Source organism: Heptranchias perlo, chromosome 29, assembly GCF_035084215.1.
Source record: "Heptranchias perlo isolate sHepPer1 chromosome 29, sHepPer1.hap1, whole genome shotgun sequence".
Taxonomy (NCBI): Eukaryota; Metazoa; Chordata; class Chondrichthyes; order Hexanchiformes; family Hexanchidae; genus Heptranchias; species Heptranchias perlo.
Window position 1 is genome coordinate 18,177,424 of NC_090353.1, and position 67,238 is coordinate 18,244,661.

At 45.6% G+C, this 67,238-nt stretch overlaps 4 protein-coding genes across 4 annotated transcripts in view; 3 read left to right on the forward strand and 1 right to left on the reverse strand.

The window, feature by feature from the left end:
- Positions 1 to 5,803, forward strand: part of ccl25b (chemokine (C-C motif) ligand 25b) — a 13,678-nt gene extending 7,875 nt beyond the window's left edge. The window contains exons 3-5 of the mRNA XM_067968687.1: positions 2,334 to 2,454; positions 3,796 to 3,943; positions 4,795 to 5,803. Of these exons, the coding sequence (XP_067824788.1) occupies positions 2,334 to 2,454; positions 3,796 to 3,943; positions 4,795 to 4,800 (275 nt within the window). The 3' untranslated portion in view covers positions 4,801 to 5,803. The remainder of the gene's footprint in view (positions 1 to 2,333; positions 2,455 to 3,795; positions 3,944 to 4,794) is intronic.
- An 18,865-nt stretch (positions 5,804 to 24,668) lies between these two features.
- Positions 24,669 to 37,223, forward strand: pnhd (pinhead). Its single transcript, XM_067968688.1, has 5 exons — positions 24,669 to 24,792; positions 27,669 to 27,927; positions 31,430 to 31,611; positions 31,722 to 31,780; positions 36,920 to 37,223. The coding sequence occupies exons 1-5, from the start codon at positions 24,673 to 24,675 to the stop codon at positions 37,077 to 37,079; spliced, it is 780 nt and encodes a 259-aa protein (XP_067824789.1). The 5' UTR covers positions 24,669 to 24,672; the 3' UTR covers positions 37,080 to 37,223.
- Positions 37,224 to 43,178: 5,955 nt separating this feature from the next.
- admp (anti-dorsalizing morphogenic protein) lies at positions 43,179 to 48,920 on the forward strand. The gene is made up of 5 exons (XM_067968206.1): positions 43,179 to 43,521; positions 43,624 to 43,766; positions 45,429 to 45,551; positions 46,169 to 46,364; positions 48,269 to 48,920. The coding sequence occupies exons 1-5, from the start codon at positions 43,242 to 43,244 to the stop codon at positions 48,670 to 48,672; spliced, it is 1,146 nt and encodes a 381-aa protein (XP_067824307.1). The 5' UTR covers positions 43,179 to 43,241; the 3' UTR covers positions 48,673 to 48,920.
- A 1,979-nt stretch (positions 48,921 to 50,899) lies between these two features.
- On the reverse strand, positions 50,900 to 60,117 carry pole4 (polymerase (DNA-directed), epsilon 4, accessory subunit). The gene is made up of 4 exons (XM_067968207.1): positions 59,866 to 60,117; positions 56,260 to 56,344; positions 56,001 to 56,042; positions 50,900 to 52,303 (listed from the first exon to the last, which is right to left on the reverse strand). The coding sequence occupies exons 1-4, from the start codon at positions 60,097 to 60,099 to the stop codon at positions 52,290 to 52,292; spliced, it is 375 nt and encodes a 124-aa protein (XP_067824308.1). The 5' UTR covers positions 60,100 to 60,117; the 3' UTR covers positions 50,900 to 52,289.
- Positions 60,118 to 67,238: the final 7,121 nt, after the last annotated feature.

A 67,238-nucleotide genomic window follows, 5' to 3' on the forward strand; every position in this document is an offset into this window, starting at 1 on the left:
GTACACCACAGTACGTATTCCTGTCATTTGCTTCTCAGTCTGCTCACCCACCTTTGGACAGGTGTACTGTGTGCTCAATGTCGCCTCTGGTGGGGAAGTGGCATTACTGCAGATCTGCCCTTGTGTGTATTCAACATCTCATTGGCATTCCACTGGATTGTCTTCCTGTTATTGTGAGTTGATGTTGTAAATGTCGAAGTGATTGTCCCTTTGATCTTAATTGATTGACAGCACTATTTTCAAAGGAATGAAAAGATATGAAAATTTATCAGCAGTAGACCACTTTGTAACTGTTGATCTTATTTATTTGCAATTAAAAATAATTCATAAACAAAAATAATGCAGGCAAAGTATTAAGTAATCCAGTACGTGTATAAGAGAACTGGAAACGGTCCCCACAATGCTAATATATCCTTCTCAATTCTTTTATTTGTTTCTGGGATATGGGCAATGCTGGCATGGCAACATTTATTGCCCATCACTAGTTGCCCTGGGGGCTTTTAGAGTCAACCATGAAGTGTGGGACTGGAGCCACAGGTAAGCCAGACTGGGTTTGGGTAGCAGGCTCCCTTCCTGAAGAACATTAGTGAACCTGTCGGAATCCGGCAGCTTTTGTGACTATTCTTTTCTGGTGCCAGCCCACATATTACCAATGCTAGACTTTCCATGGTTAAAATTGAACATTACATGAGAACAATTATATTACTTGAGACCCACCATATGATCACCATTGTTAAAGTTCAACTTGTTCAATATGCAGGAGCTGATACTTTTCCACCTACCTATGTGCAACTCACTGCGATAGTGGGGAGTTTAACTACAAACCACCACTGCCTGTTGATAAACAACTTCAAGCTGCCTATTATTCTGCATTGATTGAAAAACGCTTGTGTTTTGCATGATCATGAGTATTTCAGGTCCTGATGAAAGCTATCCATCACAATGAATACAGCATCTGTGCCCATAAACATAGTGCTGAGCAGACTCACGCCCCCCCCCCCGCCCCCATTAACCCAGAGCAAGCATGGGACCAGTGGGGTGAGTGTCAGGCTGGCACTAGCTAACCGATGGGAGGCCCACGTAATTTTAACTCCCAGGCCTCATTTAAATAAGTTGCACCCAACTCTCGCCTGTATCAGGCATCAATGATGTGACGTTGACAGGTGAGAGCGGGTGAGCATGGCAGAAGCCCACTGCCGGAGACCTGCGGGATCATCCTCCCAGCAAAGATAAGTCTAGAGGGGGTGGGGGGTGGTGCTCGCAAGAATCCTGGGACAGGGGAAGACCCAGGATTTCTTGTGAGGGCTAGAGGAGCATTCCTGTTACTTTTGGTCCACGTATGCCCTCCCAGGTGGACATAAAAGATCCCATGGCACTATTTTGAAGAACAAGGGAGTTATCCCCGGTGTCCTGGCCAATATTTATCCCTCAACCAACATCATTAAAACAGATTATCTGGTCATTATCAAATTGCTGTTTGTGGGAGCTTGCTGTGCGCAAATTGGCTGCCTTGTTTCCTACATTACAACAGTGACTACACTTCAAAAATACTTCATTGGCTGTAAAGCGCTTTGGGACGTCATGAGGACGTGAAAAGCGCTATATAAATGCAAGTCTGTCTTCTTTCTTTCTCAAGTTGCCTTACCTTTGCCACCCTCTCGTGGGCCTTCTGATCCTCGGCGCCGAGTTTCCCTGGAAGGCTACCACGGACCTTGCCACTGCCGGTTAAAATGTCGTCGGGGTCTGAATGACTTCATCAGTTTTAAAACTATTTCTCACTGATTTCAATTTACATCCTGAGGTCCAGCTTTTCCCAACTTTCTTGAGTCAGCTGATCTCAGCCAGTGTCTTTGGCAGAGACTTTGCAAACAGCTTCAGTGTCGCTGCTTTAGAAAAGTGTGGGGGGGGGGAAACAACAGAAGGGTCCTGCCTGGATGGCTACCCAGTCAGCCCTGCTAGGAAATGTCACAAAAAGCACAGGATCGGGCTCAAATGTGATGTTCCCCATGGTTGAACGACCTGCTGACATTGACTGCCCAGGTTCATACATGAAGGATAGCCAGAGAGCTGCCAGCAACCATGAAACCTCTCCCACCACACATCACCATCTTCAGGAGAGAGGGAGGGGCTGTAAAATTAGGAGGAAAAATACGGGGAAGTAAACAAAAATTATAAGAAGCAGTACCCTCTCACAATCATGTTAAACAGGACTACATAAAAACCACATTGCTGTGTTGCCATTGGGAAAGGACAGTGTTGGAGCCTCAAGCTGACCCAAGAGTCGGAAGCTATTGATCTTACTTGACCAGATTATGTCTTTTCTTTCCCAAAAGGCTCGTATGAAGACTGCTGCTTGTCGTATTTCCGTGTAAAACACCCTAAGAATATCCAGAAATACATCCTTAGTTATCGAGTGCAGAACACAGGTGGAGGCTGCAACTTACCTGCGATAGTGTAAGTACAAGTCTACAGTTATATACAAGATAGTGCTCCAGCCCCCGCTTATTTACACCAGGACAGTGCCTCACTCCCAACACACTTACACAAGGATAGTGCTCCACTCCCTGCACACTTATGCCAGGATAGTGTCCCACTCCAAGCACACTTACACCAGGATAGTGCCTCACTCCCAACGCACTTACACTAGGAAGGTGCCCCAGCCCCTGCTTATTCACACCAGGACAGTGCCCCACTCCAAGCACACTTACACCAGGATAGTGCCTCACACCCTGCACACTTGCACCAGGATAATGCCCCACTCCCAGCACACTTACACCAGGATAGTGCCCCACACCCTGCTCATTTACACCAGGATAGTGCCCCACTCCAAGCACATTTACACTAAGATATTGCCCCACTCCACGCTCTTTTACACCAGGATAGTGCCACACACCCAGCACACTTAAAACAGGATAGTGCCCCACTCCCTGCATGCTTACACCATGAAAGTGCCCCAGTCCCCGTGCACTTACACCAAGACATTGCCTCACTCTCTGCATACTTCCACCAGGATAGTGCCCACTCCCCGCAAACTTACACCAGCATAATTTCCAATCCCAGCACACTTACACCAGGATAGTGCCTCAAACTAGTACACTTATACTAGCATAGTGCCCCAGCCCCGTACACTTACACCAGGAAAGTGCCACAAACCCATTACACTTACACGAATATTCACCAACATTATTTTCCTAAACTTGTGTGAGTACGCTTTGCTTTAAGAACACAATATTGCAAGTACTGCAACTCTTTCGCCAAATCTTTTCTGCGGAAAAACAGTCAAAAAATCCGGAAACATGATAAGACCCAAGGCAGAGTATAGCTCCTGTGTCAGACTGTAGCCACTTGTCTCACACCATAGTCCATGTCAGACTGCCTCCTTCCATGTCAGACTGTGCCCCCACTGTGTGTCAGACTGTGCCCCCCCCCACTGTGTGTCAGACTGTGCCCCCCCCCACTGTGTGTCAGACTGTACCCCCTTGAGTCAGACTGTATCGCTGTGTCAGACTGTATCCCTGTATCAGACTGTGCCCCCTTGTCAGACGGGGCCCCCTGTGTCAGACTGTGACTCCTTTGTGTCAGACTATGCTCCGCCCCCCCCCTTCCGTGTCAGACTGACACCACTTGTGTCAGACTGTGTCCCCTGTGTAAGACTGTGCCTCCTATATCAGACTGTGCCCCCCCCCCGCCTTGTGTCAGACTGTGGCTCCCCCCAGTCCCGACCCCGTCAGACAGTAATTCTATGCTACAATATGTCATGGTGTTGATCTTATCAATCTTTCCCCATTTCTGTAGCCTTACATTGAATCGTGTGACCATTTGTGTGAACCCGAATGAGACGTGGGTCAAAAACTACATTAATTCATTGAAAATGAAAAAAAATAAAAAAGAAAGGACAAGAAGATGCCTGGGCCATTCCGCATCCTGCAGAAGGCGGCGGAAGGTAAGTGATAACAGGCACGGGAGACGGGCCAAATCTCGAAAGATGTTAATCCAGTTCACGCACAATGTCAGACTCACTGACTCCTCCTGCCCAGCACCCTGTGTTACCGACTGTATCTCGAGTGGTGTTAATCCAACTCACACGCACTGTCGGACTCACTAACCACTTTTATATTGTTCTTCTTTGAAGTTGCAGTCTCTGAATCCAGTGCCCGTAGCCTGGCAGTAGACCTGTAGACTCAGGACCTGCTGCCAGTCTATGGAAACCAGCTCAAACAGCTTAAATGGCGGGAGGTGGCTCACGGACTTGGCGTCCTGGAATCCAACGTAAAAGACCAAAAGGCCCTAGTAACTCTCCCAGGTGATCTCCCAGTGCAAATCCACCGGGGGCGGGGTGGGGGGTGGGGGTTGCATCCTGACAAGTGCTGGGAAGCAACTGCTGGTCATCTATGGCACTGATCCTGCTGGAGAATGTGGGGTCAGCCTGGGGTTATATCCTGGCCACATGTCCATGCCACTAAGAGCACGTTTAGGGCACCCACCAGCCCCAACATGCCGGAAAATCCAGCGAATGCTGCTGTGACCCAGCACCATGTGGGAATTGAGCCTCGGTGCTGAGGGACCCGGGCTGTCAAAGAGGGATATTTGACTTCCTTATGGATTTGCTGCTAATGCAATAATCTGGTACCCCATTGTAGCTTATTATCAAAATGAAAACTGATAGTGAGTATCAATTTTGACTGTTCTATCCATATGGAGTAGATCCCAGTATGAGTTGCTGCTCCTTCCCCCATTGTGTGCAGATGATGTTACATTAAGCACCTGAAAATCAACTCACCTTGCATTTTTCAGCATTAACTGAGCTGTGAGCAGCACAGAGGAGGGTAACTATCGGATGACCCTCCCCGGTCTAAGGCCGCTCCTTCCCAGCAACTCATCTGTGAATAGAGACAAGCTTTGCTGAAGCGGATTCTACATGGCTGTATTGAGAGCAGTCAACACTTACAACAGCTGAAACATAACGAGAAGCCCCCTGAATGGAGAGGATAATACAAGAGGTGCTGTAGGACACCACAACGCCAGCCATGCTATTGCCATTGAATCATTACATACCTTGATCATCATCATTAAATTGGCAATCCTATCATTATGCTTAACTGCAACCAGCTTCGCTGTGATCTCTTGGCTGTATTCTGAGCAATGTTATTTTCATTTTTGTTAGCTGGTTTACTTATACAGTTCACTCAATATTTACTTAACAATATACTTAACGAATTAATATTTTTGTCAAGTTAGGAAGGTAGCAGACACAAATCCAGATGTCACTGGTATCCAAAGTGAGAAAGAAAGACTTGCATTTTGTCCATAGAAAGGAACATAGGAACAGGAGTAGATCATTCAGCCCCTCATGCCTGTTCCGCCATTCCATCAGATCATGACTGATCTGGTCCAGCAAACAAACTTCATGGAGACAAAATGTTTCACATTTTTATGGGTTGTATTTTGAGTCGTGGAGAAGTCATCTTCCTCATTGTCTGACAGGCTTCCCGAGAGGAACATCTTCTTGACTATAACAGAGACGACAATTACAGACTCAGCCTTCCCCTTTCAGTTTCAACCAGGAGTCAGTCCAGAGTTTGTTGCTGCAGCTTTCAGTGGACTACAGTGTGAGCCAGGGCCCCACCCTGTAGGCAATAAGTGAAATATAATTTTTGGAGTCTTGTCTAGTTTCTGTATCACAATGATTGTTTGATTCTGATTGTTTAACAAAGCTTTATGCAGAGTGTGGCTGCTGAAATAGGCCTGATGATGTACATTGTTGAGATAATTTCTATGCTTCAATAAATTTCTATTGTTTTATCCAAACTCTATCCAATGCTCCATCTTGACTCCATTCATGCCAATCTAGAAAACTTGCAAAAGCTGACAGCCCAGAAAACCTGACAAATCAAAAATGGGCTTGAATACAAAGTTTTTGACATGTCAAAATATTGAAAGTGTAGCAGGACATGGGCTATTGTAATTTCAGCTCTAGCTTTAGCCAACTTTCCATCACTGCTGGCTCTGCCCTGCCTTAGATCACTGCTGGCTCTCCCTAGCCCTACATCACTGCTGCATCTTGCCATTTCCTGCATTGCTGCTGCTTTGCCTCTCCCCAGCCCTGGATTACTGTTTATTCTCATTAGCTCTGCATTACTGTTGCCCCTGTCTAGAGTCTGAATTCTCCCCAGTCTCACATTACTCCCCTATCTGCATTAAAGGATATCTTAAATTTTAAAAATCAGGTCCATTCCTATATCCAACCATTTCCACTATCTGCTTTTTAAGTAGCTGGAAGACAAGAGAGCACATTTTACATTATTGTATATTCATTACACTGGATACCATCCAGTACATCCTGGTCAAAAAACAAATTGCCACTAGCAGGTGCAATCCTGTTGTAATTTCTGGGCCATTAAGTTATGGTACTATGACTCACTGTATGTCTGGGCTTCATTGTGGGTTAGTGACTGAATAGAGGGAGAAAGAACAATAAACAAAGCATAGTGCACTAGCCCTGAGCTGGGAGGAGGCCCCCAAACCCATCCTCTCCATGGCCTTCACCCCCAGAATTTCCGAGTTCCTCTCCTTTTAAAGAGTCAAGGATCATAGCCTAGATTATAATCCCCCATCCCTCAGCATTGGCTGGCATTGGTTATCTCTGGCCTTTTCCTGCAAGCAGGTAGAAAAGGGACATATATTCGAATGAGGAATATGAGAAAAGATGTGTATCACATAGGAATGTAGGAAAGAACGTAGGTACATTGGAACAGGAGTGGCCATTCAGCCCCTCGAGCCTGTCAGATCTAATTCTATTAGATCATGGATGATCTGTATCTTAACTCCATCAACCCGCCTTGGTTCCGTAATCCTTAATACCCTTGCCTACTCTTGAGGGAGAGAGTTCCAGATTTCCACTACCCTTTGTGTAAAGAAGTGCTTTCTGACATCATCCCTGAACAGCCTAGCTCTAATTTTAAGGTGATGCCTCCTTGTTCTGGACTCCACCACCAGAGGAAATAGTTTCTCTCTATCTACTCTAACAAATCCTTTAATCATCTTAAACACCTCAATCAGATCACCCTTTAATCGTCTATATTCAAGGGAATACAAAGCTAGTCTATGCAACCTGTCCTCCTAAATTAACCCTTTTAGCCCCAGTATCATTCTAGTGACTCAGCACTGCACCCCCTCCAAGGCCAATATATCCTTCCTGAGGTACGGTGCCCAGAACTGATGCAGTCACCCAAGTGCTCAGACAAGCAACCAATGTATGTGAGTATGCAAAGTCATGAGGTTGGGAAAGGATAAGGAATAGTGGCACTGTAAGCTAAATGGTATAAATCAACAGACAACACAGGAGGATTTGGTGGTGCCAGTCATAGAAGCCATCAACACAGTGTGCATCAGTAATAAAGTTAGCAAATAAGACCTTGGGCTACGTGGCCAGAAGAGTAGAGCAATAATCTCGGGAAGTGATTTGAACTTTGTACAGAGTGCTGATTCTGCCCCGCCTGGAATGCTGTGTTCAATTCTGGTCAATGTATTATGAGAAAGACATCCAGACATTTGACAGAGTGCAGCAAAGGGCAACTAAATCAATGGCTGGAATTAGAACCTGTGTTATGAGGAAAAGCTGCAGAAACTGGGAAGCGTAGAATCAACACCACCTGCGCTGTTGATTGGCTGCATGCATCAGCAGGGCCCCGATAGTGGTTCACACTTCTTAACGGCAGCCTGCACCTCTTCAAGGGGAGGTGCATTGTGACTGCAAGAAGCGGTGGGAGTCGTTTCAAAACTGAATCTGTTCTGAGATACTTTGAAGAATGGCTGCCCCTGGGAGAGAGCGGCACCAAGGTTCACTGATGATGCACTGGAGGCTTTGGTGCAAGAGGTACCGAGAAGGAGGGGCATCCTGTATCTGCAGGGGGGCAGGAAGCCCTCCAGACATATGCTGAAGAGGCAGTGGGAGGAAGTAGGGGAGGAGGTAAATGCCAGGAGCATAGCTCCAAGAACATGGATGCAGTGCAGGAAGGAGTTCAATGATTTAACACGAGTTGTCAAGGTGCGTGATTCAAGCTTCAAGTGACATATCGTACCAACTGCACCATTAGCATCATCCACTGCTCAATTCACGACACCCCCATCACCCACCTACCAACAATCTCCTTCAGTCAGTACTCAACCATTCAAATCATATGCTTCATCTCACCCTCACATACTTAGCACTATTGCAAGCCTCACACCCATAACTCACACGCACTGGCAGCTATTCAACCATGACATAGAAACATAACATAGAAAATAGGAGCAAGAGTAGGCCATTCGGCCCTTCGGGCCTGCTCTGCCATTCAAAATGATCATGGCTGATCGTCTAACTCAGTACCCTGTTCCCGCTTTTTCCCTATATCCCTTGATCCCTTTAGCATTAAGAAATATATCTATCTCCTTCTTCAATACATCTAGTGACTTGGCCTCCACTGCCTTCTGTGGTAGAGAATTCCACAGGTTCACCGCCCTCTGAGTGAAGAAACTTCTCCTCATCTCAGTTCTAAATGGCATACCCCGTATCCTGTGACCCCTGGTTCTGGACTTCCCAGCCATCAGGAACATCCTCCCTGCATCTACTCTGTCTAGTCCTGTTAGAATTTTATATGTTTCGATGAGATCACCTCTCATTCTTCTAAACTCTAGTGAATATAGACCTAGTCGACCCAATCTCTCCTCATACGTCAGTCCTGCCATCCCAGGAATCAGTCTGGTAAACCTTCGTTGCACTCCCTCCATGGCAAGGACATCCTTCCTCAGATAAGGTGACCAAAACAGCCACATCACCCAAACATTTTGCAGGACACTAACTGACACACTTCCCTCTTTCTTGTAGGAGAAGGTGGTGCATAACAGGAGGCAGCAAGTGGCAGTGGCTCCATGGAATACGAACCTGCTGTCCTCTCTCAGGGTGACAGCATTCCTGCTCCCAACCCTGCCACTCCGCCAGTACCTTTCGCATTGCCCGTCAGCTATCCAGCCCACTCCCTGTAGAGTATTGCAACTTTATCCAAGTATAGGGAACGTCAAAAAACACGTACAAATGCACCAGCAGCCAGAAAAAATAATCCAGCAAATCGGCCGGCACGGACACGGTGGGCCGAATATCCTCCTTCTGTGCTGTAAATTTTCTACATTCTACGTTTCTAAATAACCTGTAACTCCTGCATGATCCCTTTAAATACCACTGGTGGGGGGTCCTTCATGCCCTTTAAGTCATGTTCAGCTGTGCGAGGTTAAGACACTGCTTTGGATGGAGTGTGGAGTTCGAAAATAGCAGCGGTCCCTTTAAATCAGCATTGCACACTGATCGCATCATAATCTCCCTAATCAGCATGCTGCCGGCGGCCGTTTGGTGCGCACGCGCAAACACCTTTACCAAGATGGCGTCCTGTGCACTTTCCGTCGGTAGTGTGCGTGCACATCTCGGACCCCATTTTCAAGGCCGTGTAGCACCTAAAATAGTGCGTTAAACAGCTCAATTTTACCCCTGTAATGTTTATATTAAAGAAGAGAAGGCTCAGGTGTGATCATCACTGATCCTTTTGACAGAGTCTGAATCACACTGGGTACAGTAGAGCAGTGGTAATGTTGCTAGACTAGTAATCCAGAGACCTGGACTAATAATCCAGAGATGTGAGTTCAAATCACACCATGGTAGTTTGAGAATTTGAATGTAGTTTAAAAATTCAAGCTGTGACCATGAGGCTTTTGGATTATTGTAAAAATCTAACTGGTTCATTAATGTCTTTAAGGAAGGATAGCTACTGTCCTTATCTGGTCTGGCCTGGCCTATATGTGACTCCAGTCCCACACCTCTTAACTGCTCTCTGGAGTGGCCTAGCAAACCACTCGGTCTCATCAAAATGCTACACTGCAGCAGTTCAAGAAGAAGACCCACAATCACCATCTTCACAGGCAACTAGGGATGGGCAATAAATGCCAGCTGTGCCAGTGATGTCCACATCCTGAGAATGAATAAAAACAGATTATACAGCGAAGAAATTAAGGTTTGCTGCTGGTAATAGCTGATTGCCAGAATGGCGGGTACAGATCAGCACCAAGATAAAACCAGCAATTAAGATTCTGATAAGAGGTTGTTTGTGAACAAAAAGCCTGACTGTTTGGTTCAGGTGAGAGCCTCTGTTCTTTATGAGGTTGAGAAATGAAGCATAGGCTCTGAGTGAAATTTTACACCTTACAGCAGCACATTAGGTGGGTGAAATTCCATGGGGGTTCTACTGCAGAATTATAGCCTCTAACTCTCATTAATCATCTAGTCCAAAGGAGAATGGAAATAACATACTGATGACCACTTACTTAACAACACTGTTCACTATTCATAAGATCCCCCCACCATTTTTTCCCCTTTTTGCTCCTCTTCTTATGAAGACAAAGGGTCTGATTTTTCTGCACTGGCGTAGGTTTGTTTTAAAGAGTTAAGAACCGGTGCAAATCCTGCTGGAATACCAGTGCTAATATCATTAATAGTCGGGGAAAGTTTATTTGCATGATTACTCCCAGCACCAGCCAGACTTGGCTAGATGGTTGACTGGACAATTGTGTATAAGTGAAATTTAAAGGGATGGGGAGAATTAAAGTGGAGAGTCAAAGTAGGGGACAAAAATTCTGACAGCTTTTAGAGAGGCCCAAAGGGCTTGTCAACCCATTAGCAGTCTTGGCCAAGGCTGGAGGAACAGGGGATTAAGTAGGGGCAGGCAAGAGAGGAAGATGAGGTATGAGTCTGCAGGCAAGTGATGAAGTGGCCCAGCACCTAACTCCATGCTTGGTGGCTGCTGAAATCGTGTTGGTGTTGCATGAGAGGTGATTGCAAAGAGTGTTGCCCTCTGTGCCACCATCTCCTTAGGTCAGCACTCACCATGCCTGCAAGAAGGTGGAACCAGATTTCTAGGTGCAACTGCCCATTGCTGTGGTGGCAACCCAAGCCGCATGGAAGCTGCAGGCATCCTTACAGCAGATGGCACAGCTCTGAATCAACCTCTCTTCTGAACTGGACCTATTAGAAAACAGATCCCCATGGTTGTTGTCAGGAAGGTGTGTCAGGGCCTTGGCAGGTGCAGTCAATCAGGCTGTGCTAGATGCTGATAACCCTGGCATATCTTCTTTCATAAAGTTCCACTGGAAGCATGACATATTGTGATTGAGGTATTTCTGAGGAAACATCAAATACAACTGTTAAGCAGACATTCATATATCTTAGTGATACCATCAGGTCTGGTGTCCCAGGTTCCTTGGGGAATAGGATGTATTAATCGTCTGCCAACACAAGCTATGCTTTGCAGATGCAGGTAGCAGCTGGATGAAGTGGGGGGATTGCACCTCTTGTTAGACTCACCTAATTGGCATTTCTTTGTTGTTCATAAAACCTTAGATAGGAGTATTCCCATTGGAAAACCCATAGGTACCAATAATAGTACAGGAGACAAATAAATAGAACATTACAACAATTACCTAAATTCAGAAACCCTCAAAACTCATTGTAAAAGCCCAGGAGGTGAGGTTTGAAATGTGCCTGCTTTTTAATTGCCTAAAGCAATGAGATTGTTTCTCTGGAGTAAACTACATACAGTACGAACTAGGGAAGCCCCACCCTCATTTATATATTGTTCGAGCATGTAGTGAGTTTACATCAGGGGCCTAGAGCGGCAGCGGTGCGGTCCCATTGCAAAGACCCGGACTGAGTGATGCCGAGGCCGGGTAGACACAAAGCCTACTCTCAGGAATCTCCGACCCCCGATGGTAAATGTGAGTGCACGTACCGAGGAACACAATCGCTAAATTTCCCCTCCAGTTTGCAAATTGTAGTACAAACAACATGTCACTGATGGGAAGTGGTGTAGGAAAGGGTTAAGTTCTGCGCTCTCTCACTTTCTGCTGAAATGCTTGTCCCTGCAGCACCTCATTACCCAGTTCCACACTCACCTGAGGCGTTGTTTCACAACCTGGGAAAATGGGTCATTAAAGCCCACTGAGTACTTGACAGTATTGAGCAAGAAGTACAGGTTTAATCGGAAATGACAGCCTGCTTCCTGGTTGAGAGATTAAAGGTCTGGGGCTTTCCGACCTGCTCCACCTGTCTGAATTCACAAATAATCCTCTTAAAAAAGAAATTTAATCATAAAAACACAATTAAGCCATAAATAACCTGGACTGGTTGACAGCTAATGTTATTTCTATATTTAAAAGGGGAGACAGAACAAGTCCAGGGAACTATAGACCTGTTAGCTTAACGTTGATGGTAGGAAAGATAATGGAATCTTTACTCAGAGATGTAATAGAAAGAGAATGAAAATATAATAAAGAATAGTCAGTATGGATTTCAGAAGGGAAAGTCATGCTTGACCAACCTTATTGAATTATTTGAAGAAGTAACAGAAAGAGTAGAAAAGGGTAATGTAGTAGAAGTAATATATTTGGATTTTCTAAGGGCCTTCGATAAGGTACCACATTGTAGACTCATGGCTAAGATCAGAGCATGTAGAGTCAGGGGACAGGTAGCAGAGTGGATAGCAAGTTGGTTACAAAACAAAAAACAGAGAGTAGGGGTTAAGGGCAGCTACTCAGACTGGCAAAAGGTGGGAAGTGGTGTTCCACGGGGATTGATGCTGAGACCACAGTTGTTCACAATTTACAGTAATGATTTGGACTCGGGAATCAGAAGTACGATTTCAAAATTTGTGCACAACACCAAATTGTGGGGTATAGTTAATACAAAGGAAGAATGCGTCAAAATGTATGAGGGCATTAATAAACTTGCAAAATAGGCATGTAATTGGCAAATTAATTTCAATGTAGGTAAGTGTGAGGTGGTGCATTTTGGTAGGAAGAATAAGCAAGCCATATACTGCTTGGATGATATGTTTAAACGGGATAGAGGAACAAAGGGATCTATAGGTACAGATGCACAAATCACTAAAAGTAGTGACGCAGGTTAATAAGGCCATAAAAAAGGCAAATCAAGCACTAGGGTTCATTTCTAGAGGGATAGAATTGAAAAGCAAAGAATTTATGTTAAACTTGTATCGAACCTTGGTTAGACCACACTTGGGAGTATTGTGCTCAGTTCTGGTCTCCATATTGTAAAAAGGATATAGAGGCATTGGCGAGGGTGCAAAAAAGATTCACAAGGATGATACCAAACTGAGACAATATCCTTATCAGGAAAGGCTGAACAGGCTGGGACTCGTTTCTCTAGAAAAGAGAAGGCTGAGAGGCGTCCTGATAGAGGTCATTAAGATAATTATAGGGTTTGATAGGGTAGACGAAGAGAAAATGTTTCCACCTTTTTTTTTATTCGTTCATGGGATATGGGCGTCGCTGGCGAGGCCGGCATTTATTGCCCATCCCTAATTGCCCTTGAGAAGGTGGTGGTGAGCCGCCTTCTTGAACCGCTGCAGTCCATGTGGTGAAGGTTCTCCCATAGTGCTGTTAGGGAGTTCCAGGATTTTGACCCAGCGACGATGAAGGAACGGCAATATATTTCCAAGTCGGGTTGGTGTGTGACTTGGAGGGGAACATGCAGGTGGTGGTGTTACCATGTGCTTGTTGCCCTTGTCCTTCTAGGTGGTAGAGGTCGCGGGTTTGGGAGGTGCTGTCGAAGGAGCCTTGGCGAGTTGCTGCAGTGCATCCTGTGGATGGTACACACCGCAGCCACAGTGCGCCGATGGTGAAGGAAGTGAATGTTTAGAGTGGTGGATGGGGTGCCAATCAAGCGGGCTGCTTTGTCCTGGATGGTGTCAATCTTCTTGAGTGTTGTTGGGTGGAATACTTGTGAGGGAGTCCAAAACTAGAGGTTATAAATATAAAATAGTCACTAATAAATCCAATAGGGAATTCAGGAGAAACTTCTTTACCCAAAGTGGTAAGAATGTGGAACACGCTACCACAAGGAGTAGTTGAGGCAAATAGCATAGATGCATTTAAGGGGAAGCTAGATAAACACATGAGGGAAAAAGGAATGAAAGGGTATCCTGATAGGGTTAGATGAAGTAGGGAGGGAGGAACTCGTGCGGAGCATGAATGCCGGCGTAGACCAGTTGGGCCGAATGGCCTGTTTCTATGCTGTAGTTTCGATGTAAGCACGGTTTAACATCTTATCCAAAAGGACAGTACCTTCGCAATGGAGCACTCCCTCAGTACTGCACTGAAGTGTTAGCCTAGATTATGTTTGAGGCCCCCACTGCAAGATTGGTTTGCCCTGAGGCTGCTGGTGCCAGCTCAGGAAAATCAGGCCTACATGTGGCCTAACAAGCGGTCCATTAAGGGACCACACCCCACCCGCCGATTGCCACTGCGCCCCCTGCCACCGATCGGCACTTCTACCTTCCGACCTGGTCACCCCCACTTTCCCGATCGACCCTCTTCCTCACTTACCTGAGGGCCGCTGTGGCACCAGCAGTGACCCGATCTTTAATCGTGCTTTGCCTGCCATGGGTAGCTCGGTGAAGCCTGATACCCAATATTGGGGGTGTCTTGGGCCACACTATTCAGGTGCAGGGATCGATACTGCACCCCTCCACGTGCCCAAAGATGGGCACGCCCGAATTTCTAGGCCATTGCGCCTAGAAATGATAATATTATACTGAGGTCCAGGAGACCAGAAATCCTACAGGCATCTCGACAATGCACTGTGCAAAGGGAAGGCTAGAGATCTAGTCTTCTGGCCAAGTATGTTGCACAGTTTATATAAGATACAGCACCCTATGGTTATGGCATGGCACTAGACTACCAACACAGAGGTAGTGAGTTCATAACTCAACATATTAAGTTATGAAATTGAATTCAATAACCCTGGTAATTTGCAGACTGGTAAAAGAAAGAACTTACATTTATATAGCACCTTTCATGACCTCGAGATGTTAAAAATTACTTGCCAGCCAATGAAGTACTCTTGAAGTGCATTCACTATTGTAAACTTGTAAAAGTTTTCCCACAAATGTACCTCCAGGTCAGAGGCCAGCGGTTGGAATTCCTACACTAATGTTGCCGGCAGGTGACACGCAAACCCCACAAACGAGAACTGTCACCGTGCAGCACCAGACTGTGGAGATGAGACTCCAGCGACAGTGATGGAGACACCCAAAAACAAGCAAATTGTTAAGCCTGGATCTAGAAAGATTAGACAGGGCAAGATATTTTGAATATGGAATAACACTAAACCCAAACATTTGGATGTTCATGTTACAAACCGATTAATATGGTTACATCTCAAGTCAGGAAGAGCTAACTCATATATTTTGGTATAGATTGTGGAGTCTCTTTACCGTCTTACAATGATCATTTTATGTACTTACAGCAATATATTTTGGAGGTGCTACTGGAGTTGTTTACAGTTTAAGCATTTCAACAAGTTCTATGTTTAACAGGAAGAGTGCTGAAAGAAATGCAGACACAGTCGAGTAATTGAGCTTAGCTGATATGAATCTATTCAAACTCAAGTTAAGGAGGGAGATGCAATGGATTTTTCAATATGAACCTGTGTCTCTGATCCATAAGTTACCCTTGTAATAAAACCAGGGTCTTTCTCTGTTGACTGCTGGCTAAAACTGGTGAGCCATGTAGATCTCTGAACATGATAGGATGTACCAGGGGGCTGTCAACACCTATGGAATCATTGCTGCAGTACAGACCACTGCCTCAGGAGAAAACTGGAAAATGTATAACATCTGGCAAAGAGCTGGTACAGACACAACGGGTCAAATGATCTCCTGCTGTGCTGTAAACTTCTGTGCTTTTTCCATCCTTCGCCCTGTGTTTTCTACCCGACTTTAATTTATTTTTAAAACCAAAACCCAGAAAATGCTGGTAACACTCAGCCGGTCAGTCAGTTTCTATGGAGAAGACAGTCAAGTTTACATTTTGTGCGTGGACCCTTATCAGAACTTCTTCACAACGTGAACCTGTCTGTTCTCTCCACAGATGCTGAATATTTCCAAAATTTTCTGGTTTTGTTTTGGGTTTCCAGCATCTGCAGGATTTTTTTGCATTTGAATTGATTTTTATTTTGTTATTTCTTCCTGATGTGTTTTAACACAATCTAGCTCCAGAGATATTTGAGATTATCATAGAATCATAGAAAGATACAACACAGAAGGAGGCCATTCGGCTCATCATGCCTGTGCCGGCTCTTTGAAAGAGCTATCCAATTAGTCCCACTCCCCTGCCCTTTCCCCATAGCCCTGCAAATTTTTACTGGCTGGGAGCTTCCTGGGATCTGCTCCCACTCCTCCACCTTAACTTCGCTGGGACTGCAGCGGGAATCCCGTCCGCACGTGTGCCTGAGGTTTCCGGTGAAGTTATGGCGTGGGAACAGGGAGTGGCTCCGAGGAAGTCCCCTGGCCTATATGTCCGCAGGGTGCTCTGAAACAGATGGCAGTAAAATGAGGCTGGCTGTTGGAGGAGTGTGTCCGCTGGGCATGTGTGGTGATCACCGACTGGCACCCTGCCCCACCCCTCCATCGATTCCTGCAGGGGACCATTCGAGGTGCACTGTGCCCTTAACAGTCTCGGGAAGTGTATGTTTGTCTTTCTCATGCTGTGGTTGTTTTGTTCTGACAGGTCAGATGCTGCACCAAAACACTGTCCTCGGAGGAAAGCGCCACTGATTGTGGCAAATACGCTGGGGACTGTAGGACAACCTGGCATCGTTGTTCTGCAGTGCCCTCTGCTGTTCTGAGGCAATAACTGCCATGTTATATTGAAATGCCAGGACTGCCCTGCAGCCCCCTCTGCTGATCCTGGACTCTTTTATATATATATATATATATATATATATATATAGAGTGACCCCACAGGCTGCAGTCAGCAAAGCTGCCACGAGGAAGGACTGATGTCTCAAAATATTGGGGGCACAGGGAAGTTGACTTTGAGCTTTTTTTTGTTCTGGTCCCACCAGGAGAGGGACCTCCATGTGCTGTCCTCCCTTGTTTACACTGCTGCTTTGTTCTGATCTTCATGTCGTGTAGGCCCATCGGAAACAGGTTCAGGAGTAACAATGGGGTTAAAATTGGTTTATGCCAGTTGTATGACACAGACCCATGGCGAATCAGCCATCTGTTTTACACCACGCCCGACATCAATGCAAATGAAAATCAGGCGTGGTGTAAAACGGGCCGCTGATTCATCACGAGACTGTTTCGCACCACCGGTGTGAACCAATTTCACCCCCAATGAGTCTCCGCTGTCATAAGATCAAGAAAGGTCAAGCTATTTATATTTCCAAGTGCAGCCAATGATAAAAAGATTGTGAGAGTAGGTCAAAGAAACGCAGGTTCAAACTAATAAAAAGCAAATTTAGAACTGAGATCAGGAAATTCTTCTTCACACCAAGGGTGCGGAAGAGAATGGCCAGGAATTTTCTTGGAGCTGTTCCTGCTCTGCGGCTGTAACTTCACCAGAAATGCGGAGAAAATCCCATTTACCAGTGTAAATCTGGCAAAGTTACGGCAGTGGAGTGAGAACAGCTCCGAGGAAATTCCCAGCCAATGTGCGACAACATGGTACATCTGAACAACTATAAATGCATATCTTTCTTATTGTAATCTTAAGCAACATCTTTGAGTAGGCAGAATTTCAGATGGCAACATGGGTCTGGGAGAGTTTTCTGTGGGCAGGAGAAATAAGGGGGAATTTCTGCCTTCATTGTGCCTGGGGATAACTCAGTTCCCAGGTGCAGTGAAGAGGAAATGGGGGGGGCGGGTGGGCAGAGACCCATCGCATCAAAGTCTCTGCATCCCACAGTGCTGCCCTAGGATTCCCTGACATGCGGGCCTGTACCCGGGGTAGGCGCAGGACCAGTGTAGGTGTTGTAATGAGGCAGAAGAGGGTGAATCAGCCAATCTGTGTCCTTTTCCTAAAACAACCAAAATGGGCAGCTGAAGAAACCTGGCAGTGAGGCCTCCACAGACTAGAGGGTCCTAGGGCTAGCCACAAGACAAAACGTCTGCTTTAGGTTATTGTGTGGTTAGTAAATCCTTTTGGGAGGACAATTTGGGTTAATCAGAAACAGCACAACAATGTCTATTGGTCTGGAGAGGAACCAGCAAATGGAGTCTCAGTCTGCACACTGGATCTGCGGTGCATGTGCAGCAGACACTAACTGATAAGAGCAAGTCCTTGATTTTTGTCGCTGGATTTTGTGTCCCCATCCTCCTGCTGTTTTTGCCACCTGCTCTCTCACCCCGTAGTCTGATCTCTGCTAAGCTGCTGGGGGAATTCTTTCAAGTTTCCCAGTTTCAAAGTGGTCACTGCAGGCTCTCGACTTAATTAAAGAGTGTGTTTAAACAGTAATCTCAGACAAAAACAACCAGTAAACACAGTGAGAGCCAATACTGCCAGCCACGGGGCCGATCAGACCCACACTTCCACCTATTTGCAGAGAGTCCCTTTGAAGTTCCCGTCTGGAACCAGTTACTAGTGCTGTTTCCACAGCAGTTTGGTGCCTCGTGAAGAACGGGGGCTGCGGACGTAGCCAGCAGTGTACACCCCACCCCCTCTGTGTCCCCACTACATAAATAGCACTTGCGAATCTCCCCGGCCAGTGCCAGGGCTGAGAGGTCCCAGTAGGAAGATGCCTCGGCTGGCTAAGAGAGTCCTGTGTCTGTTTGCTGCCCTCGTCCTCCACTCCAGTGGTCCGGCAGGTAATTACATTACTGCAGCTTCCAGCTCTGGCTTTGCTGTTGACATCTTACCAGATGTCTATAAAGTTTGGAGTTAAAAAGAAAACTAGTTATGTTAAGAGATACACAGAAATGAGACTGGAATGGGTGAGGTTACATGATGTAAGTCAGGCAGCATCTGTGGAGAGCATCTTTCGGAAAGGTCATCAACCTGAAACGTTAACTGTTTCTTTCTCCACAGATGCTGCAGTATTTTGCTTTTCATTACATGATGTAAATCAGTTGGAGCTGATGCATGTTGTCTGAATCATAGAAATTTATGGCACAGAAGGAGGCCATTCGGCCCATCGTGTCTGTGCTGGTTTGGGTGCTGACTGCACCATATGGTGCTCAGACTCACCATCAGGAGACCTGGAACATGCCTTGAATGAAGCTCAGTGCTTTTATTAGAATATAAAGGATGCTTCTTCAGTTCTCTGTCTTACAGGTTTGAAAGCTAAAATCATTTTGAGTAGTTTTTAAAAACATTTTTAATATTAATTATTATTAATTTATGATTATTATTCCTTCTGTGTAGGTGCCGGAGTGTTGACTGATCCCTGGGACATCGTGTTCAAAGAGAGGCGCTGCTGCAGGAGACAGCCTCATTATATCTTCGTAGGAAAAGGTTAGAGAAGATCCCATAGGGCCTTCCAGTCGTAGCCTCTGTCCCTCTTCCTCTTATAATCTATTTCTGTGTGTACACTGGCTCTGTTCAATCCTTCTGTCCCGTGTTTCCAAACTCCCTCTTCCTAAGGTTACATCTACACTTGCATGGAGTGTAAAGCCAATGAGATCTCAAACCTGATCTACAAAACGCTTATAGTCTAATGGACACCCTGGAAACTTTGTGAACCCATCTAACCTCAATTTAACTGTTTAGATAGTGGTGACTTTTCCCCAAACATTGAAATGTTTTAGCTGATAAGGTGAGAGGCCTATCTCTGTACACCTCCCTTCTGGGCACAGAAAGCAAAAAACTGCAGATTCTGGAAGTCTGAAAGCAGAACAGAAAATGCTGTAAACACTCAGCAGGTCAGACAGCTTCTCTGGGGAGAACAAAGGAGTTAACATTTCAGGGCTGGACCCTCCTGAGCAGGACTGTTATAGGTCTGGCAAGGCAGGAGTCAGGCAATAGAACCCAAACTGTCACTATCTGTGTCAGACTAGTAGCTGCAGTGTAAATGCACCTTAATTTACATTGACTTTTTCCATCTATAGTCTCTCTCCCTCTTCTCCGAGTCTCTCTCTCTCACCCTCTTTCTCTCTCCACCTCCCCCGCAACTTCCCTCTTATTAATTTTTTTGGTGGGTGGGAAGAGTCTCATTCTATGCAAGTCTTTTACTTCTTCCCCATATATTTCTTACATAGAATTACATACAAAATAACAGCACAGGAACAGGCCATTCGGCCCAACTGGTCTATGCCGGTGTTTATGTTCTGCGTTAGCCTCCTCCTGCCCTACTTCATCTCACCCTATCAGCGTATCCTTCTTTTGGATTAATTACACACTCTGGCTTGGAGTTTCCGCTTCGGGCACAATCGACATTTAGGTGCACATTGTGCCCGAAAATTGAGCTGGCGCATTTTACGCCGAGCTTCCGCTAAAATACATTAACATAATCACAAACGTAAAATCTGCCATGAATCAGCACAATTCGCAGCTTAACAGAGCGTGATCGTTTTTTTTTGCAATCAAAATATTCAGAGATGTATTTAAGAGATGTATTTAAGGGTGGTAACCTGGTACAGTCTTATTAATATAGCTGAAAATGGGCTTATCACTAAAAGTAAGCATTTTTAATAAAAATGCCCAAAAAGAAAGACCTGCATTTATATAGCGCCTTTCACAACCTCAGGACATCCCAAAGTGCTTTACAACCACTGAAGTACTTTTTTGCAGTGTAGCCACTGTTGTAATGTTGGAAATGCAGCAGCCACTGATTTTCAGTGTTGTTGGTTGAGGGATAAATGTTAGCTGGGACCGAGGGAGAATTACCCTGCTCCTCTTCAAAATAGTGCCACGGGATCTTTTACATCCACCTGAGAGAGTAGATGGGGCCTAGGTTTTAACATCTCAATCAAAAGACGGCACCTCTGACAGTGCAGCATTCCCTCAATACCTGGATTTTAGAGCAGGGCTTCAACCCACAACCTCCTGGCCTCAGAGGCAAGAATGCTACCCGCTGAGCCACAGCTGACTCCTGAGCCACAGTCCTCTACCTGTGAGTAGCGTGATGTAAAATCACTGAAACTGTCTCAAAAAAATTATACTGAAGCATTTACTACTTTCGTTGCTGTACACTAGTCAGTTTCTTAATCAATTAATATTTTTTAATGTTCAAAAACATTTAAAACATGCCTACAAGTGCCTGTGGGCCTAAGAAAATGAGTTCAATTTTAATGCCCTCCTCGAACAGCCGCAGACAGGCGCAATCGGCGGAAACTCCCTATCCTCACTGTTTCGATCAGAGGAGCAGCCAGTTTTGTGGGCGGGGCCGACTTCGGAGCAATATTTTTTATAGGCAGCGCAAAACATCATGGAGACTCGATTTACGCTGTCTAAATCGAAATTCCGCGCTGTTCTGCGCTGATTCGGCCAGATTGCGCTGAAAAAGCCAGCGCAATCTAGTGGAAACTCTGGCCTTCCGTATCCTTCTCTCTGCTATCAGCCTGTCTTTCACAACATCCTCTTTTCCCAGTCTACAGGTTCACTCTGTTTCTCACATACCTCCCTTCACGTCCTTTAATTTAGGGGTTCTATTTTATCTGGTGTTTGGAGAGCGGCCTTAGTGTGGTGCTCCTCCCTGTTTATATCAGCTGACTGCTGCTGCCCCCTGTAGGTCATTGGAGATCACCAGAGGGGGTGGAGGTGGTTAGTTGGCAGCACTTGAGAAACAACAGCTGTGACAGCCCCAAAATGATCAGTTAACTCTACTGAAATGGGCCAAAATCATAAGCTGTTTGGCAGCAAGAGACCTGGGAGCTGATTTTACTTGTCTGGTGCAAAACATCTTTAAATGGCTAAGAAATGGCGCTGAATCTGCCTGAGGTAATCTGTTAATCACAATTAAATTTTCTGGATCGGGTAATTTGCATCATTAATCACAGATCCATGTGCGGATAAGGTCAAGTGTAAGAAGCACTCCTGTGGTGGGAGTAGAAAAGAGTGTGTAAGTGAATTATAAAGGGGATCATTTTGACTTTGTGCGATAGTGTAAAACGGGTGATAGCGAATCGGCAGCTTGTTTTACATTTCTCCCGATTTTTATTTGTTAACTTCACTATCGTTCAAAATCAAAATGACCCCTCAAAGAGAGGGGCTGTTTAAAGGCAAGTGTTAGAATGGGGTAGGGGAGGGGGAAAATTCTGCAAACATTTAGACAGTTTCAGAAGGAATCTCAACACATTAGCAGCCTTTCTCATGACTGAAGGGGGCAGGGGATAACGAAGCGACACAAGAATGAAGGCAAAGGTAGCCCCATCTGCAGGCTTGAGGCTGCAACTGGCTGGTTCTTTTACTGGCTGTGCCAACCCTGTTGTGCATGTTAGTAGCAGATGTCCTCATGGCAGATGGCACAGCTCTGAGTCTGGCTCTGCTGACCCGGACCCCGTGTAAGACATTTCCCACGGCTATTGTCAAGCGGGCGTGACAATGCTCGCAAATATGGTTGGTGGCATCTTGGTGGAAGTGGTCAATCAGACTTCACTGGCGAATGATCACCTTTTTGTACCATGCAAAGCAAAACATGCTGTCATTGGGTTGCTTCTGATGAACCACCCGGCATAATGGATAATCAGGCCTTCACACATCTATATCATCAGACCTGCTGCCAGAACCTACCTTGAGAGTTTGAGCCTCGGTCGAAAGTCTAATCATCTGCCAAAACAGGATCTGGTCATCTCTGTCAGCAGAAGTGAGTGTATGGACACGAGCAGGGCATCTCTCATTCATCCAACCTGCCGGCCAACCCCTCAGGGTCCTTCTCTTCATCCCAGCACCTCACATAGGGGGGATTCCCATTGGGCAACCCATTGAAGGCCGTAATGATGCTGCAGAAAAAAAAAACTAAAACAATTGGCACAAAGCTCATGAGAACCTATGCGTCATAAGGAAAAAAATCAACAGGTCATTGAATTGGGTCAGAAATGGCCTCAAAACAGCAAAAGATAATTTTTTTGGAGCCCTTTAAAATTAGTTACTGGCACTGCTCAGTTACTGCTGATTGCCCAGTTACAATGGGCTTCAGACATTGCCGAAGAGGAGGAAGGAGTGGTGAGGGCTCAGAATGTCTCTCCCACATCATTTAAATATTTCATTGAAACTTCCACCTGCTTAAAGCAGGAGTTTCCAGTGCCCTGGTCCCAGCTCTCTGGAAACACGGGCCGCGTGCGGCTGGGATAGAAGCCCGCCGTTACGAGGCTCTGCCCGTTTTTCTTCATCAGAATGTCCCAGAAGCAGGTGCTCATGGGGCACTCTGATGAGGAAAATCACCCACTGCCCCTGATGTTTATTCTGAATCAGGAAGGCATCTAAAGTTGTGGATATTTGGAGCACAGCTTAAAAACGGGGCGGTAGTGGCTTGAAAATAAAGCGGCTGCTAGTCCCGTCCACTTCCCGTTGCTTTTACGTATGGTCTGATTTTTGGGCAGTGATGAATCCTGGCAGCCAGAGCTCCCTCTGGAACAGAAGGGAGCCTCATGAATATATGCAAATAGGGGTCAAGTGATGTCATTTAGACCCTGACGCCATCTTCTGCCCTCACTGCCTGACTATTTCCAGCTCTTGTTTCCATCTACCTACCATGGGGAATACAAGTCAGGAGGCGGCCATTTGGAGCAATGGCTAAATAAATTCTCAATTGCCCTCACATAAAGCTGTCTAGAGCTTAGAGAGGCAATTTTCTCATAATAGGTTGTGGTTTTTTTTCATCTTAAAGGATTTGAAAGTGCTTGTGGTTGCTGCTTTCGGTTCTGGACTCACGTTGCCTACTGCTGCAGTGTTGCTTCTCCCCAAGTGGCAACGCAAAATACCGCATGGGCCAACCCCAACAACTCCAGGAAGGCGCCACTCTCACCCTGACCACTGCCCACCTGTTTACCGCTCAGGCACAAAATTCACCCCCTCTGTCTCTGAACCAATCTCTCTCTGACTCTACTTCTCTTACCCAATATCTCTCTCCCATCCAGTCTCTGTATGACCCATTCTCTCTCGCTCTTACACTATCTCTCACCCATTCTCACGCTCTCTCTTTCTCTCTCACCCCGTCTCTCTCTCTCTCTCTCTCTCTCACCCGGTCTCACTCTCTCACCCGGTCGCTCTCTCTCACCTGGTCTCTCTCTCTCACCCAGTATCACTCTCTCTCTCTCACCTGGTCTCTCTCTCTCTCACCCGGTCTCTCTCTCTCTCACCTGGTCTCTCTCTCTCTCTCACCCTCACCTGGTCTCCCTCTCTCTCACCCGGTCTCTCTCTCTCTCACCCGATCTCACTCTCTCACCCGGTCGCTCTCTCTCACCCGGTCTCTCTCTCTCACCCAGTATCACTCTCTCTCTCTCACCCGGTCTCTCTCTCTCTCACCCGGTCTCTCTCTCTCTCACCCGGTCTCTCTCTCTCTCACCTGGTCTCTCTCTCACACCCGGTCTCTCTCTGTCTCTCTCTCACCTGGTCTTTCTCTCTCTTATCCGCTCTCTCTCTCTCTCTCTCTCTCTCACCCGGTCTCTCTATCTAAGACAGACCTACACTTCTACCTCATTTATCTTTTCACTCATATTTCTTCCTTGATTGCTCCTTAGTTTTTTTTAATTCTTTAGGTTACTTTGCTGTGATGCTTTTAATATGCTCAGTTGAAACGATTTTTTAAAATTATGCGATTTCTATTTCAAATGTATTGTAAATATAGGCCACCCTGCTCCTTCCTGATTATACCATTTTGTCCTGGCAGATATCTCTAGCAGCCCTGTCAGTATGGACATTGGGAAGTGTAATTCTCACTGTGGCAGCCCCCAGAGATCGCCAAACTACAGCTCTGAATTCCTGGGATTTCCTAAACATCTCTCAATGCTGGAACAACTCCGAACTAAAAAGGTTCTATTTACAAAGTCACTCTTCATGTTAACTCACAGAAAATTTAAAATTCAAACACTTACCCGATAATTTTTAAAGAAACTACGGGAGTGAGTTTTTGCAGCAGGAGGGGTTCTCCTGCTCCTCCGCTGTAACTTTGGCAGAAGGGCCGTTGAAACCCTGGAGAAACAGCGTAAATGTTTCCGGGATTTCACAGGAACAGGAGTAGGCCATTCAGCCCCTCGAGCCTGTTCTGCCATTCAATTAGATCATGGCTGTTCTGTATCTTAACTCCATCTACCCACCTTGGTTCCATATCTCTTAATACCCTTGCCTAACAAAAATCTATCAATCTCAGTTTTGAAATTTTCAATTGACCCCCAGCCTCAACAGCTTTTTGGGGGAGAGATTTCCAGTATACCACCACAGGTTTCTGCAGCTCTTCTGACAAAGTTAGGGCAGACGATTGGGAGAAACCCACAGAAACTCACCCCCATAGAGTTCTTTTTGACATAAGAACAGAAAATTCTGGAAATACTCAGCAAGTCAGGCAGAATCTGTGGAGAGAAAAACAGAGTTAACATTTCACCATTGACATTTCATCAGAATCTGTTCAACATAAGAGAATGAATGTTTCAGACAGATTAGTGGATTTTATATCTGTGGGACAAAAAAAACCTGAGGAAAATGGACAGGCAATAAAATAAGAGGACGGAATAGTTGTCACCAGGAATGTACTTGGGACAGAGGCTGCCAGATCAATGCCTGAGATAGGGGCCACCAGATCAGTGCCTGAGATAGGGGCCACCAGATCAGTGCCTGAGATAGGGGCCACCAGATCAGTGCCTGAGATAGGGGCCACCAGATCAGTGCCTGAGATAGGGGCTACCAGATCAGTGCCTGAGATAGGGGCCACCAGATCAGTGCCTGAGATAGGGGCCACCAGATCAGTGCCTGAGATAGGGGCCACCAGATCAGTGCCTGAGATAGGGGCCACCAGATCAATGCATGAGATAGGGGCCACCAGATCAGTGCCTGAGATAGGGGCCACCAGATCAGTGCCTGAGATAGGGGCCACCAGATCAATGCATGAGATAGGGGCCACCAGATCAGTGCCTGAGATAGGGGCCACCAGATCAGTGCCTGAGATAGGGGCCACCAGATCAATGCATGAGATAGGGGCCACCAGATCAGTGCCTGAGATAGGGGCCACCAGATCAGTGCCTGAGATAGGGGCCACCAGATCAGTGCCTGAGATAGGGGGCACCAGATCAGTGCCTGAGATAGGGGCCACCAGATCAGTGCCTGAGATAGGGGCCACCAGCCCAGTGTATGAAATAGGGGTCACCAGATCAATGTATGAGATAGGGGTCATCAGATCAGTGCCTAAGATAGGGGCCTCCAGATCAGTGCCTGAGATAGGGGTCACCAGATCAGTGCCTGAGATAGGGGCCATCAGGTCACAATGCCTGAGAAAGAGGCCACCAGTCAGCTCTCTTTAACACTAAAATATGTACGTCGAACAGCAATCCACCGGAGTTCATTTCAATTTCAAAAGGTTTGGGGCTTTGCATCAGCTGATTTTACACTGCAACCAAAGCCCATCTTTCCCGTGTGAGACTGCCCCATCCAAGTGACTACTAATAGGCAACTAACTGAAGGTGCTTCCTTCTGTATTTACCAGAAGTGTGTAAGCAGCTGACTCACAACTGAAAAGCTCAAACCTAGGATTGGCCCAATGTTATCAGCTCCACCTAGAAATCCTTACGTTATTGTGACTCCTCTATAACTGGGAATGGGTTTCCCGTATATCTCGATCTCTGAACCAGCCAACATGGTACATAGACGACAAGTAATATCAGGGACAAAAGACAAGGATCAGTGTTGGTTGTTTTTCGCTGTGTGTCCCACTTCAGACCTGTTTTGAGCTTCAGCTTGTGCATCTTTGCACAGCACAGAACATCAGTTCTTAACATCTGGCTCCTAAAAGGGATCTGATTCAAATCCTACATCAATTGGCTGTTTCTACTTTAGTTATCAGTGGACAATCAATAGAACATGCAGTAGAAAATGCATAGGTCGACTTTTAATTAAGGTAATTGGAGGAGGTGATCTTGCAATGGTGGAGTTTGGCAGTTGTATAAAAAGAGCTGGTGCAAAACCCCAAGAGAAGAAAATTTGTAAAGTTAAAGAAAGACTCTTGTTTTTGTTGTATCCATTCATGAAAGCTGGCCACCTTCCTAGTTCGTGTCAATTACAGAGTAACTGGTGGGAGACTGGTGATGGGCAACACTCCGTGCATGGGTCTGAGTATGTATGGAACTCGGCCTTCCCACCTTCAAAACACTGTGAGCAGGGTGAGAACAAGGCTACCTCTATGTCTTTCTGTGAAGTAGGAGCCAATATTACATTCTTCAACACTGCAGGTTTTCCTTCTTGATTGTTTTTCTTTTGTTCTCTTCTCCCTGCCTCAACTTAATAGTTTATTTCTTTCTCCAGCTGTCATAGCCCTGCTTTCATGCAGAAACACCACATGGAAAATGAGAGAAAGTGTAAAAAAAAGGTTTGTCTGTGAAACGGAGAATCACCAGCGATATCACTGCAAGCAAGACAGGCATTTTTTCCACTGTTTGAACCCAGTTCTCCTGTAAAAGTTCTCGTATGAAGTAAAGTATGAAAGGGAATTTCAGTATGAATGGGATTGGGATTTCTGCATAAATAGGAAGGTGATTCCTATGGAAATGGTATTTCTGTATCAAATGCACTAGAACTGATTAGTGTATTAGGAATTGTGATATGATATTCAGTTTGAAGAGCATCAGTAGGACACTGATGAGATTTACAGTTACAGCTTTGTCTCACTTATTGTTTCACACTGTTTGTTCTCCTTTTTCCAGAAGCGGGTGTCGGAGCACACGTTGGAACTTGCTGGGATGCCATCGTGCCCACGTGATTCTCGGTGTGAGCCGGTGCGGATGAGGGTTGAGCGATTTTTGCTGTTTGATGGAGCCCGAGAGTTGGAGGTGATTGAGGAATGTCAGTGCAATGCGAGGCCTACAGAATGTGTTCGATCACTCCTTCTGAAAACATACTCACCTGACAGTCCACTGGAGGTCACTGTGGATGTGGGCAGGTGCTCCAACCCAAGAGCTCCAGGTATTTCCATCCAGCAGTTAGCTATTGGTAAAAGAAAGAAGGAAACTCTTGCATTTATCTAAGTGCCTTTCATGATCACAGAACGTCCCAAAGCACTTTACAGCCAATGAAGTACGTTTTGAAGTGTAGTCACTGTTGTAATGCAGGAAACACGGCAGCCAATTTGTGCACAGTAAGGCCCCACAAACAGCAAAGTGATAATGACCAGATAATCTGTTTTTAGGTGTTGGTTGAGGAATAAATGTTGGCCAGGACACCGGGGAGAACTCCCCTGCTCTTCTTCTGCCATGGGATCTTGTACGTCCACTTGAGAGGACAGACAGGGCCACGGTTTAATGTCTCATCTGAAAGGGCTGATGTGGGAGGAGGGGGAAACCAGCCGCGTTTCCGCACAACTGAAGTGGTCACCTGACCCAGCCAGGTCACCCCATTTAGATCTATTAAACATACTCCCTGCACATTATTCTCAGTGTGGAGGGGATGCTGAGGCAACTGGTGGGCCGGGAAAATGCACTGCAGCAGCTGTTAAAGGGCTGCAGTCCTCACTAGAGATAAATAAGAAAAATGGAGTTACGAGGTTGTGAATTAATGGTGATTGGTTGCTCAGAAATCTAAGTTATGTGTTAATCTATGCTGAGGTGGGAATTTCAATGAAAATAAAAGGAGTAAAAGTAACAACAGTCAAGTATAACATTCTGCACCATTACTGTTCCTCGTGTAGGCTTGTGTCCCACTTATTTGAATCTTTGGGTAAAACAAGGAAACTAGAATTACATAGAATTTATAGCACACAGGCCATTCGGCCCAACTGGTCTATGTCGGTGTTTATGTTTCACGCAAGCTTCCTCCCACCCTACTTCATCTAACCCTATAAGCATAATCTTCTATTCCTTTCTCCCTCATGTGCTTATCTAGCTTCCTCTTAAATGCATCTAAGCTAGTCGCCTCAACTACTCCATGTGGTAGCAAGTTTCACATTCTAAACGCTGTCTGGTTAAAGAAGTTTCTCCTGAATTCCTTATGGGATTTATTAGTGACTATCTTGTATTTATGACCTCTAGTTTTGGATTCACCCACAAGAGGGAACATTTTCCCTACATCGACCCTATCAAACTGTGTTAATTATACAGGGTTTCGCTGATTTGAGAGGCCATTGGTTCTCTGGGACTGTTACTGTATAATGGTTTATTGAAAGACCTTACTGCCTGTGCCCTCATTGTGAGGAAAGGAAGTAAACACCGTCACCACCCAGCACCACTTTAAACAGACAGTAAGGAGCTGCCAGAACGTGGGCCGAGGGGAATTCATTATCGGACCAATGTCCAGTCATTAAAATAATTACCGGGGCTGGAACGGGTGTAACACATGCCTGCAGCCTGGCTTCAAAACACAGGAGTGCTGTGCTGCCTGGCGTCTGCCTGTCTTTGTGCCGCTCATGTGCTGCTAGCAAGGGACTGCTCCCTTAGTGCTACATTGAGGAATCAGTCCTATACAGTCCTGTCCACCAATCAGGGACAGAATCAACCCCCGCCCCCACCTCCCCCCCCCCACCCTCTCACTAATATTGACCCAGCTGCCTTTCTTTCTTTTTGTATTTTTATTAATTATAGATTTTTGTACCAACCTCTCTTTTCTTCGATTTCCTCCCAGTCTCTGAAAGGTGCTACTTTTTGCTCTGGCTGTAGTCAGCAAATATAAAATTGTATGTAGGGTGGAGGAAGCTAGCACGGAACATCAACACCGGCATAGACTAGTTGGGCCAAGTGGCTGGAATTCTTTGTAATTCTATATACACTCCTTCCAAATCCTGCTCCTTCCAGCTCTCCTTGTGATACTGCTGGTGCATTTCTAGGGGGATTGGGGACCTGCTCTTCTGGAAAAGGCATATTTGTTGTGTTAAAAATGGTGCATCCTGGTTAATTTCAAACACTTTTACAGCTATTTAATAACTACTTTAATACTTTAAAGGATAATGAGTGACATTTGATTTTATCCATATTCAATAGACAAACCATACCCATAAGCTGCTTCTATACTCACTCTCCCCTTTAGCACAGTGACTCTCTCCATCCAACTCCCTCCCAGTTCACATTCACATACTGAGACACCACACCAAAACAACAGATACACACTGAACATGTTAAAACACCACACCGAGACACGACAGGGAGACACCGCACCGAGACACGACAGGGAGACACCGCACCGAGACACGACAGGGAGACACCTCACCGAGACACCGCACCGAGACACCACACCGAGACACGACAGGGAGACACCGCACCGAGACACCTCACCGAGACACGACAGGGAGACACCGCACCGAGACACGACAGGGAGACACCGCACCGAGACACGACAGGGAGACACCTCACCGAGACACCGCACCGAGACACCACACCGAGACACGACAGGGAGACACCGCACCGAGACACCTCACCGAGACACGACAGGGAGACACCGCACCGAGACACCGCACTGAGACACTGCATGAAAACACCACACCGAGACACCGCACGGAAACACCACACCGAGACACTGCATGAAAACACCACACCGAGACACCGCACGGAAACACCACACCGAGACACCGCACGGAAACACCGCACCGAGTGTCAGTGGGGTAGATTTTGACTTTTGCAATAATGTAAAACTTGTGATAGCGAATCGGCAGCCCATTTTACATAGGAACAGGAGTAGGCCATTCAGCCCCTCGAGCCTGTTCCACCATTCAATTAGACCATGGCTGATCTGTATCTTAACTCCATCTACCTGCCTTGGTTCTATAACCCTTAATACCCTTACCTAACAAAAATCTATCAATCTCAGCTTTGACATTTTCCATTGACCCCCAACCTCAACAGTTTCTTGGGGGTTGAGTTTCCTGATTTTTATTTCTATTGGCTTCAATAATGTGTGCAACCTAACATCAGTAACATAACACCAGTAGTGTACTATCGGTGATGTATAAGTAATGTAACATATGTAACATACCAGAGGTCTTACAGCACAGGTGGAACTGCATCTCAGCTGAAATCAGGAGGTGAAGGAGGAGAAAATATCTGGGAGGGTCAGTAGAACGGCAGTGAGTGACTGTGACAGGACATTTGGGTAGTGGTGTCCAGAGCCATCTAACTTCTAGAAAAATATAAAAATGATGATAAATATTGTTCTTGGAAGAAATAAAAAGGACTGGATGGTGGTCCACTTCTTTCAGGTGACAGTAGAGGTTGGGTCAACACCAGCAATGTTGTATAGCATTTTAGTGGCCAGAAATTGCACAGCATCACCCACCCCAAAAGTGCAAGGTCATGACGGAATTCGAAGCAAGTGCTCATCGCTTCTGAGAGAGCTGGAACCATGTAGCTCCCTCCGAGGTGATGGCTGCTTATGTATTTCTTCCTGAGTAAATCCAAAAGGAAAATGTTTGGGAAATGCCATCATTCAGAAAAGCTCGTTTTCCCTTTAGTGTAATGTCCTCATTTTGTTTTAATCCCTGTAGATGGTTTGGGATGCGTACCCACCAAATTTGAATCAGTTGTGTTGGAGAGTCCAAATGGATTGGAGCTTATTCAAACTGTGGAATTGTGTGAGGTGAGAGAGAACTGCTACAGACTGCCCCATGTGGAGCATTACTATGTGATCACCATTAACTCCAGCAGTGAGAAGGAAGAAGGGCTCAAGGTACTGGAGGTGTTAATTACTCAGCAGCTGCAGTTTGCTCAGTTGTTTGGCTGTTGTTCATACGCAGGTTCCTGAAGTGACTGATCCTCTTTGTTGTGGTAATGTTGCAGGAAATCGATGTTGGCAGATGTTTGGGAGTGTGTACTGCAGGAAGTGGCTGTCTCCTGAGGTAAGCACAGCTGGTCCTGGCCTCCTCCCACCCCACGAATATCTGTTTTTCCAAAAGACACAGTCCCTGCTGAATTTCACTTAAAGCACCATGCCAGTCGCAGCCATGACTTCTGTGGCAGATCTGAAAGGTAAATGAGTTGGTATTGCTGCCGTCGGAGGCTTGTAGACCAAACTCAAGAGATGGTTTTCCCCTGCACTACTGCAAGTAGCAAAGATGGTTAAAAAAATAAAATTAATAATTATACTTTGCATGAGGGAAGTCTGGGTGATGAGGAAGAGCAGGGGATTTGGGGGGTCAAGTTAACTTCACATTAAAAGCAGCACCTCAAGTGGATAAGACCAGAAAAAAGCTAATGGAATACTGAGTTTTATGGAAAGGGGTATAGAATATAAAAAGTCAAGACGTAATGGCAAATTTATATTAAACCATAGTAAAATCACAGTTAAAGTACTGAGTGCAGTTTTGGCCTCTATATGAAGGATCGTGAGACAATAAAGAGGGTACAGTGCAGATTCAACAGAATGCTACCTGGTATGAGGAAATACAAATATGAAGAAAGACTTGAAAAATTGGGGCTGTTTTTGTTAGAAAAGAGATTACAGGGTGATTTATTAAAGGTGTTTAAAATTGTGAGAGGATGGGACAGAGTTGATAGAGACTCATTCCAGTGACTGAGGGGTCTAGAATGAGGGGACATAGATATAAGATTAAATGTAAGAGATTTAGGGCAGATAGCAGGAGCAACGTTTTACACAGAGGGTTGTGAGGCTGTGGAATGTACTTGGAGTCAATGATCGAAGCAGAGACCATGGAGTAGAATTTCCACTGGGTTCCGCCAACCACTCACCATAACTTCAGCAGAAATGCCGCAGCAATGGTGTAAGTTACAGTAGGACTCCAGTAGAAGCCCTGTGGAAACTCTACCACCATGCCAACATTCAAGAATAGGTTCGATAGGTGGTTAATGGAAAGGGGAATAAAGCGATATGGGAACAAAGCAATAGAGAGTGTACAAGTGAATTTGCTTTGATGCTAATGAACCAGTTCAGTAGGATAGAGATACCTTCATAAGATACAGCGGCACAGGAATATAGATGAGTGGGGAAACACCATCAATACAGAAAAAAGAGCCAGAGATAATTCATTGTTTTATTACTATGATATTAAACATCAGGGCTCTTTCATTCAGATCTATTGAAAGGATCTGCATACTGACAAGAGTCTTTCTGATTAGAATTTGACTCATTCTTTAACCCCTTTCTGCCAAACTGTGCTTTTAAGAGACCACAACGTCATTAGTGGATGAATGCTTAGTGTATTCCTGAGGCATTCCTTTGATCACTATTTCAGGAGAGGTGTCAGCTCATTTAAATTACTGCCGTGTTAAAATACTGGACAGGGAACTGCCATGTGAACATGTTAAGTGTTGATCCACTGATAACACCATCAGTCATTTCTAGGCTCACATGCCCACAACCTTAGATCCTTAATTTAAAAGTGAGATCTTTAACATGTTGAATGTACAGGATCCTTACTTCCCAGTTTTTCTTTCACCTAAAATCTTCAGCCCTTTAATACACAAGATAGGCCTCACCTAATCGCAATATACTGATTGACCTCATCTGCTCGTTGACTCTTTTCAGCCTTGGTATCCAGCACTATAGACCTTGGCCCTTCACCTTAGGTTTTGCAATCTTAAAAAAGGCTCAAAAATGAAAATGAACCTGATCCACTTAGACAGCATAAACCATATAATATTCTTTAATAAGACACACATAAGACAACACAATATTACAGGCAGGATAAAAAAAGGTATCTGGTTTCTGTGTAATTCACCAAGAGGTACCCAGTCTCTGAATGGTCTCTAACTCAATGAGAGGTACCCAGTCTCTGTAACTTACTAAGATGTACCTGATCTCTGATTGACTCACTGAGACGTACCTAGGGGCCAATTTTAGGATGGCTGAGCAGGTGCGTTCTGGGCGGGGGGGGGCTCCTAAAATGGGGGAATCCCAGAGCGGGTCCAGAGCCCGGCTCCAACCCGTTCCACAATGACACATCAGCTGCGTGCGCAGCTCCCGCATGCGGGACTCCCAACGGCAATTAAAGTCGGCGGGATGAAATACTTACCTAGTTGAGGTACTTGACAGACATCATTGACTGGAGATTTTGGCAGGGGTGCAATTTTCATGGATCCTCAGCGTGTTTCCCGTGCTGTGGGAAACACCCCCTCTTGGAGCAGACATGTTTCAGTCAGCAGCCAGTGGGAGATGCAAAGGATTTTTTGACAGTTGGGGGGAATATCTCATTTATTGCAGCAGGGCACTCTGTCACTTCAGACAAACTTTTAGCTGCAACACCTTTGTCTTTCCATTCAAGATTATTAATTTATACCCTAAACTCTGCTGTGCAAACACATTTACCTACTTTGCGGACCCCCTTAAACTCACACCGTCAGGATGGGGGGCGCCATGGCTGCATTCACCACTTCATCCGAGGACGAGCAACATCACCAGCCTCGCCAGGCACTCCGTCCACCTCCGCCACGTGGAGCTCCACAACACAGTGCTGCGCCACAGGCACCTGCACAAAATAGTTGTGCAACTACACATACACCTACTGTAGGGTGACCCAATGGGTGGCATCAAGTGTGGGTGTTCATGGAGAACCTCATGAAAGGGACTTATTGCACAAACCAGTCAAGAATGGCCAAGACGTGGCAGTAGTGGTGACAATATAATATTTAATGTGAGTTGAACCAAAATCAAATATTAATAAAAAACAGACAAACCGTCAAACCCCCTTGTGCATCTCCTTTGTGCTCATGAAACCTTTGCCTTACGCTTCCTACTACTCATACGTAATGCATCCCCTGTGGCTGCAGCAGAGGTAGTGGCAGGTTGAGTGAGGGTGACCATGAAAGAGATGCATCAGAGGCTGAGTATGAGACAGAACCATGAGATGGTATGAGGATTGGGTTGAATGGTAGTGGTGGGATGAGTACTGGGGAGGTGAGTAAGTGCAGGTAATTTGGGGATGAGGTTTGAGTGGGTGTGAGGAGTGATGTGATAGAGTAGTGTTGGCAGTGCAGAAGGAGTTGTGGGGTGGGGGCGGTGATGTGGAAGACAGAGTGTAGGAGAATGAGTAAGTGTGCTCACTTTGGCTGACCTAGTTAGGTCATTGAAGCGCTTCCTGCACTGTATCTAGGTGCGGGATATGTTGCTGGTGCTGCTGACCTCCTCTGCCACCTCGAGCCAGACCTTCTTGGTGGCAGAGCCAGGCCACTTCCTCCCGTCCGCCGGGTAGAAGATCTCTCTCCTCCTCCTCCTTGCCCCATCCAGTAAGACCTGGAGTGAGGCATCATTAAACCTGGGAGCAGCCTTTCCCCTGGGCTACTCCATACTGTAATTTTGGCTGTTTGCTACAGGAGCAACATTGGAGGACTGCCCCTTTAAATAGGGCTCCTCCAGCTGACAGCCTGTAATGCGGGTGCGCAGTCCGCCCGCTGCGCAGGTTTCCAACGGGAAACCCGGAAGCCAAGGTAAGTGGCTTCAATTTACTTGCGATTGCGTGGGGAACGCACTGATTTGACTGGGCGGGTTACCCACGCGCTCCGTCGCCCCCTCCCGCTGCCAACCCGCCTCCCTGGTAATATAGGGGCCCTAGTCTCTGCGTGATTCCCCAAGAGCCATCCAGTGTTAAAAATTGGATAGCCATGTGGTGAAGGATAGAATACTAGAGCCTGGTATTTACTTGCTTCCAACCTTTAGTCACACCCTTACACACACACCACACCCAAGCTAAGCTCTCATATAAAAAGGACACACACCTGAATACAATTAACACTAATTGATATAAATCACACTACAATTAACATCCAGGTCCCGTGCAACACTCCGACATAACTATATTGTTTATAATATTATTATAGACATAACTTTTTTAACAATATTTTTTATTGAGGGGATTTTTTAATGTAACTGTTCTTCAGTGCAGGAACTATTTATTGGCAGTGGATTTCTCTGATGTTGTCATTCCCTCGTGACGTACACTCACAGCACAGTTCAGCACAATTTTACAAGCTTGCTTTCCCATGGATATTCTGTGCTGTTACCTGTGATGCCTCTGAGTTCTGTTTGCTTCAGCTTGGGGCTTGGCCACTCACTGGCCTCGATTTTTAACCCCTCTCGCCCAGCGAGAATGTTGTGTGGTAGGAGTTAAGATCAGGTCCAATCCACTTACCGGCCTGAGACAGCACAGTTCCCGTCCGGTGACATACTATCTTCATCGATTTTGAAGTCGGCCCGAGGCCCCCACTGCAGGCAAACGAGGGCCTCATTTAAATTTTAAACTCACGGCCTGATGGCGACAAACCCGCCAGAGACACCTGGTGGGAGGCGCCGACTGGCCAGAAGGGGCCCTGGTAAAAATAACTTTGCTGTGAAATCCTTGTGGGTCAGGAGGAGCAGGAATGCTCCCCTCCCCTGTTCCGGCCTTGTCTCTCCCTCTCGGCGCTGGCATCGTCTGCCATAGCCCTCGCCCAGCGCTGATTTATGCTGAGGACTGTTCCCTTGAGTTCCTGGAGCACTGAGGCTCCCGACCCGTTTTCCCGCTCCCGCCCACTGGCCCTGACATCAGTCCTGCTGGTTTCAGGAGGGAGACTGTTCTGTATTAGTTAAATGAGGCCTGGGAGTTAAAATAGCCTGGGGCTCACTCTGAGATCCCCGTGGGGGTTTCCCTCGCGCAAGCACCCCCGCCCATCCCGAACGTGCCCCCACCAGTTAAAATCAAGGCCATTCTGTTTAAATCTGGCTTTTGCAGGCAGTCAACGTAATTGAACAATTTGAAAGGAGGATATTTACTGAAAAAGCAGGGATGTAGTTACTCAATGTTCAGCCGCTTTTTGGCTGCTTTTAAAACTCAGTTGGATATTTGACAGGATCAGGATATGTTGAAATATTGGCTACATCTACACTTTAAAGGTACTGACTGTCAGTCTGGTCTCCATCACGTATTTAATTGATTACCACCTTCTCGCTGCTTTATATTTGACCAAAGTTTCTCAGGCATGGTCTATTCTCCTGTCATCAGAGATGTAGCTGGTTGACTTTAAGCTTCTTATCCCCCTTTTCTCAGGGATACTCGGAGTAAGGACCAGTGCATGGTTTGGGAAAATGGCTCGTCCAATGGCTGCTCCCCTTGGGAATATGAAACTCATACGTTCAGGAGCAGACATGGAATGATCAGGAATGTCTATGCCATAAAATCCTGCAAATGCCATGGGACAAGCCCATAGTGAACAGACAGACGATACAGGATTAGACGAAGAAACACCGTGAGCACCACTTGTGGGAAGGCGGTGCTATTTATCAGATGCCTAGATTCATATCCACAGTGCAGACCCAGTAAAAGCAACCCCTCTTAAACATCACTCCTCTGTCTTGCGTAATTTTTTTTTAACCTCAGTTGTGTGCTCCTGCTTTCCCAAAGACACTGGGATATGATTACACAGGCACCAGTACCTCTCCCATATGGTCATTCTTTGTGAGCCTGTATCACTGCTGAATCGAATTGTGTCCCCACCTTTCCTCCAGGATTTACTAGACAGTGTTCAGGAGCAGTAGCCCCTGGCTAATTTCTCACCTCCCTAGTAAGGGTACGGGGTTCAATTACTAAATGTATCCGACTCAGCGCAGACTAGGTATTGAGCTTGGGACCCAATTGCAAATTACAGGAATGGGGTAATCTGCAAACTCAGAGAGGGAGGCCCGTGCCTGTAAGGGCGTCTCAGCAGCGACCATCCAGAGCCACCATCAGCAAAGTTGGAGTGATGCCATGCCGCTCTGACAGAGGACAGGAGGCCAGGAAGGACCCATCGTAAATGTAAGTTAGTTAAACCTTCAGGTCTACAGGTAGATTTCAGGGCACTTTCAGGAGGTAATTGATCCCCTCTGGGATCTACTAATGGCTGCACAAGTTCTGGGGTCTTTCCTGGGACTTCAGTGGGGTTCATGCCAGCTCTCAGCTAGTAACTGGTTTCCCTGAGGCCTGTCGACTGCGTATTGGACAGAATTTCCAGAAACTCCCCAGAGATGTCCCCTTGATGTAGGTGGGGAGAGAGCAGGTATAAGATTGACCCTCTTCCCCCACCGCCCCACCTTGGAAAATCGCTTAAGAGTGTGTATGGGCAGATTCCCAACGGAACCAGATTTTGACTCATTTTCTGGTCCCACGAACGGTGACTTGCTGCACTTCTGCCCAGGGCCCAGTCGGAATTTCAGGCCCTTCATCTTTATGCACCAATACTTTGACCCTGTGTGTAGACACTGGGAACCAATTGATTATTAAACTGGGCTGAACCTATTGCATTGGATTGGTCCCATTTCAGCAGAGAGACATTGTACGAATCAATCTGAGGAAAGATAACAGGCAGCCCAGGAGTGCTCCCAAAGGCTGCTATACTGTTGATTGAGCTGCATTAGCTCTGCATTCAATATGCTAACATTCGTTCAGTATGGATACACTGTACCAGATGTAAAATAATTCCTGTTGCGTAAACTAAATAAATGTTACTTTAATAGATGAATACTTTGTTATTCTGCTTGTCACACTGCAGAACCTTTCAGACAGGGTGTTACACAGATACTTGTGATCGATTATTCACGGTTTCAGGTAAATAATGCTTATCCAAAGTCATTTATAATAAAAGGAATTGCTCAATGAAATATTAATTAAAGGATATAAAAGGATATAACTAATTGAGCGAAGAGATGAAGCCTCACCGATTGCTCCTGCCGTTGGCCAAATTGGTGTTGGATGCTGACAACTAGCACACAGCAGGATGGTCCTTTAAATCTGTCCGCAAACAGCAAGCTGATGAGATGGTCCTGAAGTGTCTCTGTTACGCAACACTTAAACAATGAGGTAATTCAAATGAACACATTCAAAGCACTGTGACAACTGTGCTCTATTTACAGCATTTATATCTACCAATGTAATCTTTTAGAATGAAGCTTTTCTGTTGATTTTATATGGAAGTGGAGAGTGCCCTCAGGACAGGGTTCCCATTGTCTTTCATTGAACTCTCTTCTGATCCATCCCTTGTGATATGACTTGGCAGATTATACCCCATATCTTTTTTTGTAATTTCTGGTTCTTCTTTTGTGCTCAAGTTGAGGAACATCACTGTTAACTTTTGTCACCCATTGTCAGCAGTGAGCACCCCCAGGTCAGGTACAACACAGGCTGATAAGCACCTGGGGGAAGACATTCTTTGTACACTAGGTGTAGCAAAATTGTAAACCCATTTACAAAGGATGCATTTACGATATAGCTGTACCTAGTGGAAATTTCCTACATTATAACAGTGACTACACTTAAAAAGTACATTGGCTGCAAAGCGCTTTGGGATGTCCTGAGGTCGTGAGAGGTGCTATATAAATGCAAGTTCTTTCTTTCTTTCCACCAATGCCTTAACCTCAACCTCAGAAGAGCTCCCTCTACTGTATTTCTCACACCCTAATGACATCTCTGAAGGAGATTACCAATTTTTGAGCCAAATTGTAGGCAGCATTTTATGGGTAGGTGTGCACTAGGAATTGGAGTGGGACTGCTCCATACATAGTCCCCACGGGAATCGTACACCTGACAGAGAGTAGAGACTTCCTCTGTCCTTTCACTACTGGGTATCAGTAGTGAAAGGGCAGTGTCCTAACTTGTCACCTAGTCTCTGAAGTAAAATAATTAACTGACGAGAGAAGTGCTTAAAGGTTCTGTTCCCAGAAAAAGGTGCATTAAATGCTCTCTATCGCCAAGAAATGTTCGGCGTATATTGTGGCTCATGATAATGAGGCAGTAATAAGAGCTCCTGATGTCACACTAATTTGGTTAAACCATATGAAGAGACAGAGCATTCAGTCAAAACTCTTCTCACCAATGATTGAACCTGGGATCTGTATGGATTAGTAGCAAATTTACTTACTGGTTCCCTTTTGTGAAGTTGTGCCAACAGTGTAGAGCTTTGCGGGAAGCAAATGGGTACCAGAAATCAGGCCTAGGCTGTGGCCACAGAGGTGCTCATTTTCTGACTTTATGGGGGCAAAATTGAGACTGCACTACTAGTATGAATACTTAAATACAGCCCCTCACCGGGATTCCCAACCGTGGGTAACAGAATGCTCAATACTCCCCCAGTTGAAACAGGTACATTAGGGATCCTGGGGCCTGGCCTGCTGAATTTTTGTCACATATATTGGTTGTTTTTGCTGGGAATTCTGCCATTTTTGCACTTCTAGGGTTTTTTGATAACATTGCTTTGGTTCACTATTCTTGTTTGCTACTAGCCTTCAAAAGACACTGTACGAAGTGGTAAGATGAGCATTCCAAATCAAGTCCTGAAATTACTGAATAAAGGAACCCCAGAAACACAACTGCAGTCTCTTTCAAAACAAATGAGCTGTGATAAGAGGAGATTTTGTACATGAGATCACGTTGGCATGGCAGCAAACTTTTAAAGGAGCAAGTGACCCATTGCAGGGGTGTCCAGGCTTTAATCTTTGTGGGCTGGTCTCTCTGTACTTTTATATATAAAGTTCAAACCCAATTAAATCCCCATTAATTTTCATATATGGGTATTTGACACTAGCAGATCTCCGTGTTCAGATTTAGGATTTAACAAGCAGAAATCATTAAAAGCTAGTGCGCAGGTACAAAAAAAGGCAAATGGAATGTTGGCCTTTATTTCAAAGGGGTTGTAATACAAAGGGGAGGAAGTTATGCTTCAGTTATTTAGACGCTTGGTCAGACCCCATCTGAAGCATTGCATTTAGTTTTGGGTACCGCACCTCAGGAAGAATATTGGCCTTATAGGGGAAAAGAGTGCAGATTCACCATAATGATACCAGGGCTCAAAGGGTTAAGTTATGAGGACAGGTTTTATAAACTTGGTTTGTATTCCCTTGAGTTTAGAAGGTTGAGGGTTGGTTTAATTGAGGTGTTTAAAATGATAAAAAGATTCGATACGATTTTTACGGAGAAGCTTTTTCCACTGTAGGGGAATCCAGAATAAGGAGACACAATCTTAAAATCAGAGCTCGGCCATTCAGGAGTGAAATCAAGAAGCACTTTTTCACACAAAGATTAGTGGAAATCTGGAACCCTCTCCCCCTGGATGCTGGGTCAATTGAAATTTTCAAGACTGAGATCGACAGATTTTTATTAGGTAATGGTATCAAAGCATATGGAGCACAGGTGTATAAATGGAGTTGAGGTATAGATCAGCTATGATCTAATTGAATGGCAAATAGGCTTGAGGGGTTAAATGGTCTATTTCTGTTCCTATAACCAATGAGGCAGCAGTGCAAAGAATAGCCCTTTCCAAATCTCCAGGCCCACAAAATTCAAAGAGAACAAATGAGTGAGTAAGAAATACAAGGACAATTGAGCTGTCTGATCTTCAAGGGTCGGCTTGCCAGAGCTCAGGGACCGAGATGGCCCAGAACACGGCTCCAGTTCTTGTCACATTGGATGTACTTTTCTCAAGATATTTCCAACGTTGTTGTTTCCCATAGGGTGTGGGATCTGGTGAGATATAGACATTTTTTCAAGCCTGTTTCATTCACGTTCCTTCAGACTTACAGCCCTAATTTCCCAGACCAACCCCTTTCTACTTCAAGTAAATTTTTACCTTCTTAGAATTTTATTAGGTTCTTTTCTGCTCCTGGAGCCATGTTACCTCTCCCTCTAACCACAGATATGTTTGAAGAAGAACTTCGAACTCTTGCAGATGAAGACTTCGCAACTGTAAAACCGAACACTACTTTTTAAAAAAAAGTAGCAAGAACTTAAAAGCAGTAATATTTACTGCCGAACTTAGTTCATTGAAACTGTTCTGCTACTCAGCAGAAGTGTTTTACATTAATTTGCGGTGTTGATCATTTTGCATGATTATCCTGTTGTCATTTTTTAAAGTTATTTGTTGGCTTTTGTATTGCTGGGATTAGTATAATGTCTTATAGCACACTAAACCTCACAACAGCAGCTAATACCGCTGCCAGAATTGCAAATAACAAGTTAATTAGAAAATTTACATAGTTAATATATGGTAATAAATGGTTGTCATTTCAGAAGCCAGGAAAGAGAAAGTGAAAAGAATTTGGATAAAATGTATTAAAATGCTCAATTTCTATGGTCAATAAGATTTAACATTAATCTGTTTTTGTGAACTTTGTCCAGGATTGGGGATGAATCCCTTAAGAAATTAGTCCTTTGCTCAAACATTCTTCCAATAGGTAATGTACCTAGTGTCACTACATCATATCATTGTATGTGAAACGTAACTGAAACGTGTTACAAGGAGTGCCCTACAGATTCCGACATGCTTTGCCCATTGTGTTTCTGTAGGGCCACCTGAAGAGCAGCTGCTTGCAGGCCTGGAGGTAGAGGGCCCATTCCCCTAGTACTACACTGCATCCACCTGCAATAAGCATCAGCCCAGGAATATCTACTACAGAAGGCATACCCAGTCTTTCTCTCCCATCCAGTCTCTGTCTACCTGAACATTTTATCTCTCTCTCTCTCTTCCTCCCTCACCCAAACCCTCTCTATAACTTGTGAGAGACTGGATTAGAGAGATAGAAGAACTGGATCAGAGAGAGAGCCTGGGTCAAAGAAATAGCGACTGGATCAGATAAAGACTGAAATAGAGTGAGAGACTGGATTAGAATGAGGGATAGAGAGACTGGGTCAGAGAGAGACTGGGTCAGAGAGAGACTAAAACAAAGAGAGAGGGACATTGGATCAGAGACCAGGTCAGAGAGAGACAGACTGACTGGGTCAGAAGGAGATGGTTTGAGAGAGAAACTGGGTCAGAGACAGGTGGTTAAAGAGAGAGATTAACTCTAATCCAGTCTCTCTCTCTCTAATCCAATCTTTCTCTGGCCCAGTCTCTCTATTTCTCTGACAGTCTCTCTCTCTCTGTGGTCCAGTCTCTCTCTCTCTCTGACATAGTCTCTCTATTTCTCTGACAGTCTCTCTTTCTATCTCTGTGGTCCAGTCTCTCTATCTCTCTGACCCAGGATCTCTTTCTCTCTCTGACACAGCCCCTCTCTCGGGGATGCCAGCTCCCTCTGTTTGTACAGTTAATGGTTCCATTAGTGGAAATTATTCACTCAAGGGCTCAGCAAGTGGCCCCGACTGTGCGAGTACAATCGGGAGGGAGGGAAGCGGTGGGGGGTCTCCACGTGGGGCTGGGGATCAGTCGATGCTTGTGTATTAGAGTGAGGAGCGCGGTCCTTCCTGGGCTTGGGGTCACACCTCGTTAGCAGGAGGGTCCGAGCCCCTCACACCCACTAATTGGCCGCTAGCATACTCTGCTCTGATGGGCTGCACTGGGCGGATATATTACGGCTCCCACCGTGACCGCGATCCCACTGCCCGTCCCCGCCTGTGAGTGAGTGCCATGTGCCCCGGTGCCGGTGCTTCGCTGCTCCTCTTGCTCGTGTCCCTGGGGCCGAGTTGCGCCGCCAACCTGTCCGGGCACAGCCAGCAGGTGCGGTCCGAGGCACTTAAGAAGCTGCTGGAGGTGTTCGGGATGGAAGACGCCCCGCAGTCCCCTCACCCGGTCCGCCAGCCCCCGCAGTACATGCTGGACCTCTACAATACGGTGGCAGACGTGGACGGAGTGACCAAGGAGCCTGACCTGCTGGTGGGAAACACGGTGCGCAGCTTCCTGGATAGAAGTGAGAGCCTGTCCCGTGTAGTGTTGAGTATTGGAGATTGTTACTCGCAGTTCCCCCGCCCCCTTCAGCCCCAATCACCTTTGCATCTTTTGTCCTTCTCAGCCCGCAGCCAGCAGTTCCAGTTCTTCTTCAACCTGTCCAGCGTGGCCAAGAGCGAGAAGATCTTGGCCGCCGAACTACACCTCTTCAAACTGCGAACCCGACTCTCACAAGACACCCTGTACCACAGGCACCACTTCTGCCAGGTAAGAGAGCAGGGGCAGGGCCAAGTCTGACAGCTCAGTGCATCCATCCACTCATTAATGCAGATAATCCGGAGCAAAACAGGTACTTCAAATCTGCACAGACACAGGGTGTGTGTGAGAGATAAGCTCAGGGGGAAGAGAGACTCTGAGACTCTTTGCGGTTCAAGAAGGCGGCTCACCACCACCTTCTCAAGGGCAATTAGGGGTGGGCAATAAATGCTGGCCTCGCCAGCGACGCCCACGTCCCATGAACGAATAAAAAAAACAGAGAAAGAAATTCAGAGAAATAGAGAAAAAACAGATAGAAAGAAACTCGGGAAGTGTGAGACAGCCAGACAGAAATAAATTCAGAGTGAAACAGACAGAAAGTGAGCGAGGCAGAAAGAAATTCAGAGAGAAATAGAGACAGAGAAAACTCAGAGAGGAACCAAGAGATAAATTGAGAGAAGGGGCTATTCTTTGGTTGTGTGGTTTCACACATCCTCCTGACATGGGTGGAATTTCCTGTGTATTTGCACCCGGAGACAGGGCATAAAGCAAATACCCGGGCGCAAGTGTTACACACTAGGGCCGAATTGCCTCGCCCCTTTACGCCGGTCCCAAACACATCACGGCTCATTATAATGGCTTCCCTAAGTTAGAGCGCCGTAAACACGAATTTCCTGCAATTACACTGGTTCAAAACGGGTGTAAAATTAAGCCCAGAATTTTAGGTGCAACAGGAAACAATGTCAATTTTCTGGTGTCTTATTGCAATTTTTAAAAACTTATCCTCAGAGACCTGCACTGTATTTACAGAGACCTGCATTGTATTTACAGTTTCTTAGAATGCATTTTTATGGCATCAGAATGGGGGTAATTTTGATTTTGTGAGATAGTGTAAAATGGGTGATAGCTAATCGGCAGCCCACTTTACATCTCTCTCGATTTTTATTTCCTTTGAAGTCAGTGGAAATAAAAATTGAGAGATGTAAATCGGGCTGCCAATTAGCTATCACCCATTTTACACTATCGCACAAAGTCAAAATTACCCCCAAAGAGTCACATGCATGTTCTTAAACATGCTGTGCCCAATGTGCATGAATGATAGATGGTTTGAAACTTTAATTTTCAAACTTAAAGGAACATATGGTGAGTTTGGCGCTTTCCTCGGGCCCCAATTGGTTTCCGCCGTTTTTACGTTCCGATGTATACTAATGAAATTGGCAGGAAATTTGGGTGTAAATAGATATCGGCAAAATGAGCACAGGAATGGGTAATTTCAGGAGTCACTTCCCGATTATGCCCCCACAGGAAATTCCACCTCATGGTGTTTGTGTAAGAGGCCAGAAACAAGAACCAAGTTTTGAAGAATCTCTCTTAGTTCGGTCTCAGTGTGTATGAATCCTTCTGACTGTGCAGTTTTCATCAGTCGATTGTACCTAATGGCTTGGGATGGTTGCTCATGCAAGTATACTGGGGATAGGTGGGAGGGAAGTAATCTGCTGCCACCTCAGTAGGATGCACTGCTGAGCCACAGTTCGAAGCAAGCCATAAGAGCCTCAGGTCTGGGGAAATCACTAGAGGACGAACCAGGAGGCAGTGCATTCATTCCATTTTGATTGTTTTCTGGCTTTGTTTATAATATATTACAACTTCTCTGAGCTGTATACTCTGTTTTAGGTCAGTGTCTACCAAATACTGGACAACAATAACACGTCTACAGCAGAGGGGAAAAGATTGCTGTCATCCAGAGTACTCCCAGTCCATGACAGCACATGGGAGGTCTTCACAATCACTCGTGTTGTAAGTTATATTGCAATTATCCAGTAATACCTTCAGGAATAACTTTTCTCATCCCTGTCATACCTGCATGAGTAATCACCGCCCCCCCCTCAATATAGTGCTGGTCTCTGTTGTATCATTATCTATGGCAGCACCCACATAAGCCACTGTTACATCTGTAGGAGTAACTGCACTGACCCTTGTTAAACCTGCAAGAGTAATCACACTGACTGTGTTGTATCTGTGGGAGTAACCACACCAATCATTGCTATACCTGCAGGAGTAACCACACCAATCATTGCTATACCTGCAGGAGTAACTGAACCGATCCTTGTTATTCCTGCAGGAGTAACTACACAGACCCTTCTTATAATTGAGGGAGTAACTACACAGACCCTTGTTATAACTGTGGGTGTAACGATTCACCAATGCAAATGTCACACTGGTGTAATTAGAGCTGCTCTTCTGAGGCTGGAGTTAAGGCACATTGTTCAGGCAAAGTAGACTGTGGTTTGCTCTGCATCTGCCACCTAGTAAACCTGACCTGGCAGCGCTTCATGAGGCACAACAGAGGGAGTCTTACTCTGTATGAAACATTTACTGTATTTGACTGATGAAAGATTTGTTTATTTGTGCAGGTATATGCTTGGACACAGGATAAGGAGTGTAACAAGGGCTTGCTAGTCATTGTGCGAACTCTGGCTGGACATCAGCTCAACAATCACATTGTCCGCTTCGCCACAGGGAGAGACCATCACAGCAGCAAACAGCCAATGCTGGTCCTCTTCACAGATGACGGGAGGAGAGGGACTGGCACCTCTACTTCCTTAATAGGTAAAGTCCTTATGATTGGCACAAAAGTGTAGGATCCATAGAAGCACCTCACCGATTCACTGTGTGTTTAAACACACTTACAAAAAAAGTCATTGGTATTGCGTCTGAACGAGTTGGTTTAATCTCAGTCAGGTTCCCTGTTTTGGGGGTGGGGGGGGGGGGTGTCTCCCTCTGGATCCATTTAAAAGATAATCAAAACTGTATTTCCATTGTTACAATAAAATGATGATTAACTTATAATTCCTGATGGCTCAAAGGGTTCATGCAATGCCTTGAATGCTGCTTAGTCCTATAGGTCGGAAGGTTGTAGGTTCAATTCACAATCTGTGGTGTTAGCTGATCTGAGCTGGGACACAATTACAGGCACTACAATTGGTCTCAGTGCTGCTAGGCTGAGGGGGAAGAAAATCAGCCAGTGTCATAAGGACAGGATGACTCATTCAATCTCCTCCACCATTTTGTTAGCAGTAGTAGCTGTTTATCTTTTTAATCCTAATTCCTCTCTCATTTTACAAATCATTTAATACCCTTGCATCCCATGTAAGTATCTATTGCCCTTTCAAACACCTAAATTATTTCTGCACCTAACCAATGACTAAAGTGCATGTGTGTGGGTGCTGGATAATGGTAGGATCAGGTTTGGCTGTGAACACTCATTATTTAGACTCAGGCTCGAAGAAAGGTCAGTTGGGTGAGGGACTGCTGCCATCTGTGGAACTGTACCCAGCAAGAATGGAAGAGGAATGTGTGTGCGGTTTGAAAGAGTGAATGGTAATAACATGATCAACAACAACAATTTACAATTCTATAGCACCTCTAACGGAGTTAAACGTCCCAAGGTGCTTCACAGTAGCATTATCAAACAAAATTTAACACCAAGCCACATAAGGAGATATTAGGACAAGGGACTAAAAGCTTGGTCAAGAGGTAGGTTTTAAAGGAGCATCTTAAAAGGAGGAGAGGTAGAGAGGTTTAGGGAGGGAATTCCAGATCTTAGGGCCTAGGCAGCTAAAGGCACCGCCGCCAATGGTGGAGTGTGTAAAATCGGGGACGTGCAAGAAGCCAGAACTGGGAGGAGCGCAAAGATCTCGGAGGGTTGTAGGGCTGGAGGAGGTTACAGAGATAGGGAGGGGACGAGGCCATGGAGAGATAGGAAAACAAGGATAAGAATTTTAAAATCGAGGCATTGCCGGACCGGCAGCCAATGTAGTTCAGTGAGCACAGGGGTGAGGGGAGAACGGGACTTGGTGTGCGTTAGGATACGGGCAGCAGAGTTTTGGATGAGCTCAAGTTTATGGAGGTGGAAGATGGGAGGCCATCCAGCAGAGCATTGGAATAGTCGAGTCCAGCGGTAACAAAAGGCATAGAGATGACAATTTCTTTTTCAGTTCAGGAATTTACTGAGCTGGAGTAACATCAGGAGCAGCATATCTTCAAGACACATTCGTGGTGGGCTCCAGGTGTTATTAGCACCCTCTAGAGGCAGCCCACCTCTGGGAGTGGAAAATTCAGTGCAGTTGCAGCAGCTGTTGAAAAAGTCTGTACCTGTAGCTCATTGCAATGGTTGATGCTTCTTTAAATTTGTGTGCTTGGTGCCATAAAGACTTTTCAGTTGAGGTATTACTGTAATCTAGCAAAGAAACCAGCTTTTTTAAACTGATTCCAGCCAAGGTCACAATTAGCCCAGTATGGGAATGAGCTCAGGCCTTTTACCCCATCCTGTAAAGTTGAATCCTTGCTGACACTCACTGAGCAGACTCACATGAAGAAGGGCCACTTGGATAAGATAGCAGAAGGTGCTGGTGCCTGTGAAACCCCAGTGTCTTCAGAAAAGACAAGAGAACGTTTTTGTTTTTAAAATATGAGATGATTTGATCGTTATTAATTATATTCCACACTTTCAGACGTTGCCACAGAGACTCCATTTCTCCCTGAAGGGCTGCTCCAGAACAAAGCAAGCCAGAGCCGGAACACAAGGTCCTTGGATTTCCTAGCCTGTCAGAGGTATCCTCTATATGTGGACTTTGAAGAGATTGGCTGGTCTGGTTGGATTATCTCCCCACGGGGTTACAACGCCTACCACTGTAAAGGAGCCTGTGTCTTCCCATTGGGCCAGAACATGAGACCCACCAACCATGCTACTGTCCAGTCCATTATCAACGCTCTTAAGCTAACCAACGGTGTGGCATCTCCGTGCTGCATCCCAGACAAGCTCTTCTCCATCAATCTTCTCTATTTTGATGATGACGAGAACGTGGTCTTGAAACAGTATGACGACATGGTTGCTGGCAGCTGTGGGTGCCATTAATCCATCACGGACATCTTCAATCACGACCCAATTGCACCAGCCAGGAAAGAGTAACTGCCAGAGAACCATAACCATGCCAGTTATGCACTGGCTCTTGAGGTGAGAAACAGGCATCTTCACAAGACCTGGAAGCAGTGGGATCAGCAGCAGGAGACAGGAAGCTTTTCAAAACCACAATCAGGAAAGTAAGCTGCCTGTCCAAGAAACAGACTTTTTAAAAAAAAAACAGACCCTTCACAAAGCAAGGCTTGGTGACTTGACAGCACATACGGTCGGTTGTATAATATGCATATGTGTATATAATTTTATATATAGATGTATTAATATATGCAGGATCATAAACTATTGCCAGAGTTCATAATATCTAATTAAATGTTTAAAATCTAATAAATGTAAATGGATGTATTATACAGAATAAATAAATACAGCACTGTAAGCCTGGGTAATTTCAACCCATTTGTAAACTTCCAAATAACAATTAAACACAATAACAATCTCACACACAGGGATTCTCCCATCACTATTCCCATTCTTGCATCTCCTCACTCGTTATTCTCTGCCACTTTTCCACGAATATTCTCCGCCACTCTCCCTCACTGTTATTCTTAGAGTAACTTCAGTTATTTTCAATCTTATTCTCCCATTATCTCACTCTCCTTCACTGTTATTCTCTCACACTGTCACCCTTCTCCCACTGATACTCATTCTCTCTATCCCTCAATCCTATTCTCTGCCCTCGCTATTATTTTCTCTCCCCTCAGTTGTTCTCATTCCCTCTATCGCTAACTGCAATTGAGTTTTCTCCTCACTTAGACCATTGCTCTCCTTATCATTCTCACGCTCAAACCCACTTAACTGTTATTTTCTCTTACACTCACCTCCTCATTGCTATTCTCCTTCACTTTCTTTCTCTCGTTCCCGTTATTTGCACAATCTCAATCTCACGTCATTGTGCTTCTCATCCTGTTATTCTCACTGTCTCTCTCCCTTCACTGATATTCTCTAATTTTCCCCATTATTTTCTTGCTCTCCCTATTATTCTTGGTCTCACTCCTCCTCACCCACCTTTACAAATGCTATCACTATCATACAATTTAAGGGCTGATTTCCCCCCCCACCTCTGCCTGGGTAAGGCAAAAATCTCCTCCATCTGACTTGCCCTGAACCTACCTATATTTCTGGATTCAAGTTGTTACCCAAAACCTGAACTTCCTCTTAGCAAGGCTTTGTACTTGGAAGCTAGAGAGAAAAGCCTGCAGCAACAGTACCACTAAAGGCTTTGGGACCTTCTGGCTGCTGTTCACAAACTCTGTCCGGCTGCCTTAATTGAAGGGAAAAAAAAATCTTACTTTTTGAATATGGTACCGTGTTAGCCTGTTTCTAATCCAATTAGTACCTCTCTATTGTCCAGTGACTCCCTCATGATTGTCAATGCTTCACAAATCTGCTCCCTTTAGTATGCTGAGATAAGTACCATCTATTCCTGGAGTCTTTTTAGTTTTTTTTCAGTCTGTCTAGGATTTATATCATTAATCATTCAGAATGTTTACCAACATGTACTTGTCCTGTTTTGAGTCTATTTGCATTTTTAGTTCTCAGCTCCTCTCTGACTAACCGCTCACTGTTGGACGTACTGAAGAACTTCTTACCGTTATGTTTCGCAACTGCAGCCAAGTTTATTTCTAAGATCTCTTTGCCTCTGACCAACCGTTTAACATTTTTCTAGATGTTGCAATATTGCTATGAAACGTCAGCGTAGATCATGTGCTCAAGTCCTGGAGTGGGGCTTGAACCCATAGCCTTCTGACTCATGAGGCAAAGAAAGTGAATAAGAAAACAGAGACCTTCAACTCTCTGAGATCAGACACCCAGCCTCAAGGAATGGATCATCGTACTGCCAGGCATAGCAATACACTCATGTGGAAAGGTACAGATACCAGGTCAAAATCAAAACGTGGATCTTATAGATTCAATCAGGGCAGGAGACGATTCAAACAGTTCCTATAACAATTGGAAAGGTGAGAAAAGAGCACGACCCAGCCAACAATCACAAAGGTCAGTAGAAATTGAGTTTAGTCAAACTCAGAGAAAGCCCAAGTCTTTCTTAGTCACTAACTATCTTTCAAAACCCGAGACGCTCTCATATTGGACCCCATACAAGCTGTTGGTATTCACAGGCATTGCAACCAGCTTTAAATCCAGTTTAACATCATTTCTGGTTGGTGTCAATTTCATTTTGAATTTATTGGAGATTTGTTGGCATTTGTTGTATTCCTGATATATTTGTGGGGGGACAAAGCACATGATACTGCACAGGTCACATTGAATTAGTAAAGTTACGTTATGTGGGATTATACAAAGAGGATCATCACTTGAATGTATGTCACAGGATCTGGCACGTTACACAAGTTTACTTAAAAACAAAATCCCAACCCCATACTGCAATACTTGTCAGCACAGCACAAAACCCCTTGTGTACCTAGAAGCACACCAACTGTAATATCCAGATAACATTTCATACAAACATTACACTTACTTGTTCTACATAGTGTGACTGTACTACAGACGCAATTAAGAACTGTTAAATGAATACAGTATTTGGCAAGTACAAAACAAAGTGTTCAGTTGCTCTTACATTATCAATAGTTGGAAATAGAAGCAGGAAAAGCAAAAAAGAGATATTCTGTATTTAAAAAATGTTAGCATTTGACAAAAATGGTGCAGTGGTTATTTAATATACATATAATTATTTTTATAGTTACATACATATTATTCCTGCCTAAGGCCCTTGAAAGCAGACACTAAGCTAAATACCAAAGTGCATTATTTGCCAAGTGTATAAGAGAGTGATGTCCCTCATCGGTGCAGTTGACAAGCAGGAAGAACTTTGAGGGAGGGAGTGGAGTGATTTTGGCTCAAGAAAAATAGGCTCAAGAGAGCAGGAAATATTGCACAGAAAGATAATCTGGAAGTAAATTATAAACTGTAATATGATCAGGATAGAATAGTGGATTCCTAGGAGTAAGTTTCAGGTTGGAATTAACTGAGGGTTCAGGCAGTTAAGTTTCCAGTCTTCTCATGTTTATCAACAGTGCAGGTTTCAGATCAGCTCCAGCTGTGTGTTTGTAATAGTGGCAAAAGCCAGTGATTTCATGCTGCAGTGCTCTGAAGCCCATGTACAAGCTTCTGGTAATGTGTCATATCATTACACCCACTAAGATGATATACATCACTGGCTGGTGGTGCTAGCTGTGTACCAGAGTTATATTGTAAGAGACATCATCCATTTTGTGTAAACTACTGGTCCTGCCTAATAGTCTATTGATATAATAGAGTGGGATTTTCTTTTATGTAGGCACACATGCTAATCCCACCCCCAGCATGATTGAAAGGTCCTGTGGTTAAAGGTAATATTCAAAACAAAAAATACAGTAGCTTATTAATGTAGTCATTTAATCTGCAAACATTCACACTTTAAAACCCAGACTCACACAATACATACCATTCCCTTTTTACAAAATTATACAAACTGTACATACAAGTATATAGTGAGAATCTCTGAACACAGCTCTCCATCTACGCAGCCACTTTGGTCTCTAATGAGGCTCGTCTCCATTTCACTCTAGAGTTCCTGGAAGAATAAAGAGTACTGAAACTCTCTCGGACATGCAAACAAGCAGAAGACATTATAACAATAATACAAGTCCAAGAAGCAGTGACTTTTGCTGTCCCCACCTTGGTGGTATTGCAGCATCATCACCACAACCAACTGGATTAATGAGTTTGGATAGTCAGATCATCTAAAACTATTAGTGCAAGAATCAATGTTCTGCTCTCCCACTACTGCATCACGCTGCACGTGTTCAGTATCAAATGAATCTTATATCAGAGGGAGATAGCTATGAGAAAGACAGCAAGAGGCACACACACACACCGCATATAGAAGGCAAGAGGCTTGCAAAGGCTTGGATCACAGCAGCTCAGAGGCTGCATCCATTATCAAAAAGGGAGACAGAGGTAAGCTGGGTAATTATAGGCTAGTTTGTTTAAACACCTGTAGTAGGGTAAATTTTGGAATCTTATGGATGAAATTACTAAATATTTAGATGGAGAAAATAATTAGAAGCAACAAACACAGATTACAGTAAGAAAAATTGTGCTCAACAAACCTGATAGAATTCTTTGAGGGGGGCGGCAGATATGGTGAATGGGAGCAATGCAGTGACTCCGGTGTACTTTAACTTTCAGAAAACCTTTAAAAAGGTATCACCCCAGAGACTTTTGCAGAAGATTAAGGGGTATGGAATTAGGGGAAAGAGCAGCAAATTAGATTAAAAATTGGTTAGAAGGGAAGAGACAGTAGGAGTTAATGGCAATTCCTAAGAGTGGTTGGAAATGGGTAAAGAAGGAAAAGAACTTTCATTTATACAGCACCTTTCATGTGACTACTTTTGAGTTGTAGTCACTGTTGTAATGTAGGGAAATGCGGCAGCCAATTAGCACACAGCAAGGTCCCTCAAACTGAAATTAGACATGACCAGATAATTCTTTTGTGATATTGGTCAAAGGATAAATGTCAGCCAGGACACTGGGAGAAATCCCTGTGGTTCTTCGAATAATGCCTTGGGATCTTTTATGTTCACCTGGGAGAACCTTAGTTTAGTGACTCATCCGAAAGATGGCACCTCTGACCATGCAGCAGTACCTCAGTACTGCACTCATATGTCAGCCTAGACTACGTGCTCAAGTACTTGGAGTGGGTCTTGAATCCACAACCTTCTGACTCAGAGCAGAATGTGCCACCACTGAGCTAAGACTGACACCTAAAGCAGTGTCCCACAGGCTTCTGTTCTGGAACCATTTCTGTTTACAGTGTACATCAATAATTTAGATATAGGGCTAGAGGGAGTGCTGTTCAAATTTGCAGACGGTACTAAAGTACGAGGCATAGTAAGTAGTTTTGTGCACCAAAGGAAATGCGAGGGGATACTGAGAAGATCAAAAAAAGAGTGCAAGGATAAACCCAGCAACTACAGGCCAGTCAGTTTAACCTCGATGGTGGGAAACTTTTAGAAACGATAATCTGGGACAGAATTAGCAGTCACTTGGATTGATTAGGGAAAGCCAGCACTGATTTGTTAAAGGCAAATCGTGTTTATTTAACTTGAGTGTGTTTTGATAAGGTAGCAGAGAGGGTAGATGAGGGCAATGCACTTGATGTGGTGTATATGGACTTTCAAAAGGCATTTGATAAAGTGCCGCATAATAGGCTGGTCATCAAGACTGAAGCCCATGGAATAAGAGGGGCAGTAGCCCCACGGGGTGGTGGAGGCAGAGTCAATCATGGCTTTCAAAAGGGAACTGGATAAGTGCTTGAAAGGAAAAAATTTGCAGGGCTACAAGGATAGGGCGGGGGAGTGGGACTAGCTGGATTGCTCTTGCATACAGCCAGCATGGACTCGATGGACGGATGGCCTCCTTCCGTGCTGTAACCTTTCTATGATTCTAGCAGCATGGATACGGAATTGGCTAAGTAACAGGAAGCAGAGAGTAGTGGTTGTTTTTCGGACTGGAGGGAGGTGTACAGTGGTGTTCCCCAAGGGTCAGTACTAGGACCACTGCTTTTGATATATATTAATGACTTGGACTTGGGTGTACAGGGCACAATTTCAAAATTTGCAGATGACACAAAACTTAGAAGTGTAGTGAACAGTGAGAAGGACAGTGATAGACTTCAAGAGGTTATAGACAGGCTGGTGGAATGGGCAGATGAAATTTAACATAGAAAAATGTGAAGTGATACATTTCGGTAGGAAGAATGAGGAGAGGCAATATAAACTGAAGGGCACAATTCTAAAAGGGGTGCAGGAACAGAGAGATCTGAGGGTATATGTACACAAATCGTTGAAGGTGACAGGGCAGGTTGAGAAAGCGGTTAAAAAAGCATACGTTTCCTGGGCTTTTTAAATAGAGGCATAGAGTACAAAAGCAAGGAGGTTATGATAAACCTTTATAAAACACTGGTTCAGCCACAACTGGAGTATTGTGTCCAGTTCTGGGCACCGCACTTTAGGAAAGATGTGAAGGCCTTAGAGAGGGTGCAGAAGAGATTTACTAGAACGATTCCAGGAATGAGGGATTTTAGTTAGGATCTGGAATGCATTGCCAGAGGGGATGGTGGAGGCAGATTCAATCATGGCCCTCAAAAGCAAACTGGATAAGTATTTGAAAGGAAAAAATTTGCATGGCTTCAGGGATGGGGCGGCGGAGTGGGACTAGCTGGATTGCTCTTGCATAGAGCCGGCATGGACTCAATGGCCTCCTTCTGTACTGTAACCTATGATTCTATGAGATGGTGGAATGGGCAAAAAAAATCGATAGAATTCAGTTGCCAGTAAATGTGAGAGTGTACATTTTGGGGAAAAAAAGTAATAATTGTATTTTTAATAAGGGGGGGGGGGAAAAGAGAGAGAGGGAGGAGGAAAGCCAGGTGTTGTGGAAGAGCAGAAGGCTCTGGAGTTCAGATTCACAAGACATTAAAAGCAGCACTGCGAAAGGATAAGGCCATTAAAAAAAAGCTAATGGAATACTGAGTTTTATGGCAAGAGATATAGAATATGAAAATCAAGTTGTAATGGTGAATCTATATACGACCTTAGTAAGATCACAGTTGAGTTGAGTGCAGTTTTGGGCTCCACGCTATAGGAAGGATATTGAGACAAGAAAGAGGGTACAGTGCAGAATCACTGGGATGCTGCCTGGTATGAGGAAATATAAATACAAAGACAGACATGGAAAAGTGGGATGGTTTTCATTAGGAGAGATTACTGAGTGATTTGATAAAGGTGTTTAAAATTATGACAGGAGGGGACAGAATAGATAGAAACCATTTCCAATGATTGAGAGGTCTAGAACAAGAGGACATAGATACAAAGTTAAATGTAAGAGATTTAGGACTCAGAGCATGAGAAACTTTTTAAAAAAAAACTTATGTGAGGCTATGGAATGCACTACTAGAGCAGTGATTGAAGCAGATACCATATCAACATTCAAGAATAGGTTAGATAGGTGATTGAAGGAAGAGGGTGGGCATATGGTAGCCTTTGCATCAGTACTTCAACTCAAGCAAACACTGCCTCCTACTGGGTGAGCACAAAGCACATGTTAAATAACCATAAATCTGTCTCCTGCACTCCTGTCCTGAGCGGGGATGACATTGTCCAGGAATTATGAGGGAACCAAGTAGGAAGTAATGGCAGCAGGTTTAGGAGAAAACACCTCCCACAATAAAGATTACTGCCTGCGGCGCAGAAGGAGGAGGCACTCACCTTCTAAAAATGCAAATTCATCCGCAGCATCAACTGCATTATCTGAAAGAGAAATAAAAGGCATCATTCAGCAAGGTGGACAATTTCAGATCAAAACCACAACTGACTGTACATCTCACTGTAGCAATCTCCCCCTCACCCCATCTTACCTCAGAACATAGCCTCTCACACATATCTCAACCCCATGTACACAGACCCTCACCCATGCTCAGACAACTCAGTATGAGCATGGTATGATAGAAGCCGCTAGCAGACTCACCCAAATCCTTCCGTTGGATGGTTTTCCGCTTTCCTAGCAGAGCGTACGAGTACGCATCCTTCGCAATCACCTCAACAAACAGTTCCTGGCAGGAGAAATCAAATGCACTGTTCAGTCACAGAGGCACCCATAGATAGACCAGTATATCCTCTCTCCCCAGGAGGCCTGGTACATACTTCCAGTATGCCTCTCTCTCCATTCAAGTGGGACCACTACAACCGACCCTCCAGACAGGCCCAGTACCTTCTCTATTCAGGCAGGCCCAGTACACCTCCTCGAGTAGGCCCAACGCCTCCTCCCTTTAGGCAGCCCAACATGCCCCTTAGTTCCTCAAGAAACAGGAAGTGTTTCCTTTGCCTCATTATTTAACAACATCAAAGGAAGCTTTTCTTAAGTCTAAAACTTCAGTAATCCACTCTCCCATACAACATAATCAATGTCATTGTTTATTACCAGGGATTAGGTGATTACGACAACTCAGACAAATTCATCAGATCAGTTTGTGCAACTGGTGTGACCCAACAATGTAGATGAAATGAAGCTGTTGCTACCCTCAGTGCTTCCTCCAAGTGGTGCTCAACATGGAGGAGGACTGATTTGTCAGCTGAGGGAGGGCGGTAGGTGGTAACCAGCAGGTTTCCTTGCCCATGTTTGACCTGATGCCATGAGATTTCATTGGGTCCAGAGTCAATGTTGAGGACTCCCAGGGCCACTCCCTCCTGACTGTATATCACTGTACTGCCACCTCTGGTGGGTCTGTCCTGCCGGTGGGACAGAACATACCCAGGGATGGTGATGGAAAAGTCTGGGACATTGGCTGAAAGGTATGATTCTGTGAGTATGGCTGTGTCAGGCTGTTGCTTGACTAGTCTGTGTGACAGCTCTCCCAATTTTGGCACAAGTCCCCAGATGTTAGTGAGGAGGATTTTGCAGGGCGACTGGTTTGCCTGTTGTGGTGTCCGGTGCCTAGTGGTCCGACGCCGGGTGGTCCGTCCGGTTTTATTCTTATTATGACTTTTCGTAGCGAGATTTTACAAATAAGTGGCTTGCTAGGCCAGTTTAGAGGGCAATTAAGAATCAACCACATTGCTGTGGGTCTGGAGTCACATATAGGCCAGACCGGGTAAAGACGACATGTTTCCTTCCCTAAAGGGCATTAATGAACTGAATGGGTTTTTACGACAATCTGGTAGTTTCATGGCCACCATTACTGATACTAGTTTTTTTTAATTGCAGATTTTTATTTAACTAATTGAAATTAAATTCCCCAGCTGCCGTGGCAAGATTTGAACTCATGACTCTGCATTATTAGTCCTGGCCTCTGGATTACTAGTCCAGTAACATAACCACTATGCTACCGTACCCTAATAGGATTATAGAACTGCTTCCCTAATAAGACCGGGTTCCTGTCACACCAACCGCATCCCATTTTTAATGCATGGCAAATTCAGGTACAGCTCGCTCACAGGGTTGATTCCATCTGCGGTGCATTTCAACATGTTCAGTTTGCTTCAGCGATGCAGCTCCAAATGCAACATGGGGCGAGAGTGCAACGATGTGTCTTGAGTAAAAATGGGATGAAGTCAATGCGACAGGAACCCAGTCCCATTAGGGAAGCAGTTCTATAATCCTATTAGAAATGGTTGTGTAAAATATTTAGGATGCGATTTCACGTGATTCGACAGTGCCATCAAGCGGCACTTACTCACCAATAACCTGCTCACCGATGCTCAGTTTGGGTTCCGCCAGGACCACTCGGCTCCAGACCTCATTACAGCCTTGGTCCAAACATGGACAAAAAAGATGAATTTCAGAGGTGAGGTGAGAGTAACTGCACTTAACATCAAGGCAGCATTTGACCGAGTGTCAAGGAGCCCCAGTAAAATTGAAGTCAATGGGAATCAGGAGGAAAACTCTCCAGTGGCTGGAGTCATACCTAGCACAAAAGAAGATGGTAGTGGTTGTTGGAGGCCAATCATCTCAGCCCCAGGACATTGCTGCAGGAGTTCCTCAGGGCAGTGTCATAGGCCCAACCATCTTCAACTGCTTCATCAATGACCTTCTCTCCATCATAAGGTCAGAAATGGGGATGTTTGTTGATGATTGCACAGTGATCAGTTCCATTCGCAACCCCTCAGATAATGAAGCAGTCTGTGTCCGCATGCAGCAAGACCTGGACAACATTCAGGCTTGGGCTGATAAGTGGCAAGTAACATTCGTGCCAGACAAGTGCCAGGTAACAACCATCTCCCCTTGACATTCAAAGGCATTACCATCGCCAAATTCCCCACCATCAACATCCTGGGCGTCACCATTGACCAGAAACTTAACTGGACCAGCCACATAAATACTGTGGCTACAAGAACAGGTCAGAGGCTGCCAGAGTTCTGCGGTGAGTGACTCACCTCCTGATTCCCCAAAGCCTTTCCACCATCTACAAGGCACAAGTGAGGAGTGTGATGGAATACTCTCCACTTGCCTGGACAAGCGCAGCTCCAACAACACTCAAGAAGCTCGACACCATCCAAGACAAAGCAGCCCGCTTGGTTGGCACCCCATCCACCACTCTAAACATCCACTCCCTTCACCACCGGCGCACAGTGTACACCATCCACAGGATGCACTGCAGCAACTCGCCAAGGCTTCTTCGACAGCACCTCCCAAACCTGAGACCTCTACCACCTAGAAGGACAAGAGCAGCAGGCACATGAGAACAACACCACCTGCACGTTCCCCTCCAAGTCACACACCATCCCAACTTGGAAATATATTGCCGTTCCTTCACCGTCGCTGGGTCAAAATCCTGGAACTCCCTTCCTAACAGCACTGTGGGAGAACCTTCACCACACGGACTGCAGCGGTTCAAGAAGGCGGCTCACCACCACCTTCTCAAGGGCAATTAGGGATGGGCAATAAATGCCGGCCTTGCCAGCAACACCCACATCCCATGAATGAATAAAACTTCCTTCGCTCCACCATTGGCAGCTATGCTTCAGCTGTCTCGGCTCTAAACTCTGGAATTCCCTGCCTAAATCTCTCCACCTATTTTAAGAAACTCCTTAAAATCTACCTCTTTGACCAAGCTTTTGGTCACCTGTCCTAATGTCTCCTTCTTTGGCTTCGTACCATTTTCTGTCTGATTACGCTCCTATGAAGCACCTTGGGACCTTTTACTACGTTAAAGGCGGCATATAAATACAAGTTTTTGTTGGGTACAGCAGTCTGGTGACTGAGGCATAAGGAAAACATCCAAGTCCTGGAAGCAGTGAAGAGAAAGCAGCGGATCCATAGCGCCAGGGGGTTGAGTTCCGAATGAGTCTTGTTGCAGAATGAGATGAGAGAGAGGGCCCTAACAGAGGTGTCACCCGGGCCGCCCCACGCCGACCTGCAGCAGAAAGGGTTAATCGGAGAAGCGTCCGCCAGCGCAGGACAGAGGTTCAGGACCAAGGGGACAACCTCAGGCAAAGACCCATCAATAGCGGTGGGTTTCCCCACTGCAGGCGGTGACTGAACTGCAGGCAGGACCCGCGGCCTCCAACGCGACCCGTCGTGGACTCACACGGCCGGCTGCTGCGCGCTTGAGCGGGGCCCTCGTCACGCACTCACCGTGGCTTTGCCGATGGCGAACACGGCCTCCTGACTCGCCAGTGACACTTCAGGGTCGGCCTTTATCAGCCCCTTGATCCGGCTCAGCGGCAGCCGGATCAGTTTATGCTGCAGCCCGGAGATCGGAGCCGAGCTCGGCCTCTCGATTTCTGCCTCAGGGTCCAGCTGCGGGCTTTGGCTTTGGCCCTGCTCCCGGTCCGTCGCCGTTGCCGCCGCGCTCTCCTGCTCCTCCATCTCCCGCCTTCCCGCCTTTCAGGGGCCGAGCCTGGAACAACCAATCACAGTGCGCCATCAGCCCAGCGGGCCCGTCAATCACCCTCTCCACCAATCAGAGTACAGGATTGTTGCTCGGTCTTTGCCAATCACAAAAGGGGCTGGAAGGTAAATTGACCAATAATAGAACAGATTTCGCCTAATATCGGTCCAATCAGGTGGCGCAGCATTATTCCTGTCAAAGATATTTCACCAATCAGGTTAGAGGGGTTGCAGTGAGGAAGGGGCGGAGAGGCGAGATGGAGCAGGGGATCTGGTATGGGAGGGTGGGGGTGGGTTGGGTATGGGAGGGTGGGGGTGGGTCTGGGTTAAGGTTGCCAACTCTGGCTGGATGTATTCCTGGAGGTTTCATCACATGACCTCCAACACCCTGGCACCCACATTCCCACCACTGGTCAGCCAACATGTCCATCCTCATGATGCACCGCCTTCACACACCAATTGGAAAGCAAAAAGACTCGTTGTTAACTGAGTGGATGATTGTTGACTGTCAGTCAAACATCCTTTTCTTTCCCAACTCCTACATTTTTATAACTAATAAACAAAAGTGTTGAAAGAAGTTATTTTTTTAATGCTGCTATGATTTTTTTCCCTGGGTTGTTCCCAGCAATGTCCTGGAAATTAATCTTCAATTCCTGGAGACTCCAGGACTATCCTGGAGGGTTGGCAATCCTAATGTGGGTGTGAGGTGGGATTGGGGGCTGTGGGAGGTAGTTGTTGGTAAAGGGGACATTTAGATTATCTTTGTGTTCCATATTGAGTTTAGGGTAGTGGAAGGTTTTGGCTGCAGAGAGGCAGAAGCAATACTGTTTGAAGTAGACATGATCCTGAAAGTGCCGAGATTATTTCCAATAACCAGGCCCCAAGTGTCTGAAGGCTGGAATGAGGGGCTCTCTCAATCTGTTCCCCAGGGCTACACGCTTTGCTTCCGAGATGGGGAAGACACCAACTTTTGCTGGGCTACGCTACTGGGGATGGGGAATGTTTCTGGTTTGCAATGAAGATGCTACATGCTCCATTGATGTCTGCAAGGATGAAATGATTCCCTGATCATAGAATCTTACTGCACAGAAGGAAGCCATTCGGCCCTTCATGCCTGTGCCGACTCTTTGGAACAGCTATCCAATTAGTCCCACTTGCAAGCTCTTTGCCCTGCAAAATTTTCCTTTTGAAGTATATCACCAGTGATGTTGCTGCATATGAGGATAATGAACTCCACTGTGTCATCTGCTGCACCTCATGTGTACAGATAAGTGTGATGCTCGTCAAACATCAGTGTTTTCAGACCAGAGCTCACAAGATCTGAATCCACTGGCTCCTCACCCAAGGCCAGCCACCTCTAATGCCTCCGCGAAGTGAATAGAAGGAGGTGACAGTTCTCTTATCTTGCCTGCCCTTTGCTAGTCATTGAACAACTTCTAGCACTGGTCGCAATCCTTGGTGTGAGAGAGTTAACACTCAGAGCCACTGGCACCTCTCCGTGATTCCTTTCACTGGTTTCCTTCTGTGAATACCCAGTAGTCATCCTCTGCAAAACCTGATCTGTTCCATTAGTACATGTATTTCAGCATCTGAGAAATTGTGAGGTCTGCACTTTGGTCTTTTGGCTACCAGGGATCTGGCTGGACCTGATGGCACTTGTAATGGGGCTGCTGTTAAGTCACTGGGTAGCTGGAAGTGATGCTGCCTCATCTGAATGTGTTCCTGCAGAAGCGCAAAAACAGCTAGGTGGATTTACAGCTGGATTTTAACATGTTGTCATATGCTGCAAGAAAATTCACTTACCTATTTCCTCTCCAGGAATGTGCTGCAGGTTTTTAATCTATACAACAGGTTTCCTCCCACCTCCCGACAAGCATATTTCTCCCATCCCTAACAGGAGTGATGCTCCTGCATTGCCACTATTATGCTGATGAGCTGACCCTGCTAAATCCAACAGGGTCAACAGTACACATCATCATTGTGCAGAAGTTCTGCTGCACAGGCCCCAAGAAAATTTGGGGCCTATGTTTTTTGCTAACTTTCTCTCATCCTCTCTCTCTTAGTCTTTCTAAACTTCTACCTTGCAGCTTTCCTACAGAAACAAACAGAGCAGTTACTCACGACAAGTTAAAAAAAAATGGTCCCGAAAATACATGGGCCTGCTGCACCAGAGTATCCGGAGTCAGGGAGAAATCACCTTGTTTGAATGGCAGTGGCAAATGCCCATTGAGGGTGGGGGGTAGATATGCGGGAATATGTGGCCATTAATGCCTTGCTCTCAATAAGTGCTGGCACACAGATGGATCACCTCCCTTTATAGGAATTACAATATAATCAGGTACAAATCCTGTTTCTGAGATCCTCTGTGGGCTCCACATACTCTGTTGAGCCAACCTGAGCACCAGGCTCATCCGGGCATCCAGATCAGTTGGTATTAGAGGTGGTGGACCCAGCCTGTCCGAGGCATGGGCTGGGAGCAAGCATATCTGAGTCCACACACACATAAACGCACCATAGTGGATGAACTGAGACATATACACACACCCGCACTCACCCCATTTGGATGGGTATTACATATACACACTGTAGTGTGAGAAGTGGAGGATTGTGATACACGAAAAACACACACATACCATAGTGTGAGAAGTGGAGGACTGACATACACACATAAAACTCTGCGTTCCTCCAACTCTGGCCTCTTGTGCATCCCAAAATCTCTTTGCCCCACCATTGGTGGTCGTGCCTTCAGCCATCTAGGCCCTAAGCTTTGGAATTCCCTCCCTAAACCTCTCCACCTCTCTCTCCTTTAATACCTTTCTTAAAACCCACCTCTTTGACTAAGCTTTTGTCACCCCTCCTAATACCTCGTTCTATGGCTCGGTGTCATTTTTTGTCTGACTACATTCCTGTGAAGCCCCTTGGGATGTTTTTCTATGTTAAAGGCGTTGTATCAATGCAAGTTGCTGTTGTTGTAGTGTGAGAAGTGGAACACTGACACACACGCACTTACAAAGTGAGTTGTAATGATCTGGAATGCACTGGCTGAAAGGGTGGTGGAAGCAGATTCAATAGCAACTTTCAAAAGGGAATTAGATAAATACTTGAAGGGGAAAAATTTACAGAGCTATGGGGAAAGTGCAGGAAAGTGGGACTAATTGGTTAGTTCTAGCAAAGAGCTGGCACAGGCACAATGGGCCGGATGGCTTCCTCCTGTGCTGTACCCACTATGATACACCATTGTATCACACCATAATGTGAGAAGTGGTTTCAGGAGCTTTGCACCGTAGGGCATGGCCAACAACACCTGACAGGTTGTTGTAAAATGCTTATCTACATTCCGTTAAAAGCAATGATTCTGTTAATGACACATTTTATTAAATGGAGCCTGCTCATTTCAGGTCAGGCAGTAATTCTTGAAATCCTGTTACGAGTAACCAGGCCAGATATAAAAAGGAAAAGTAATTCCATTAATCCTCCTTCTTATGACTGTCAGTGAGTGAATAAGATTAACCATCTTCAGACACACTGCTGCCTGTCCTTCACAGCATTTGCCAGTGATTGAAGCCCTTTCTGGACTCCGCCATGTGCATCTGACACAGGAACAGAGGAAATCAGAAGATACTGAAACAAGGGACGTTGGCCCCTCATGCAGCAAGACAAGACAAAATGGACTGATCAAAAGAGGCTGCATTAGATGGAGAAGAGGGAGAGAAATTACACAAATTCAATTAAACAGGTAACTAATCCTGTGAATTCGTGACATGACATTTTCTCGCTGATAGCAAAGTGTTATTATAATGTGTTATTAATACAGATTGGGCATTTCTTATATTTTTAATTATAGTGAGTTATCATGAAATTATTCATTGCTGGGCACTATTAATGAAACAATGTGACACAAGGGGGGTGATTTTAGGAGGCAATTGCGGGTGCGTTGGGGGCGGGGGGGGGCTCTAGAAATCCCATTCAGGTTCGGAAGCCGACTCCAACCCACCAACTTCCGAGTTTCCCAGAGACCCACCTGTGTGCGCGCGGGCGACCTGTAAATGGAAGTCCCGCCGGCAATTAAAACCAGCGGGATGACAGTTAATGAGCCAAAATGTACCTCATTGAGGTATTTAAGGCACTTTACCTGTGACAGATGAAGAGATTAGATAGATTTTTAACTTAACCGGGAGGCTTGCCCACCGCTTCTGATTCACGCCTGGTTAAAACCTGCTCCAATGTCGGATGTCTCCCGCTCCAATGTCCCCCACTTCACCCCCTGATGTCCCCCTCTTCACCCCCCCGACATCCCCGCCGATGTCCCCCTCTTCACCCTCCCGATGTCCCCCCGACCTTCCCCCGATGTCCCCCCGACCTTCCCCCGATGTCCCCCCGACCTTCCCCCAATGTCTCCCGATCTTCCCCCAATGTCCCCCGATCTTCCCCTCTCCCCGATCTTCCCCTCTCCTCCCCAATCTTTCCCTCTCCCCCACCGTTCTTCCCCTCTCCCCTCCGATTTTCCCCGATTTCCTCCCGATCTTCCGCCAATACCCCCCCCGATCTTCCCCTCTCCCCCCCCGATCATCCCCTCTCCCCCCCGGTCCTACAGTCCAGCGCCGGATCTTCCATTCTCCCCCCCCGCCACCCCTTGCAGCTCCTGACGGCAGCCAGCCTGTCAGTCAGGCTCGCTGCCGGGCGTGAAACCCAGAGAGGACGTTAACCACTATCAATCAACGTGCAATCGTGTCGGAAATGGTAAGTTTCGTTCATGTGGCTTTGCCACGCGCACCTTCACCCCCTGCTGCCAACCCGCCACCATGGTAAAATTGAGCCCAAGGGGCTTCTTTACTGATGCTAAGAACCATTATAAATCTGAAGCCTAGTGTTGCTGTTCCCTACCAATTACTTCTGATATATGTTACTAAATTGCCAGCTCCAAGTGTAGCTACAATTCAGCTTCGGTTATCATGAGGTTGGGACGTGGGCAGAAATCTTGCAACCCTTCTTGAGCACCAAGCTTGGACATGGGAAAGGTGCCCAATATTTTGAGCACAGTAAACACTGAAAGAGTGAGAGAGCTAGGCAGAGACTTCCATCATGGTAGGTCAGACGAGCCATTACTAGTAGGCACTGCAACTTGCTGGCCTGCACCATTGGCACTCTAATCTGCTCAGCCTGAATCATTAGTCATGCCGATCTGCTGGCTTGCATTGGTGGCGGGCTGATCTGTTGGACTATACTTGTGTGCAATCTTTTTATAAACTGTGTGTACAGATGCCAGGTGTTCTTTTTGTCTAATTTGCCATCCTTAAGGCACTAACTTTTGTTGGGGGGCAGTTCAACAGGCAGTGACAGTCCTCTGGTACTTTGCCCAAGTAGTTATTCCTCACACCTAAGTTTAGACATTGAAGCTCTGGTTTTACTCAGCTCCACACCTCAGCAACAAAGCCTCACACACAGTCAGCAAGGTTACAAAATCGATTCCGGGACACCGTGCATCCGAGTCCTGAGTTTGGGGGCTTTTTTGAGGCTTGGGTCATGCATGGGCTTATAAACATATGCAAATTAGGTCCCTGAGGACCTCGAATGGATTTTGTGACATCAGGCAAGGCTCTGTCCATGGTGGTAGCCTCACCCGAAAAAACTGGTCACATCTTGTCAGTTACCGATAAGATCAGCTAAGTAGGCCATCTTAAAGGGAACATTTTTGCCGAAGCTGTTTTTTGTCTGTAAACCTTTCCTCGTACTTGCATTAGCTTCTTTGGATACATTTTGAGGGCTCCATAGTGCTGACCTTTTGGACTCTAGGGAATTTGGCCTGCACCTCTCCTTAAAAAGGGAATACCAAAGTGCCACTGGGAAAAATGTGGGAGAGTGGGATTGTCACTGCCAGCTCCTGAGCTATTGCATGATCTCGATGCGGAGGGCCATTTTATGCTTGGCCAACATTAGTAGATGCAAAGACACCTTGTGCCTTGCCTTGTGGTGTTATCACCCATGGACATGGGGTCAGCTTTCACAGGTACGCTGGTGACACCCAGCCCCACCTCTCCACCACTTCTCTAGACTCCTCCTCTGCCTCTGTGTTGTCTGACTGCTTGTCCAATATTCAGTTCTGGATGAGCTGCAGTTTCCTACAGTTAAACATTGGGAGGACTGCAGTCATCGTCCTCGACCCCCACCATAACTCCGTATCCTCGCCACCAATTCCGTCCCCCTCTCCGGCCATTGTCTCAGGCTGAACCAGACTGTTCACTGTTCGCAATCTTGACATCATATTCGATCCCAACCCAAGCCAACCCCATATACTCTCCATCACAAAGACCGCCAACATCCACTTCCATATCATTGCTCATCTCCGCTCCTGCCTCTGCCCATCTTCTACTGAAACCCTCATACATGCCTTTGTCACCTCCAGACTCAACTTTACCAGTGCTTTCCTAGCTGGTTTCCCATCCTCCACCCTCCATAAACTTTAGCCCAATGTTTCACTGATGCTCCTTCCTCAAGCTCTGTTCCTCTGCGCTTCAAAACTGAAATCATCCTCCCCCGCAACTCTAACATTCCATTCCGCTATAAGGGGTAGATTATCTGCCCAGCATTGTTCCTGCCAATCGGATTTGGGTGTGCAGGAGCTGGAAAATTACATGGGAGCCATTTCCCCAGCTCTCCATTCTGCACTTGCATTGCACAATTTTCCAGGAGGCTTTTAATGCGAGCACATAGTGCTCTTGCATAAATGGTGCAAGAAGTTAATTAACATATGTAATTTCTTGCAAATCAGCACCATAGAATTTCATAATGCGAACACCTGATTTGCACTCCTCTTGTCCATATAACAATTTTGTTAAAGGCCAGTCACATTCTGATCTTTTAGGAATTACTTAAAGGGAAGGCATGGTCGCCAATGACGGGGCGATGAAATCGGGGATACACAAGAGGCCAGAATTGGAGGAACGCAGAGTTCTCGGAAGGTTGTAGTGTTGGAGGAGGTTACTGAGATAGGGAGGGGCAAGGCTATGGAGGGAATTGATCACAAGGATGAGAATTTTAAATTTGAGGCGTTGCGGGACCGGGAGCCAATGTAGGTCAGCGAGCACAGGTGTGATGGGAGAATGGGACTTGGTGCGAGT

What these genes read in the sequence shown, in the direction of transcription:
- pnhd (XM_067968688.1), top strand. Translation starts at nt 24,673, where the DNA reads ATGGACATTGGGAAGTGTAATTCTCACTGTGGCAGCCCCCAGAGATCG. An exon ending in AACAACTCCGAACTAAAAAG is followed by an intron (nt 24,793 to 27,668) that starts GTTCTATTTACA and finishes TCCTTTTTCCAG; the next exon opens with AAGCGGGTGTCGGAGCACAC. An exon ending in GGAAGTGGCTGTCTCCTGAG is followed by an intron (nt 31,781 to 36,919) that starts GTAAGCACAGCT and finishes CCCTTTTCTCAG; the next exon opens with GGATACTCGGAGTAAGGACC.
- admp (XM_067968206.1), top strand. Translation starts at nt 43,242, where the DNA reads ATGTGCCCCGGTGCCGGTGCTTCGCTGCTCCTCTTGCTCGTGTCCCTG. An exon ending in GCGCAGCTTCCTGGATAGAA is followed by an intron (nt 43,522 to 43,623) that starts GTGAGAGCCTGT and finishes TGTCCTTCTCAG; the next exon opens with CCCGCAGCCAGCAGTTCCAG. An exon ending in ACAGGCACCACTTCTGCCAG is followed by an intron (nt 43,767 to 45,428) that starts GTAAGAGAGCAG and finishes ACTCTGTTTTAG; the next exon opens with GTCAGTGTCTACCAAATACT.
- pole4 (XM_067968207.1), bottom strand. Translation starts at nt 60,099, where the DNA reads ATGGAGGAGCAGGAGAGCGCGGCGGCAACGGCGACGGACCGGGAGCAG. An exon ending in TCGCCATCGGCAAAGCCACG is followed by an intron (nt 56,345 to 59,865) that starts GTGAGTGCGTGA and finishes TTCTCCTGCCAG; the next exon opens with GAACTGTTTGTTGAGGTGAT. An exon ending in CATCCAACGGAAGGATTTGG is followed by an intron (nt 56,043 to 56,259) that starts GTGAGTCTGCTA and finishes TTTCTCTTTCAG; the next exon opens with ATAATGCAGTTGATGCTGCG.